The sequence below is a fragment of the Rosa chinensis genome, chromosome 6 (assembly GCF_002994745.2).
Source record: "Rosa chinensis cultivar Old Blush chromosome 6, RchiOBHm-V2, whole genome shotgun sequence".
Classification (NCBI taxonomy): Eukaryota; Viridiplantae; Streptophyta; class Magnoliopsida; order Rosales; family Rosaceae; genus Rosa; species Rosa chinensis.
The window spans coordinates 38,791,673-38,843,634 of NC_037093.1; the positions used below are offsets into that span (position 1 = coordinate 38,791,673).

The 51,962-nt window shown below is 41.6% G+C and overlaps 2 protein-coding genes across 11 annotated transcripts; both read left to right on the plus strand.

Moving 5' to 3' along the window:
* Window positions 1–1,051: 1,051 nt before the first annotated feature.
* On the plus strand, window positions 1,052–6,547 carry LOC112169204 (TMV resistance protein N). 3 transcript variants are annotated; one of them, XM_024306195.2, is made up of 7 exons: window positions 1,052–1,174; window positions 1,280–1,469; window positions 1,865–2,412; window positions 2,613–3,738; window positions 3,850–4,125; window positions 4,462–5,556; window positions 5,627–6,547. In XM_024306195.2, exons 3-7 carry the CDS (start codon window positions 1,898–1,900, stop codon window positions 6,248–6,250), a joined length of 3,636 nt encoding a protein of 1,211 aa, XP_024161963.1. In that variant the 5' UTR covers window positions 1,052–1,174; window positions 1,280–1,469; window positions 1,865–1,897; the 3' UTR covers window positions 6,251–6,547. The 3 variants fall into 3 exon arrangements, with proteins under 3 accessions (XP_024161963.1, XP_024161961.1, XP_040365096.1); XM_024306193.2 differs by having other exon boundaries at window positions 1,280–1,426; XM_040509162.1 differs by lacking the exon at window positions 1,052–1,174 and having other exon boundaries at window positions 1,220–1,469.
* Window positions 6,548–12,076: 5,529 nt separating this feature from the next.
* On the plus strand, window positions 12,077–16,656 carry LOC112174267 (ABC transporter G family member 22). 8 transcript variants are annotated; one of them, XM_040509138.1, is made up of 11 exons: window positions 12,077–12,135; window positions 12,287–12,622; window positions 13,431–13,528; window positions 13,637–13,884; window positions 14,132–14,287; window positions 14,378–14,573; window positions 14,668–14,937; window positions 15,059–15,376; window positions 15,481–15,765; window positions 15,972–16,079; window positions 16,194–16,656. In XM_040509138.1, exons 2-11 carry the CDS (start codon window positions 12,301–12,303, stop codon window positions 16,458–16,460), a joined length of 2,268 nt encoding a protein of 755 aa, XP_040365072.1. In that variant the 5' UTR covers window positions 12,077–12,135; window positions 12,287–12,300; the 3' UTR covers window positions 16,461–16,656. The 8 variants fall into 8 exon arrangements, 7 of the variants coding, with proteins under 7 accessions (XP_040365072.1, XP_040365071.1, XP_040365074.1 ...); XR_005801993.1 differs by having other exon boundaries at window positions 12,093–12,135; window positions 12,290–12,622; window positions 15,950–16,079; window positions 16,194–16,334; XM_040509137.1 differs by having other exon boundaries at window positions 12,093–12,135; window positions 12,290–12,622.
* Window positions 16,657–51,962: the final 35,306 nt, after the last annotated feature.

Consider the following 51,962-nt stretch of genomic DNA (forward strand, 5'->3'; position numbering starts at 1 on the left):
CCCACGTTATAAGAAAGGTGGGATGTAGAAGAAGGGAGGTTTTCAAGTCCCCGAGAAAAGAAGAAATATTTAAATTTCGAATTATAGGAACTTCAAAACTTACTCTTTTGAATACTTACTTGTTGAAAATTCGGAGCAGATTCTGTTCTGAATAGCTTGTACTTCGATTGGTGTACAGATCTCAATATAACTTCGATAAGGCTGAAATTCGGAGGTTAGATGGAAGAGACAGAGACGAACAACTTTGATGAAGAAAGTTTTTCGATCTGAGCTTCCGAACTAGACGTTTCGAGGCTTGCAAGAAGACGGATATGCACAGTAACGGGAAAAAATGCAGTGGGTGTGCGTTGGCTTGTTTGCGCAGCAGTGATGCTTCGATGGCAGCAGGCTGGAACGCAGGGCTGCAGGAAGGGGGGCAGCAGGGGCTGCTGTGCAAGGTTGCAAGCGCACGGGCGCGCGGGCTGCAGCGAAGGCTCGGCTAGCTCGGGCTAGGGGCTGCTTTGTGAATGAGTTTTGGTTTTCTGTTTTGTGGTTAGAGTCGTGCTGATAACGTGTTTAAGGATATGTGTATTGAGAGAGATTGATGAGAGAATTGTGTGTATTATTATTGAGAATAGGAGCCCTATATATAGGGATTACAAAGTGCTAGTTCTAATATTACAAGGAATACCAATCCGTGTAGGATTGGGAAATCTAGAACCTTCTCTCCTATTGCTACTCCTAGTTTGATAAGGCACACTAAATCGATATTCCTTCAACAAACTGCAGATTATCAAACATTATATGTTGATACACTTTAGGTGGAAGATGATTAAACTAAACAGAAAAGTGACTCTGAAGTGGTAAATGATTGAACTAGGTGCTAGTGTGATTGTGATCAAAAACAATATTTGGAAAGGTATCCTTAGTCGGATACATTCATAATTTCTCTTTATTTTCTGTCACCGTGCATGTGAGGCAATCAATTCCAAGGAAACAACTTTGTCCAGAGCACTGGTGCCCCGAGGGCAAAAAAAGAAAAGAAAAGAAAAGAAAAGAGAAAGTTTCTATATAGTTCACGCCTCGAATCATACACACCGCACATATACCTATTGACCGACGCATTAACGACTTTCAAGTCCACCACACTGGAGCAAGTTGGATGATTAAGTTGAGGAACAGCAACAAGAACTAGGTATGTACACACGTTTGTCTAACTCTAATCTAGGTTTGATCTGTGTTTCGTGATGTCAATGGAGATATAGTAGCATATTTCTAATATAGTCAACTCTCATTCTAGCCGCGAATAAAGGATTAGATAGCCAACAACACTTCAACCTCCATCTTCATCCAACATATCATCTCCGGTCCAGCCAACTTTGGCCACCTGATCCATAGACAGTGCCTATCTGTTTCCGGAACAAAGACTTCAACCTCCTCGTCGCCGGTGGGTCTTCTTTCTCGCTGGAGTTCTGCACTCAGATCTCACGGTTTGATTTACAGTTTTTGTTTTCACATATAGATTCTAATTTCTTTTCCCTTTGTATATCAGCAATCTTTAGTGTTCATCACGTATCTTATCTTGTGGATAGCATGAAATGTTCCTCATAGTTCTTATTCCTATTCTTATACCCTGAACCTATTGTTTTGTTAAAGTTGGAAATTCTTATTCCTATTTCCATCTAGAATTGCATGCCTTGTTTTGTTAAAGTTAAAAGTTCTTATTCTTATTCCCTTCTAGTACTGCATGCCAAACGTGTCCTCAAGTTTGGATATTTTGTATCAATTATTTCGTTTTACGATCGAGCTTACGACCTCTCTCTCTTTGGTCTTTGATATCTAAAGCTTGTCTCAAGTCACGATTGTCTTTTGTATTTATTTTCAGTGTGATATCTGCTTGACTTCTGGTTAGATTTCAATGGCATTTAGTACCCAGAGATCCCTTGCATCTCTTCCTCCGGCTGAATCAGGTCCTCGGTGGAAGCACGACGTCTTTCTGAGTTTCAGGGGTGAAGACACCCGCAAGGGTTTTACATCCCATTTATATCACGAATTGCATTATTGGCAAGCAATCAAGACTTTCAAGGATGACCGAGAGCTTGATATAGGATCACGTATTTCTCCAGAGCTCTTGAGCGCTATTCGAGAATCACAACTTGCAATTGTTGTTCTCTCCCCTCACTATGCTTCTTCCACCTGGTGCTTGGATGAACTAACAAAGATTATCGAGTGCATGGAGGCAAGAAATGCAATTCTGCCAATATTTTATGAGGTAAATCCCTCGGACGTACGAAAACAACGAGGGAGTTTTGCAGAAGCCTTCACCATGCATGAAGAGAAGTTTGGAGAGGTCGACGCAGAGAAGGTGAAGCAATGGAGAGTCGCATTAACAAAAGCGGCCAATCTTTCAGGGTGGGATTCAAAGAATTACAAGTAAGCAAATGAATGAATAACAACCATCGTTTAGATTTATTCATTTCTAATTTATAATAATCTAGTCGTTCCTCTTTTTTTGGTTTTTTTTGTTTTTGTTTTTAACAGATACATAGATAGATGACACATACATGTATATGTAAATATATATGATTAGTTTACCTTTCTTTCGTTTTTTTTTTTTTTTTGGTTTCCTACAGGTCTGAAAGAGAGCTCATCGAAGACATTGTAAAATATGTGTGGAGAAAAGTCCATCCTAATCTTAAATTGTTAGATTCCACAGAGCCGCTAGTCGGAATTGACTCTACACTTCAACAACTAGGTTTGCTTTTAGCTCAAGAGGCTAATGATGTACGCTTTATAGGAATATGGGGGATGGGTGGTATAGGGAAGACCACCATAGCTAAGTTGGTTTTTCAGAAAATTTCTCATCATTTTGAACTTGCGAAGTTTCTTACTAATGTCAGAGAGGTGTCTGCAAGACATGGTACTCTAGTTGATTTACAAAAACAACTTCTTTCTCCAATGTTGAAGGAAAGTATTACAGAAGTTTATGATGAAATGCAGGGAACCTTGTTTACTAAGAATTGCTTGAGTAATAAAAAGGTTCTTCTTGTTCTTGATGATGTGGATCAAGTCAATCAACTAGAGAAATTGGCTAAACGTGAAGATTGGTTTGGTGCAGGAAGTAGAGTCATCATTACAACTCGAGATGAACGTCTGCTAGTTGAGCATGGCATAGAGTTGATTTATAAAGTTGAAGGGTTAAATGATGAAGAAGCTCTGGAGCTCTTCAGTCAAAATGCTTTTCAAAAGGATCAATATGACGAAGGTTTGCTAGAATTGTCCAAGTCTTTTGTAAATTATGCTAGAGGGCTTCCATTAGCTCTTAAAGTTTTGGGACGGTCTTTATATAAGAGAGGCCGAGATGAATGGATTAGTGCATTGGGCAAACTAAAGAAAAGTCCTGGTAGAGAAATTTTTACTTCACTCAAAATAAGTTATGATAGACTAGATGAGACAGACAAGGACATTTTTCTTGATGTAGCATTTTTCCATAAGGGGAAGGACAAGGAGGAACTACTTGAAATACTAGACAAAACTTATGACTTTTCCAGTCTTCTTGGGATAAATGTTCTCATTGAGAAGTCTCTCCTGACTATTAGTAAATCCCTCTATAATAATTCACGCACCAACGTGGAGATGCATGATTTGATACAAGAAATGGCATGGGAAATTGTTCGTCAAGAGTCTCCCGATGAACCTGGTCGACGCAGCCGTTTGTGCCATCATATGGACATATTTCATGTATTCATAAACAATTCGGTAAGATGTTATGTAGAAATATAAAGTTAATAAGAAAAAGAATGATTTGTGTTTTTTCTTCTCCTTCTTGAATGAGGTATTAATTTTCCATATATTTATTATTAATTTTAGGGAACACAAGCACTCAAGGGCATTGTCCTCCGCTTGCCCGAATTGGAAAAGGCGTACTGGAATTGTGAAGCCTTCTCCAAAATGTCTCAACTAAGGTATGTTGAATTTCAGAATGTGAACATACCTTCAGGCCCAAGTTTTCTTCCCAAGACTCTGATAACTCTCAAATGGAGTTGGTATCCTTCCAAATGTCTTCCATATGACTTTCAACTGCATTTCCTTACTGAGCTTAAGATGCCTAAAAGCAACCTTGTTCAGCTTTGGGAGGGAGCACAGGTAATTAATTAAGAGGAACCCTAATTGAGCTAAACAAGCCTGGTTGCTTTTCTTTTCTTTTTTTTTGAAAAATGCCTGGTTGCTTTTTATTTTACTTAAGATGCCATGTCATTGTTATATATATATATTCTGAGTAGCACATCAAGGCTAGGTTCATTTTTTTCTAAAAGATAACCAAAAAGAGACAAACTTCGTATCTATTTAGTATTTACCTACAAAAATGGGGATGTATATTGAGTAAATAGGCTTGTGTATAAAATTTCTCACAAGAAAAAACAGAGTTTTTTTTTTTTTTTTTTAAAGTTTATTATATTACCATTTCCATGTATTGGACAGGATTTGCCCAACTTGAAATATTTGGATCTCGTATACTCAGAAAACTTGACCAAGACCCCAGATTTCACACGCACTCCTAATCTTAAGGAGCTGGTACTTCGACATTGTACAGATTTAGTTGAAATCCACCCTTCCATTGCAATGCTCAAAAGGCTTGAGAGATTGGATTTATCAGACTGTACAAGTATTACGAGTCTCCCTACGGAGTTTGAAACGGATTCTCTTAAGTTTTTCAGTGTTAAGCATTGCTCAAAACTGAAAAAGATTCCAGAATTTGGGGAACAGATGAAAAATTTGTTACAGCTTTGGCTAAGTGGGACTGCTATTGTGAAAGTCCCTTCATCAATTGACCGCCAAGTTGGCCTTAAATATCTTCAGCTACATGATTGTGAAAGTCTTTTGTGTCTTCCCAATGCCATATGCAATCTGAAGTTTCTCTTACAGCTGGATATCTCCAGATGCTCAAAATTTGAGAAACTCCCAGAGAACTTGGGGAAGATGGAGAGTTTAGAGTATTTTCGTATGAATGAAACTTCGATAACAGACTTGCCGCCCTCCCTTTCACTTTTGAAAGATCTCCAAGTACTAGAGTGTCGTGGATCACCAATAAAGAAGCAAGATGGGGGCTTCTGGGGTTTGTTTGTAAGAAAGAGTCCAGAACCTTTGGGCTTGGTGTTGCATTCTCTAAATGGTTTACGCTCCTTGAAGCAGTTAGATCTAAGTGATTGTAATATTTGTCAAGGAGGTATCCCGGATGACATTGGTTGCTTGTCCTTTGTACAACAGTTGGATCTTAGTGGAAATAATTTTGTTACCTTACCTTCAAGCATCAAAAGGCTTTCGAATCTTCATGTATTTCGGTTGCAGAGGTGCCAAAGGCTTCAGCAAGTACCAGATCTTCCATCAACCAGTTCATTACATATATCTGCAGACGACTGCATTTCTTTGGTAATGTTGCCACAACCATCAGAGTTGAGGAGATCTTCCATCAAATCACGGGGCTTTTCTTTCACTTCTGCCAATTGCTTTGGACTGGTTGACAATGAAGGCTGTAATAATGGAATATTTTCAATGCTGAGACGACTGGCCTCTCAGGTACTCTCTCTCTCTCTCTCTCTCTCTCTCTCTCTCTTGTATAACACGAATAATCCTTTGGTACATACAGGGGATCTCCACCGATTATGGTAACTTTTCTTTCAATATTGTAAGTCCTGGAAGTAAAATTTCAGAGTGGTTCGCGTTCCAAAATGAGGGAGATTCACTAATTGTGGAGCTTCCTCTTCCGGATTCATGGAGATCATCAAAGTGGATGGGGCTTGCTTTTTGTGTCATGTTTGCAGATGATCCAGCAGCTTCTCTTGAATATGACTATTCAGTAATTGAATGTTCATCAGAAGGGATTGACTCTCTATCCTGGCAGTTGGGAAAAAAGGGCAATCTTGTGAAAGATCACTTTTGGGTATTTTATTTGCATCGTCAAGAATATTGGAACAATACCACAGCCAGTAGTCATATTAGGTTTTCATTACAAACGTATTGCCGTTCAAACCAGGTACCATTAGTCTTGAGTATTGATGAGCTCAGCAAGTATGGGAATCTTGTGACCAAGGGTGCATATAATGTGAAGAAATGCGGGGCACGTTTGGTGTTCGAAGATGATTTGGACGAACTCCTCAACGGAACGATGAACAACATCCTTCAGCCAACAAGTGAATACTGTGACGAGGAGGAGTCAGGTCCAGGTAGAAGTGGTATCTCTGACAATGAATATTACTCTGCTGAAGAATGAAGCAAGAGTACAAACTAATGGTAGCTGCTGTGCTTGATGCTTCTTTATTCATTAAAACTCAGCGAAAGCTGATAATGATGATGGTAAGTTACCATCTGAAGATGGTATATAGCTAATGGTCTTGCTGGTTCTTAATTAGTTATTGTAAACTATTGTTTTGTTCAGATTCATGTTAGCCTAACAGAGGCTTTAATATTCCGAAAGTACCTTTTTGTTTTCTTGTTAGAATGGTTCCTGTTGTAAGACAAATCTTTAGAAATTAATGAAGTTTTTTGGAAATTAGTAATTAGGTAATAGTCCTACTTCTACGGTCTAACTTTAGGAATGATCCATACGTTTTGCTGCAAAAAATGACTCGAATTCAACTGACAAATTGACAATGTCCAGGTGTCCAACTACAATTTTTTTTTTTTTGAATATGAAATTTCATTAAACTCAACAGTGATTGCAATCACTTAGAATGACATCCCTGATACATCGGGGAGCAATAACAAACAATACTTGACTTTCTAGAGAAATCGAAGCATTTTGCAAGGTTATGGACTGCTCTATTAGCTTCTCCGGAGACATGCTGCACCTTAAACTCTAGTTTTCACCGTAAGAAATCCCTTACGTCTTCCAATATCAAACCCAGGCTAGAAAGATCAATGGCTTCTCTGTTGAGAGCTTGGGTTAACACTAAGCAATCAGTCTCAAAGGTGACCCTCTCCAACTGTAGAGTCTCTGCAAACTTCATGCCTTCCAATAAGGCCAATAACTCAGCAAATGAAAAAAAAAAAAAAGGAAGAAGAAGAAGGGGTTTTGACTATTTACCCTAATTCTAGGGATTTTTTGCCCCTTTACACCACCTACTTATTTTTTCCCCCTAATTCTGAGAATTCTAAAAAACAGGCCTGCTAATGGTAATTTATGGACTAAAAGTGTAGGTAATGGTAATTTGCTATAATTAATTTAGCCAAGATATTAATAAGAAGAAAAACAAATCTTGTGATTTCTAAAAGTTTACAATTTCAAATTAGGTAGTTTGTGTATTTGTTTTTTATTTTTTCTTTTATACTGCTCATTAGCTTTCAACCCTACTAAATTTGGACAGGTCTAAATCTATTTTGTTCTTTGTTTTCTTGTACGACGAGTATATTTTGGATTGTTCAAAATTCTATTAACCAATTACGTATTGTTGAAAATTTTAAACTAAAAAGATAAATTTGTTTATTGTTTTAGGAAAAAGGGATGCAGATAATAGCAAAGAGAATTGAGATTATGAGTTATGCTTTTATTGATAATAGCAGTCTTTTTATATAGAGGATTATAAGCATAGAATCAGGGTCTTACAAGGAAACATAATTGTACAATGATTAGGATATCTACAAAGATATCTCCCAGAATATTTGTAAGACTAATGCTATTACAACTCGGACAAGTAACTAGAGTTTGGGCCAGACACACAATATAGATATTCATAAACATTTATAAAAATATTTACCAAAAGAAAATTTAGCCCAGTCTAATTCGAAATCCTAGCTCCGTCCCTGTACACAAGGTAATGAAAATGAGCCACATAAGGAGAGGAAGAAAGGTAATTCATTAGGAAAATGAAGGAAAAATAAATGAGATTGTTGGGTGCTTGAACTAATATAGAAGGAGTTTATAACGGCGGTAGCCCTGACATCTCGGCTGGCCATGGCCTCGCCGATGTCACATGGTTCTGCTGCAGAATGGGGACTGAATGTGTCTGTTCGGGTAGTCCATTGTGATTGGGTTGCTCAAGATTTCTAGCAAGTGAAGTTTGGTTTCGAGTTTTTGGCAGGGGATCTCTGGGAGGTGGCCGATCTTGTGTTGATGGAGGCTTGGATTGACGGCGGGATTCGAAATCGGTGGCGGTGTCGATCGGGTCGGTGAAATCGAGGCGGATTCGTGGTGATACAGCTTGTGGCGGCGTGGTTCGTCGGGTTTTTAGGTCATGGCGGACTCGGAATGGCGAGAACATGGCAGAGCAGGCACAGAGGCGGAGCTCCACTGGAAGGTTTGGTGGTCTGGAGGTGGAGGTGGAGGCTGTACTTGGGCCAAGCCAGGCCTGATGGGCCTTGAGTGGGCCTTCTTCTTGGGCTACTTTGGACTGCATAATTTTGGGCTAGGGTTTTTGGCCCTAGGCCCATCTTTATATTTTTAGTTTTAGTCTAATTACAATAATTTCCTTGTATTAGGAAACTAAACATTTGTGCACACTCTATGTTTCTCTGACGCGTTTGGAGTAGTACCAAAAGAGGATTCCCGCTATGTTTATGCACATGAATATCTAATGATTAGGTCTATTTGTATGTACCACTGTGGGTACTACCACTATCTTCTTGTCTGTCTGTTGATGGCAGCAGAAGAGTATGTAACGGTTATTTTTTGCTTTAGATAAATATATTGGCACCAAGATTTGAGTTAAAATATATATATATATATATATATATATATATATATATATACAGATCCTATCCAGAGTGAGGCCTCGCTTTGAAATTTTAGAGTGAGGCCTCGCTTTGAAATTTGGGAGCGAGGTTAGGGTTTAGGCTCAGTTTTCGGTCGCATATCCACATATCAACCGTTCAGTTTTTAGGTACTAATGTATAGATCATCTATGCAAAATTTCAACGAAATTGATGGTCTTTAAGGTATCTAACACTCTTAAACCAATGGATGAACTGAATCTGTCCAACCTGAACTGTATTAACTAAAAGGCAGTTATCAGTGCCTTAACGACTATCAATTTGGCTGAAATTTTGCAGAGGTGATCTATACATTAGTACCTAGAAACTGAACGGTTGAGATGTGGATATGAGACCGAAAAATGACCATAAACCCTAACCTCGCTCTGAAATTTCAAAGCGAGGCCTCGCTCTGAAATTTCAAAACGAGGCCTCGCTCTGGATAGGATCTGTGTGTGTATAAGGAGTTTATAAAAGTTTAATGCACTAATTATTAACTTTAATTAACCACGTGGTGTGGTGTGTTGGTCGAACGGCCTAGTCTGGAACCCCCAGGTCTAGCTTTCGAATCTCAGCTCCATCCCGTGGCCAGCAGATTTGAGGGACCCTTTGTGTTCGTGCGTCTGCGGTGCAGTGGATTAGTCTGACTTTCGCCTCAATGTCGGTACAGGTGTCCTGGCGCTGGGATATCACTGCATGAGTATGTGAGTTACTAACAGCTAATTACTTGATAAAAAAAAATTATTAACTTTAATTAAAAATTAATTCAAAGAAATCTTATTTAGAAAATAAGCTGAATCTTTATTTTATGAAATCTTGTTTGACCTTCATTAATTATGTCAGGATGACAATCTATTGAATTTATTAAAAAATCTGCATAAATATACAATTAAATTATTTAAAAAATTGTGTGGATTGCATTCAACATAGTGGATGAATTTTGGACCACGTACGTACCAAGCCTAACAGCGCCTAATCGGTTTCGGATTGCTTCACTCACCAAACTGCTAGATATGTCCTTGGTTATCAATGTACCCTAGCTTTTGGGGCATTCACAGTTAAAGTACTGTAGGCGTGAGCAATAGAAAACCCAGTGCGCAGCTGGGTTATATGATTGAATTAGCTTGCTAGGGTAAAATGACAGATGATAATAGCACCATGTGGTGGCGGAGAAGCTAGCGCAATCCCTACAGGTTGATTCACCTTTGAGCATTTGATTCACTAATTAGAAACATACCATTAACAAGAACAACCCATGCGAAGTTGCATGAGCTATTAACTATAGTTTAGTACACTAAACCCTCAGATTTAGCTAGCTTTCTGATATAATACTTGACTTAACGTACAATCTTCTATATCTCAGGTTTGTGTCATTTTTTTTTTTTTTTTGAGGAAAAGAGATAACTTCATTCAGATATCAAGGGCCAGAAGGCTCATACATCCAAAATTGTCTTACACCAAACTCATAAATGGTATAAGCTACCAGATAAAGGACAGACTACCTTCACTGTTAACACATTCGCTCAATTATTGAGCCTAAACACAAGAAATAAAAACCACCCTACTAACCTCCCGTGAAGTAGTAGCCTAGTCGCCTAGAGACCGCAATTGGTGTACAACTAGAGATACTAAGATGCAAGTAGTAGAAATTCAACTTCTAGTGAAAGGCAAAGGAAGCTGGAAAAATTAAATCTTTCCTTTGCCCTTGTCCCTAGGGCTAGGGCCAGTTTCAGTACTAGTAGGATAAGTAATCTTCAGGGGAGTACCATCCAGTTTCTTGTTTGCACGTTGAGTCTTGTTCTTGCTTCCAAGAGGCTTACCAGACTTCTTTTTCAACGAGACCAAAGTGAGGTCGCCATCCTCCTCAATGAGACCAAGTGCCTCAGCATGCAGTGTTGGAATCTTGCCACCCAAGATTGTTTTAAACTTCTTGGGACTAGGATGGCAAGCACTACCACGCTCCTGCTTTTTGGACAGCAAAACAGGCTGGTGCTTCTGTGTACCTGGAGTAATAACAGTGTCACTAGAAATAGCCAGTTCGGGAACCTCACCAGTATTGACTACTGTTGGAGCCGACTCACTGGGGGAAGATGGGGTCGGGCGCTCCACTCGATGAAAACCAGGCCGCTTCTTCCTTGGGACGGTCGGGGAAGGAGAGAGAAGGTCTCCCTGATGCTTAGCAGAGAAGGCAAAGGAATTCCCTGAGGTCGAAACTCCGGGAAAGTGTAAAACCCTAGGTGCAGGGTTTACTGTGGTGGGTTCCTCACAAGAAAGGCCAGCATGTGTGAGCAAACCACATTGAGTGCATCTCCCCCGCAGATGCTCGAATTAAAACTGCAGTATGGGTTCAACCCCAGTATCTAGGAAGACTTGTCTTTCCAGCAAGATCGGTTTAGATATGTCATGAATGAATAAAACCCTAATCACCCCCTTCTTAAATTCCTTCTTGTCATACTCCAAAAAACCGCCCAAAAGGTTGCCAATCAAGGTGAGATTCTCGGGTTCTTCATACAGAGGAGGTATGCCAGAAACCCTAGTCCATATCCGCAGATGTTTAAACGGAAGTTCATGCAGAGGCTTGACTCCATCGTACACTTCAAAACAGACCGGGGCTCGGTCAAAACACCATACGCCCCCTCGAAGAACCTTATTTCGATCACGTGCAGTAGCGAAAGAGAACAAGAACAGGACCAGGACGCTCTTGAACCCTAAAATCCTTATCCACCATCCAGGTTCGGTGGAAGTGAGACATGAATGCCTTTGGGTCTATGGGTTTCTGAGTCAAAGGCTTTCCGAGGAGAAAAGATTGGGAGGACTTCCGCACTGGACCTCCGCCAATCTTCCCCAAGTCAGGGGCGCGTCCCCCTTCGGCCAGGGCAAGCTAGGCAGCAAAACTCGCCGTTACCGCGTCAATGGATGCCATAGGTAGGAAGAGAGAGTAGGTAGAAGGAGGTGGAGAATGGTGAGGGAAGCTAGGAGGCCGTAGGCAACTAGGGTTGAGAGAAAAACTCTCCTAGGGTTTTTCGATATCCTAATCTCAGGTTTGTGTCATTAATGTTGTCCTTCATGACTTAATTAATCACTTGGCTGAGTTCAAGTGAGAGATCAATTCAATTCGAAAAGATATACCGATATGTCTAGTCACATATACTGATATAGACAAATTGCATCTGGACCATGAGTCCATTAATCGAAGAGAATAGCATGAAGCAGACGATCAATATCTGGTCCTTTCATGCACATGTTCATATACGGATGCATTAATTGGGAAACTGTGGATAGACTGCAATGTGTCATTGTAAGTGTTTTAGAATAGGTCTATATATAATGACCATAACCAAACCTTCCAATTCATATATGCATGAATATATTAAGCTTTCCACTTCTCCTTTCTTTGTTGCTAGCTCTCAAGTAATTAATCTACTTGTCATGTTTCAATTATTGCCAGAAGCTAGTTCATTGTTTTCGCTCTCTAGTCAAATCACAACTTAACTTTGAAGTTTTTATTCTTCTTTTTCGACAGTTCGTTGGTTTGTCTAATGCACTTGCTTTATCTGTGAAGCAGTTGCAGCAGGCATGGAGATGGGAAGAGATCTTAAGTTGGACTCTGCTGGAATATTGGGGAAATTTAGGAGAAGTTTTGAGAAGAAATCGGAATCACCAAGTCTTGGAAAAGTGATTCAAAAAACGCACTCATTAGGTTCCCAACTGTTAGACAATTTTGATGAAGGACTTACTAACAGGGGTCCTATTAATGTTGGGTATGAGATGAAATCAGCTTCGATTCTCAGCAAGGCTTCCAGCAGTAATGGGTTGAGACGTTATTCTTTTTCTCTTGCTGCAGGAGAAATCTCAGATCATATTGCATTGAGAGTGCAGAGCCAGAGTCCAAAACGGAGTAAGATACTGTTTCTGTTTTGCACAAAAATCACTTGCTTAATTGTTGCTTCGTCAGTTCATTTTTTAATCACCTATAGACGGTAAAGACATTTTCACTAAAAACCAGACTATTTGTCATTCGTAAGTGATGGAAGGAAAAGGAAAGAAAAGAAAAAAAAATAAAAAAATTGGAAGGCTCATTTATAAAGTTCCTAGATTCCCTAAAATTGCTTCAGAATGTGTAATATACATTATGCAAACACATGAGCTATATACCGTAGATGGGAGTCCTTGTAATTTTGTGAGACTTTTTTTATTTACATTTTTACAAATCTAACGTTGATGTTTAGATATTTATATGTAGATCATTTATGCAATTTTTTAACCAAATTGAAAATTGTTAAGGCATTCATAATCATGATTTATCAGTTATGAACATGAATGGTTCATGTTTGACAGATTTGGTTCTTTATTGATCTTATCTAGTTTGGTACCTTCATGTTTAACAATTTAGAAGAAAATTTCAGAAGTGATCTACTCATGCATACATAAACATCTAATGATTAATTTACCATAATGTAATCGAAAAGTACAATGTCCCTCAAACCGTTGTCCTCAACTAGTCTTCATTTTAGTGGTCTTCATTAGAAGGGCTCCTTATTGTAGATAGTGGTCTCGCTTTCCCCTAATGTTGGACTTCCTCCCTTTAAATCCTTGACTTGTATTGAGCCACACAACTCTTCCAACAACATAGAATTTCCATATATACCACGCAAAAGAAAAAATGACAAAGTGAAGCTGATTGGCTCCTATCTTTATATGCTCAGAAGACAATATTTCAACAGCTCGATCTACAGCAACAGAAGAAGATACAAATGAAGGGAGAATAATACATACAGAACCTACCTTGCCGATTTATCTCAAGGTGAACAATGAACCCCAGAGATGCATACAAGCTATGTGACATTACTGAGTACATAAATGTTTCAAAGCAAAAGGGTAATTAATTTGGTTAGCGTAACTTGTGTTGCAGTTCCAAGATGTCAAGTATAAGGTAGATGTCAAGTATAAGGTAGCTGCAAAGGGTGTGAAGAGCTCAAATGCAAACTGTATACTGCAAGGGGTCACTGGATCAGTGCATCCAGGGGAGATTCTTGCTCTAATGGGACCATCAGGAGGGGGCAAAACAACTTTGCTTAATCTCCTCAGTGGACGGGCCAAACTCAACAGCGGTACCATTACTTACAATGACCAACCGTACACCAAGTCTCTAAAACAAAGGTATATACTTTAGCGGAAATTTCTTCCGCCAGATAGTTCGGCATGTAACATTGTCATACTCGAAAGAAATCCTGATATCTTGCAATCTTGCTTCTGTACCGATCAGATTGAGAGTGTAGAAATCCACATCATGCCAGATATTTGACAAGAGCACATTACAATATAATATTTCATTACGCATGTGTGTTATCATGTGTAAATGTATTGATAGAATGTTGGTTTACTTGTACTTATTTTGAAAAAGCAGGATTGGCTATGTAATGCAAGATGATCTTCTGTTTCCTCACCTCACAGTCAAAGAAACTCTTACTTATGCTGCTCTGCTCCGTCTTCCCATTACCTTAACCAAAAACCAGAAAAAAGAAAGGGCCATGCATGTGATCAATGTGCTAGGCCTGGAAAGGTATGCATTTTTGTCAAAATAAATTCATGTATCATTACGTGCGCGCCCATCTTTTACCATTACACTAGTGATATTCATATTGGTTTTCAGGTGTCAAGATACAATAATTGGTGGAACATTTGTTAGAGGAGTTTCTGGTGGTGAGAGAAAAAGAGTGTGCATTGGCAACGAAATTCTGCTCAACCCGTCACTTCTGTTTTTAGACGAACCAACATCTGGTCTTGATTCAACCGCTGCATTTCGAATACTGCAGATGCTGCACATAATTGCAGAGGTACTGGTATTGGTACGGTATTTGTTTGAACAGAAACATTAATTGGTTATATGCATATGATAACAACAAGAAAAGCAAGATGTGTGGTTTGTTCATGTTTTATCAGGCTGGCAAAACAGTGGTGACTACAATACATCAACCATCAAGTAGAATCTTTAGCAAGTTTGACAAACTTATACTCTTGGGTAGAGGAAGCTCCTTGTACTTCGGAAAAGCCTCCGAAGCAATGATGTACTTCTCCTCCATTGGTTATGCTCCACTTATAGCTATGAATCCAGCTGAGTTTCTCATTGATCTTGCGAATGGCAACACAAATGATAAATCATTTCCAACTGAATTGGAGGATAGAAGGCCTTCTGCAGTTGATGTCCACGAGGTTGGTAACAAAAACTGAACTCTCAAGTAGCATTCTCTTGTAGATATTTCACATGTTACAGTACTAGACTGAATTATTATCTAACATGTAAAACTGTCTGACAAGAGATTTAACTAGCTAGCACTGTGCACAACCTTATTTGATGCAGTTTCTAGTTGAAGCCAATCAAGACAGACTCACAAAAATGGAGAACAAAAAGTCCCTAAACTCTGTAATGATGCATCATGGTGAGAACCAGATGCAGGGGAAGTCTTATTTAAAGGAATCAAAGGCAACTTGGTGCGAACAGTTTTCAATTCTTTTCCGGAGGGGACTCAAGGAGAGACGCCATGAATACTTGAGCAGTATGCGTGTACTTCAAGTTATATCGACTGCTATAATTGTAGGACTCCTCTGGTGGCACTCCAATGCTTCAACCCCAAAACACCTTCACGATCAGGCAAGCATTACATGTCTTACAAATTTGTTCAATTATGGTTGGAATAAATCCGAGCATGGAGTTTAATTTTATAGTGCAACGTTTGCTTATATAATCACATGCAGGCAGGGATATTGTTCTTCATTTCAGTATTCTGGGCTTTTTTCCCTCTATTCACTGCAATTTTCACATTTCCACAAGAAAGAGCAATACTAGTTAAAGAGAGATCAGTGGAGATGTACAAACTGAGCTCTTACTTTTTGGCTAGAAACATTAGTGATCTTCCTCTGGATCTCCTGCTTCCTATAGTGTTCCTGTTGATAGTTTATATGATGGTGGGATTGAAGTGGACTTTTGCTGCATTTTTTGAAACAATGTTTACAATTTTCCTCAGCATTGTAGCCGCTCAGGTAAGGACACATGAGTATACACATAACTTGTTTATGAAACTAGCAATTCAGATCTTTAACATAAACTATGTTAACTCCAATAATCAACAATTCTCGGAAACTGCCTGACCATTTTATCATTGTGATGACCATTTCCATGTCCTCGGCAATACTTGTTCATGTATTTTTGTTGTCATTGTTAGAGATTGTAAACCTTAAAATTGCAGGGCCTGGGACTGAGCATAGGCGCAGCATTTATTGATTTGAAGAAGGCAACAACTCTTGCTTCCATCATTGTTATGACCTTCATGTTGACTGGTGGATTTTTTATCCAGGTACGATATATGTGTTGTGTGGTTGTGTAATGCATGAAGATAATAACATTGCGTAGCTAGTGATATATAGAATATCTGTGACTTAATGAAGTAGATTTCTCACTATATGTGCAGAAAGTTCCATCAGTTATTTCGTGGGTGCGCTATATCTCGTTCAACTATCACACGTACAGGCTACTGCTGAAAATTCAGTATGGTTGTTCCGGCTCAGATTCAGGCTCAGGCACAGCAGGGTACGAATCTTGTGAGTCTCCGTTCATCAAAGAACTAAGACTTGATTCAGGTGGCATGGAAGTGGGAGCTATGATGATAATGATCATTGGGTACCGATTACTGGCCTATTTATTACTCAAGAAAATGAAGCTCCGGACAATGATTTAGTTAGTCATATATAACCACTTGATTACAGAGGGGGAAAGCCTTTCTTAGTGTATTGTTTTTCCTTTGTCTTTCATTGGAATTGAAATGAAAATAAATTTACCCGAACACTGAAAGAGTTCCAAGATCTCCTAAAGTTTGTATTCAATAAGCATTGATCCAGTTGCTATTCAAAAACTATATGGCGGTTTGCATTGAATCGAAGTATCTTCTGAATTCTGTCTCTCTATATCTTCTCAATGCAGTTTCTAACTAGTAAGAGACAATCCATGATGGATTATGTTTCATTTTGCAATAAAGAAGACTCAACATCACACATGAAGTCAATAGTATAACTCTTAATCTTTTGAGAAGTGATTCTTTGTTAGAGCTACAACGGCTTTCACTTGGACCTGCCTCCTCACTATATTCACGAGTGCGCTCAAGGTTGCTCACTGTATAGTAGAGGAGTTCTTCTAAATCTTGCTCGCACAACAAACGAGCCCCACATTGATAGGAGCAAAAAGTGTGACAATATTATTGAATATGTGCCCCATTTTAGCCTTGTTTCTCCCTTAAGTTTAGTGTTTTGAGTCATTGAGTCGTTTTTAGAGTCTTGTTGAGTATTTGGAGTGAAATAAGCGGAAAAAGTAAAATTCATGAAAAATCCTAGCTGGATCAGGATTCCTCACTGTCGACTATTTTTGCGGTCTTTACATTTTATTTTCTCTAGAAAATTCTGATATTCTCCTGCTTGTTGTAGGAAACCTTGCCTGGTGGAACTCTTGGAAACAGCAATGATTGAGTCATAAAATAAAGCATTAAGATATTTGACCAAGCAATGAAGAAGGGGAATAAAGGAGAAAGACATTTTCAGTTGGGGAATAAAGGAGAAAGACGTTTTCAGTTGAAGAATAAAAGAGAAAGATGTTTCAACTGGAAAATAAATAAGAAAAAGATGTTTCAGCTTGGAAATTAAAGGAATTGCCCCATTATGAGAGGAGTTAAGGCCTTAAAGGAGATGTTTCAGTTGGAAAATTAAAGGAATTACGATGCAATCCCATCCGTCTAATGATGAAGGGTATGATCGACAAAAGCCAACCAATGCTCCCCTATAAATAGGCAACGTCCAGAATAGAATTTGCATCACTTCCCAGCCAAGATAATTCATTGCCTATCACTTCCTGGCCAAAAACTTTTTCGAGACTCTGCCCAATTCACTCCTTAAACTTCCATCACCTACAAGACCGTGACACCATCCATCCATCAATCTACAAAGCTCTAAGGCGCTGAGTCAAGGACGCTCCACCACCATAGCAGAGACGAGTTCATCACCGTGTTGCTAAGCCGCTGAGGAAAGCTTCAAAGTGTAACTATGACTCTACTTACAATTTTTATTTCGGTTTTGTGTGTTTCAATTTGTGAGTTGTGTAATTGGAGACATGAAATTTTCAGAATATTTGTATTAATATTTTTGAGATTTTCAGTTTATCATTGAGTTAATTTCGAGAATTCTTTTATGATGCATGTTACAATCTTTTGCCCTTTTATGTGTTTAGGTAATTTTCAGAGTTAGGTTAATAAGTTGCATGCTAGAATAACGGTGAGAGTTCTTGTGTGTTTGCTTAATTTGCCAAGAGTAATTGTTATTTGTTAAGGCGCTGAGTTAAACAAGTAGCAATTAGTTCTAAAAAGTGGTAAAAACTATGTTCAATGGTTAAACGATTCTGGAAATTACGTGTTAAATTCTATGTCTAATGGTTAATTTGAACGTGTGAGTTGATTCGAGGGTTAGATAATACTACTAGTTAAGAGAATTACGCTGAGTGTTTTTGAAAATTAGTAGTATTAGGCTTGGTAAGGACTTTTCCGATCCAAGCCTACATTAGAACGAATCAGATAAATGGATTGATCCGCTGAGGCTTTTCATTTGAGCTCTTATCTAGGCATTTAAGATGGGCACATTTTTGTAGTATGTTGAAATGGATTTTCTGTTTTTACACTTAGTAATTTCCGAGTGGTATTGGTCTAGGTTAGGGAAGTCGATCATTGTATATAGTTTTATTTGTTTTGTTTTTATTTTAAGTAGATTAGAAACCAAATTCAAACCCCCCCCATTTTATTCTTTTATTTGTTAATTGACATTTTTTGTGTAGGTGTACCCTACAATCCCCGGACTGAACGATCCCTGCTTATCCTATACTGACAACTACATTTTGCAGGGTTAAATTGTGAGGCTATTTCAGCCGTATCAATTTTTGGCGCCGTTGCCGGGGATTGTTAAAATCCCTTGCACTTAAAGTGTCATCGATTTTGCTGTATATAGAATGCATGCTAATTTTTGTACTACACTTGTGGAATGGTGACAAATTGCGATTTCGGTTAGGCCAAGCTTTAATTGTGATTTAGTTTAAGTTTTATGAGTGTTACAAAATTAAGCATGTCTTTTATCATTGTTGTACAATTTGTAGAAGTTGTTTTTTAAGCATATTGTAAATTGTATGTGTTTCATTTAGATTAATTTACTTAATTGTTGTAAATTGTATGTGGATATGAATTTAGCTAAATACTTAATTGTTGTAAGTGTGTAAAATCATATGAGTAGACAAGGGCCCTTTTGTTAATATTGGCCTAAACCCTTCATTAGTACCTTGTTCAGGTCTCTTGAGGTTGAGGGCGGCCTTTATTAGCACTTGGAGAATGGTCTAACACATAAGTTAATTTCCCAGCTGAGTAAGGGGCATACGGATGGTGTCTTAGATTGGGACGCTGGGTGATGGGTTCAATTGGATCTCAGAGATACTATAGAATGAGCGTAAACCACTATGTGGGAGTAGCCGATAGGGGCCTAAACCTTAATGAGGGAGTAGCCTCCGTAGTATCACTAAAATGAGTCCTCCCTCTCACTTACCTCTTAATCTGGCCATCCAGCCTTCTGAAACAAAGGACAGAAACTTATGTCTGGGCGACTATCCCTATATTGTATCTCACCAATAGTAGTGGTTTCTATTGGGCTCGACTTACAACTTGGAATCAATTGAGATATTAACTATGTTTATAATAAACTAAAAAAAAAACGTGTTGTGTGACATGCTTAAGGTATATTGGATCCTCTGTTCCAGTACCTAAGTATGTAAAGTAACTTAGAAAGTAGGAAAGACATAATGTTTGTATTCCTAACCTTGTATATGTTACTAACACTTGATCTGGTGAGTCCTTTGTGGAGCACACATTGGAAGAGATACCCCTCCAGGAGGCACCCAAGGAATGAGCACGTGTGAACAAGGAGAAAAGTCCAGGCTGAAGGACTATAAATATTAAGCGCTGCATGGGAGGCAACCCATTTTAAACGAAGCTGTGAATGAGCCATCAACGAGAGTTTGACATTTCTATCCCTTCACTTGCTTAGGTTGAATTGTACTTGGGTCTTTGTTTGTTTGTTTGTTTATTTTACCCTTCCCTTATTTTCGTAGCCCCCCATATTTAGGGTCTATATACCATATTTTTTGCCTACATTAAGACAATGTAGATTCTAAGTGTGGGGTGGGTTTACACCTTTATTTCAGTTAAAAAAAAAAAAAAAGAAGAAGATGGTTTTATAGAGTCTTTTGTGTGTTTGAGTCTTAGGATGCCTCTAACGTCTAGGATGAACATGTCTCTGAATTCATGGCTGAAGGTTTTGACAATCAAAATAGGACTTAATTGAATTCTGTGGTTAATCGACGTTGTGATCCTTGTATGAAGATTTGAGATAGGATTGTAACTTGGTTCATTAAGCATGCTAGGATTAAGTCTGATTCATTTGACCCTAAGTGAGCTGTTGAGCTAAAATACTTTCTTTTTGAGTGCTTAATTGATAATTCTAGAATTTCATGGCTGTATTTGCAAAACCTCATCATTCTTTGAAATCCAATGATCATGTGCCATAGATTTTAATGGACTAGAGAGTACTAAAACTCGACTGTTGTGACTGTCAAAACTTGTATGCCATAATATGCCCTGATCCTGGATAGGATAGAAGGCATTAGGGTAACCACCATAGCCAAACAAGCATGTGTCCCCAATTGTGCCCGTCGTGGGACTCCTTAGAATGAACCCCTTTGAGCCTACGTTGAAAACCTTTGTTTCATCACCCTCACTACCCTACCATGAGCTTAGTATAGGATATCTCTACCGTTGTCTTAGGGACTTAGTAGAGCATGACATAGTGTGTAGGGGTGACAATGAAGGACAAGTGTGGGGTGGGGAAAAACCAAGAAAAAGAAAGAAGATTGCCGTGAAAAATGAATGAAAGAAAATGAAAAAAAAGAAAGAAAGAAAGAAAGAAAGAAAAACGGCAAAAGAGAAGAAAAATTGAAAAGAAAACTCTTGGGAAATTGTTGAAGTGTGGTTTTGGACTTTCAAATTTGTAGAAGGCTCAAAGTTGAAAATTAGACCTTTGTCCGTTTCCATGCTCGTTAGAGTGAAGGTTGGGCCCAAAACAATGATATTTTGCATACAAAAATGATGACATAAGGTGGTCCATATATGCTCTGCTAGGTCCTTAGGATTTTTGTATCCTTAATCTTCATTTCGAAAACCCCAGCTTAGCCCCATTACAACCTGTTTTAAGTGCTTACTTGATCCTTGAGATGGATTGTCTTTGGTTAGTGGAGTCAGGTACGCAGTCGAGCTTATGGTTTAGGTCCATTTGTGCACTTAGTCATTTCATGAGGTCTTTAAAAATTCTTCACAAAATGCGTTTACTGATAAAATATGCAAGCTGTTTGTTGCCTTACAATTTGTTCTCTTGCATATACTTGAGTGTGAAGCTTTTAAGCATAGCCATTTCTGAGAGAAAAATCGAGAGTATGCCTTGTGAGTTTGGATTGGACTTGTTCGAAACATGCTATCATTCACTGTATAACTTAAGTTCTCCATATCTTGCTTAGTCATATGAATGTCACATGTTTATTAACCATGGAATTATCTATGCGATTTTGATTAAGTGTTTAACGTGAAAGCCATGAGTTTGGAATCTCTGAGACAACAGTTAGGAGCAATATAGTCATTTACTTGCTTTTCGTTGAGTCTCTGTTTTGTTTTGTATTTTTGTTTTGCTAAGGGACTAGCAAAAGCTAAGTGTGGGGTAGTTGATAGGAGCAAAAAGTGTGACAATATTATTGAATATGTGCCCCATTTTAGCCTTGTTTCTCCCTTAAGTTTAGTGTTTTGAGTCATTGAGTCGTTTTTAGAGTCTTGTTGAGTATTTGGAGTGAAATAAGCGGAAAAAGTAAAATTCATGAAAAATCCTAGCTGGATCAGGATTCCTCACTGTCGACTATTTTTGCGGTCTTTACATTTTATTTTCTCTAGAAAATTCTGATATTCTCCTGCTTGTTGTAGGAAACCTTGCCTGGTGGAACTCTTGGAAACAGCAATGATTGAGTCATAAAATAAAGCATTAAGATATTTGACCAAACAATGAAGAAGGGGAATAAAGGAGAAAGACATTTTCAGTTGGGGAATAAAGGAGAAAGACGTTTTCAGTTGAAGAATAAAAGAGAAAGATGTTTCAACTGGAAAATAAATAAGAAAAAGATGTTTCAGCTTGGAAATTAAAGGAATTGCCCCATTATGAGAGGAGTTAAGGCCTTAAAGGAGATGTTTCAGTTGGAAAATTAAAGGAATTACGATGCAATCCCATCCGTCCAATGATGAAGGGTATGATCGACAAAAGCCAACCAATGCTCCCCTATAAATAGGCAACGTCCAGAATAGAATTTGCATCACTTCCCAGCCAAGATCACTTCCCAGCCAAGATAATTCATTGCCTATCACTTCCTGGCCAAAAACTTTTTCGAGACTCTGCCCAATTCACTCCTTAAACTTCCATCACCTACAAGACCGTGACACCATCCATCCATCAATCTACAAAGCTCTAAGGCGCTGAGTCAAGGACGCTCCACCACCATAGCAGAGACGAGTTCATCACCGTGTTGCTAAGCCGCTGAGGAAAGCTTCAAAGTGTAACTATGACTCTACTTACAATTTTTATTTCGGTTTTGTGTGTTTCAATTTGTGAGTTGTGTAATTGGAGACATGAAATTTTCAGAATATTTGTATTAATATTTTTGAGATTTTCAGTTTATCATTGAGTTAATTTCGAGAATTCTTTTATGATGCATGTTACAATCTTTTGCCCTTTTATGTGTTTAGGTAATTTTCAGAGTTAGGTTAATAAGTTGCATGCTAGAATAACGGTGAGAGTTCTTGTGTGTTTGCTTAATTTGCCAAGAGTAATTGTTATTTGTTAAGGCGCTGAGTTAAACAAGTAGCAATTAGTTCTAAAAAGTGGTAAAAACTATGTTCAATGGTTAAACGATTCTGGAAATTACGTGTTAAATTCTATGTCTAATGGTTAATTTGAACGTGTGAGTTGATTCGAGGGTTAGATAATACTACTAGTTAAGAGAATTACGCTGAGTGTTTTTGAAAATTAGTAGTATTAGGCTTGGTAAGGACTTTTCCGATCCAAGCCTACATTAGAACGAATCAGATAAATGGATTGATCCGCTGAGGCTTTTCATTTGAGCTCTTATCTAGGCATTTAAGATGGGCACATTTTTGTAGTATGTTGAAATGGATTTTCTGTTTTTACACTTAGTAATTTCCGAGTGGTATTGGTCTAGGTTAGGGAAGTCGATCATTGTATATAGTTTTATTTGTTTTGTTTTTATTTTAAGTAGATTAGAAACCAAATTCAAACCCCCCCCCATTTTATTCTTTTATTTGTTAATTGACATTTTTTGTGTAGGTGTACCCTACAATCCCCGGACTGAACGATCCCTGCTTATCCTATACTGACAACTACATTTTGCAGGGTTAAATTGTGAGGCTATTTCAACCGTATCACACATATCTTCACATCAAAAGATTTTCATTCCCATAGTTTTGGTAGGTGGTTTGGAATGAAATTAAACTCAGCATTTACCATATTTGTTAGCCATCTTTTGTTATAGTTGGAGTACCTAAGAAGTCGTGTGCCAAATACCTTCACTAGATTTCCCGGATCAGCAGTAACAACAAAAAATGCAACCCCCATCCATCTGCTACATGAATCCGGAGGTTGCTGCATAAGTAGTGATTCTTGTAAGCAAACTAGCATTGCTTATGGAACAGGACATTGATTAGAATTTGTATTCTGCATATACATTTCATATATATGTCATTAATCTAAGTTTAGACTATGATATAAGCTGATGAAATATTTCATTTTTTGACAAGCTTATCTGGTATTTGAATTTAAATTAAGTTGCAGTTAAAAGAGCAGTTAAAGTTTCATAAGCAGTTGAGGTATTGCAGCAGTTTCTTTATGGATGAAACCGATTTGTAGAGTTGCTATATATATGTCAGATTGGTCCCTTCTGATGCATGTGTGGTTCTTGTTTTAGTCCCATATACTAAGAGAACATAAGGGTGAAATCAGGAGAAGGCTATCATGGACAATGGAAGTGCATCGAGTAAGATTTTGCATTAATGTTCTTGTGTTATTGTTTTCTGGAGATTCAGGATTGATACAGCACTTTCAATCCTAATCATTTAATTTACATTTTGTTGATTTTCAATAATCTTAGTTACATGTATTGATCTAGTATAGGTTCTTAACTATATGTTTGTGATTCTTCAAGTTTGCTATTTCTAACAGTTGGTATCAGAGCCACCTATACATACATCATTAGCATGTTAAATAGATTAACTGCATTCATGTCCCCCCCCCCCCCCCCCCCCCTTTTCTACAAAAAAAAAAAAAAAAAAGATTAACTGCATTGAAAGAATGTAGGGCACAGCTATTGCCACCCTACAATTTTCTTTGTTCACCCTACAAATATTTGAATTATTGAAAGACTATATTACCCAAATGCAAAATGACTAATAAGTATACTAATTTTCTAAAATTTAAATCTTTAAGGAAAACTAAATACATAATTAATTAAATACAAAACTACTTAATTTCTCTTCTGATAATATTAATCTTCATCTTCTCCATCCAATTTTCAATTTATTACAATTTTCTTTTTTATCTTTTTGTTGCGTCCTCATCGTTAATTCGTTATTCAATTCACAAAACCATTAGTGTTAACTTCATCAAAATATTTATAATACCTTTATAAATACCGAAAGTAAAAAATTTAAAACACTAAAAAAAAATCAATCTTTTTTTCATTGCTCATAGGAGCACGTACTAATTTTTTAATATGGATTGGAATAAATGAACATTGAAACTGAATGGAAAAAATAAAAAAAATGGAAGTAAATCAAATTATGATTTTATTAGAAACTTTAATATATTTTAGGACCTTTTTTTAATTGATATAAATTAAATGAGAAATTTTCGTTAAAAAAAATTTCTTTTTTAATTTAATATGTCATATGATGGAGAATATTCCTGGAAAGAGAAATGGGTTGGATAAGTAAATCTAATAATTGAAATTAAAATGTAGGGTGTAATGAACAAGTAGGGTGAACAAAGAAAATTATAGGGTGGCAATAGCCTCACCCAAGAATGTATTATGGGAAATCGGTAATTTTAATCCGCATTAAGACATGTGTTATGAATTTACATGTTTATGACTAAATGTCTTGATATATGCAATTAACATCAAATTCACATGATCATCACATACATATAATTATTCACATGTGATCAAATTTTTAAATGGAATTGACACATGAGCATGTTCATATAATTGCTGGTATAATGTCAAATATATTGTGTGTTGTCAAAGTGGCTATAACATAGACTGGAAGGGATTATTTGCATCAAACCTACATATATCTTAAATCCGTGTATGCTGTCAAAATGGCTAAATGTAAATAAGATAAGAGATGCTGATATTTCATCACTGAAGATAACAGATTTAAGAAACTTAAAATAAATTTGTTGTTTATTTCCAAAGAAATGCAGTTTCAAACATTTGGTTATTAAATCTGGTATGTGTATTGAGTAAATGGACATTTATATATCAATAGAGATGTGTACACCATAAAGGTTGTCAGAGTCTTGAAATTGATGAGTTCATATTGCTGTATATGTACATTACATTCAAGTTCATGGGACATTCAATCAGTTCTAGTATCAAGTAGCACTAGATTAATCTGTTTGATCATTTCACACGCAGCTATGCACTTTCCAATGAGCATCAATCAAATTGAGCTTTTGAATGGCTCAAACTTTAAGAAATGGAAAGGAGATATAGAACTAAATTTGGGGATATTGAACTATGATCATGTTTTAAAGGAGGATCCACCAGTAGCATTAATTGAAAGTTCTAGTAGAGATGTAAGGGGAAAACATGACAAGTGGTACAAGCATAACAAGATGGCATTGATCATGATCAGGAAAAGCATGCATGAAAATGTGAAGGGAAATATACCTGATTCAGAATTTGCCAAGGAGTTCTTCAATTCTATTGCAGAGAAATTCAAAATTTCTGACAAACCTGAAGTACCGAACCTTGTGAGGTCTCTTGCAAGAATGAAGTATAATGGCAAGACAAGTGTGAGGGAATATATAATGAGAGGCTCAAACATTGCTGCAAGGCTGAGAGCACTGAATATGACAATTGATGATTCTTTTTTGGTGTAGTTGCTTCTAGACTCACTGCCAAATGAGTATACCCAACTCAAGACATTGTACAAGACTCAGAAAGAGAAATGGAGTGTAAATGAGTTAATTTCACTGTGTGTGGAAATTGAGGATGAAATGAAGAAGCAAGAAGGAACTGATGTAGCTGTGAATCTCATGTCCAAAATCAAGTACAAGAAGAAATTTGGCAATAACAAGAACTTCAAACCTGGTACCACTGTAAGCACCTCTAAATCCATTGTGAAATCTGATCATGATAAAATGAAAATTAGACCTGCAGGTGGCATAAAGTGTTTCTTTTGTAAGAAACCAAGTCACTTTAAGAAAGATTGTGAAGGTTTCAAAGCTTGGCTGAAAAAGAAAGGTAGTTTTTTGCCCAAATCTGTTTTCAGTTTTGAGTCAAATGATTATGTGCATGACAATTCTTGGTGGTTTGACACTGGTTCCCCTATTCATATTATCAATTCATCACAGGGATTGTCAAAGATTTCAATCCCAAGAAAGAATGAGACAAGGGTGTGTACTGGGAGTGGCCAAAGGGTGGCTATGAAGGATGTAGGAATTGACAAAATCAAGTTTAGGAATAATTATGTATTAGTATTGAACAATGTCTATTGTATTCCAAGTATAAGTAGGAACTTGATTTCTGGATCTCAATTTGTAGCAAACAATGGCTTTAGCTTCTCTAGTAATAATAAAGTTATGAATTTCTATTATAATTCAAAGTATTTTGGTGATGCTATTTTGATAAATGGTTACTGGTGTGCAAATTGTGAGAATGTTTTGGCTGAAAATGATGACAGCAAGAAAATTTTTCTTTTAAGCAAATCGAATTCCAAAAGAAAATTTTGTGATGCATCATCTTTTCTGTGGCATAAGAGTCTTGGTCACATTTCTAAACCAAGATTGCAAGAACTTGTGAAGCAAGGCATTTTGCCTACTTTGGACTTCACTGATTTTGAAACTTGTGTTGACTGTATAAAAGGCAAAATGACAAATGCTAGAAAAACAAGTTCTAAAAGAAGTGAGCATTTGCTTGAATTAATTCATACAGATATTTGTGGCCCTTTTCCAGTTAACACAATATGTGGAAACTGTTATTTCATAACCTTCATAGATGATTTTTCAAGGTATTGTAATGTCTACTTGATTTCAAAAAAATCATAAGCTTTGGAATTTTTCAAAATCTATAAAGTTGAGGTTGAAAAACAATCTAGAAAATTGATTAAGGCTATCAGATCAGATAGGGGAGGTGAATACTTTGTCAGGTATACAAAACAAGGACAACACAAAGGTCCTTTTGCATTGTATTTGCAAGAATGTGGAATAGTGGCACAATACACAACTCCATATAATCCACAGCAAAATGGAGTGTCAGAAAGGAGGAATAGGACTTTGATTAGCATGGTGAGAAGCATGATAGTGAGGTCTTCATTACCAAAATTTCTGTGGGGAGAAGCATTGCAGACAACAAATTATATTTGCAATAGAACTCCAAGCAAGGTTGTGCTGAAAACTCCTTTTGAATTATGGTGTGGTTACAAGCCTAGTTTAAACCATTTCCATGTGTGGGGCTGCAATGCAGAGGTGAGAGTTCACAATGCGGTAAATGGAAAGCTTGATTCTCAGTCTGTAAGTGGTTATTTTATTGGCTATTGTGAAAAATAAAAAGGTTTCAAATTTTATTGTCTAAACAGAAGCACAAGGATTGTGGAGTCACATAGACCCACATTTTATGATGAATTGTTTGGCAACAATGCAAGAAAAGATGTAGAAAAGGAGATGGTAGCAATGCAGAATAGCAACAGAGCCTTTGAAGAATGGTTTGTGTACTAGGATTGCAGTGCCTCAACAATCCTAGACCAAGACTGCAATAACAATTCAGTTTTAGAAAATGAAGTGAATTTGAATCTCATTCCAAAAAATGAAGAAACTGACTGTGCAGCACGCCAAGTTGAAAATTTAGTGCAGAATGGTGTTTAGAATGATGATGCCATAGTTGCTCAAAATGATCAAAGTCAAAATAATGAAGTGCAAGGACAGCAAGTTAATCAACAAGATGAGATCAATGTAGCATCACATGTATAAATATCTCCACCTATAGCCTTGAGAAAATCTACAAGAATAAGGAAATGTGCCATACCAGATGATTACAAGCTGTACTTGACAATTGAAGAAGATAACTTAGAAGATGAAGATGATCCCATTTTAGTTGCAGAAGCTATGCAGTCAATAAATAGTGAAAAATGGAGATTGGCAATGGAGGATGAATTTCAAAGTATGGCTCAGAATGGTGTATGGATTTTGGTTGATAAACCACATGACTCTAAGCCTATTGGATGCAAATGGGTGTTTAAAACAAAGAGGGATGCAGATGGCAAAGTGGAAAGATTTAAAGCAAGACTAGTGGCTAAAGGCTACAATCAGAAAGAAGGAATTGACTATAATGAGACTTTCTCTCCAGTTTCAACCAAAGATGCATTCAGAGTTGTCATGGCTCTAGTAGCACACTTTGATCTTGAGTTACACCAGATGGATGTCAAGACTGCATTTTTGAATGGTGATTTGCATGAAGAAATTTATATATTGCAGCCAGATGGTTTTGCAAAAGATGAAAGCAAGGTTTGCAAGCTCAAGAAATCAATATACGGTCTTAAGCAAGCTTCCAGGTAATGGTATCTCAAGTTTGATAAGGTAATCACTCAATTTGGCTTTTTGGAAAATAAATTAGATGAGAGTGTATTTATCTTAAGACAAGTGGAAGCAATTTTATTTTGCTCATTCTGTATGTTGATGATATTTTACTTGCAAGCAACAATAGTTGTTTGCTGAAAGAAACAAAAGCTTTTTTGTTGAGTCAGTTTGACATGAAATATATGGGAGAAGCACATTATGTGCTAGGCATTGAGATAACTAGAAATAGAAAGCAATATGCTTTAGGTTTATCTCAGAAAAACTATATGGACAAGATATTGCAGAGATTTGGGATGCAAGGCTGCAAGTCGAGTGATGCACCAATATCTAAAGGAGATAGGCTGCACAAGGGTCAATGTTCAAAGAATATGTTTGAAATAGAGAGCATGAAGAATGTACCATATGCAAGATTGGTGGGGAGCTTGATGTATGCTCAGATTTGTACAAGGCCTGACATTTCATTTGCAGTAAATATGCTTTCAAGATTTCAATCAAATGCAGGCCATGAACATTGGATAGCAGGTAAGAAAGTTATAAGATATTTAAAAAGGACCAGGAATCATATGCTGTTGTATAGAAGATTGAATAAGAAAGAACTTGAAGTAGAGGCCTACACAGATGCATCTTACAAATCAGATATGGATGATTTGAAATCTACATCTGGTTATATATTTCTTCTAGCAGGTGGAGCTATTTCATGGAAAACTGCAAAGCAGACTTTGACAGCCACATCAACTTTTCAAGATGAGTATATTGCTATTTTTGAAGCAACAGGACATGCATAGTGGTTGAGGAACTTTATTTCTCATTTGAAGTTAATAGGTTATGTAGAAAGGCCTATGGTGATTTACTGTGATAATGCATTAGCAGTCTTCTTTTCAAAGAACAACAAGAGGTCTTCAGGTTCTAGAAATATTGATGTTAAGTACTTTGCAGTGAGGGAAAGTGTTAGAGATAATGAAATAGAAGTTGTAAAGATTGGAACAAAGGAGCAGTTGGCAGATCCATTGACCAAGGCTTTACCAGTGGCTGAGTTTGTAAAACATACTGCAGATATGGGAGTTGCAGACATCATTTGATATTGAGGAACATATTAGCATTAACTCACAAGTTAGTATTGACTAGTAGCTTTGTTATTTAAGTTGTGATATGATCAATAAAATGCAATTATATTATTAAGGTTTTATCCAATTAATTATCTGCTAAAATCAAGTTGTACAACTTTCAGTTTGCAATTTATTGAATGGCAATATATATAATGCAGATTGTGATAAAATTTACAGTGGAATATAATTTGCTTTTCTTCTATTAATTTAGAAATTTTGGTAGGACTTTAAACATACAAGTGTATAATTGAATGCTGTAACTGAGATTCATGTGATTTTAGTCTGCTGCAATGTGATCTTGGAAAACTAGTGTTTATTCTTATTCACTGTGATGTTCTTGGGTTCCTTGTAGTTGGACATCATTGACAGAATCTAGATTACCAAATTTAAATAACCAAAGTGTCTAAACTTGCAGTGCACATTTTAAGTAGATTAGTTCTTATGTGAGTGTATAAATATGCATTCAGCTACAATTACAAATCAATGTCAAGTTCAGTGGGAGATTGTAAGCAAACTAGCATTGCTTATGGAACAAGACATTGATTAGAACTTGTATTATGCATATACATTTCATATATATGTAATTAATCTAAGTTTAGACTATGATATAAGCTTATGAAATATTTCATTTTGTGACAAGCTTATCTGGTATTTGAATTAAAATTAAGTTGCAGTTGAAAGAGCAGTTAAAGTTTCATAAGCAGTTGAGGTATTGCAGCAGTTTCTTTATGGATGAAACTGATTTGCAGAGTTGCTATATATATGTCAGATTGGTCCCTTCTGATGCATGTGTGGTTCTTGTTTTAGTCCCATATACTAAGAGAACATAAGGGTGAAATCAGGAGAAGGCTATCATGGACAATGGAAGTGCATCGAGTAAGATTTTGCATTAATGTTCTTGTGTTATTGTTTTCTGGAGATTCAGGATTGATACAACACTTTCAATCCTAATCATATAATTTACATTTTGTTGATTTTCAGTAATCTTAGTTACATGTATTGATCTAGTATAGGTTCTTAACTATATGTTTGTGATTCTTCAAGTTTGCCATTTCTAACAATTCTCCCTTGCTTTGATTGCTAACCACTTAGGAATTTGACTTCCAGGACTAACAATATTGAATCTCATAAACATTGGGGGGATTCCCTATGTTGAGAGTTTAACCCATGATTGAACAGAGATTTAGGAATAGAGACACACCTCCACAAGAACCACAATAAAGCAAAATAGACAAACAAAGTTGAAAAGCAATTGACACTGTTGAAGGAAATCAGCTTTGTGTGCCTAATCAAACTAGGATTAGTTTCATGTTTGTAATAGGAGAGAATGTTCTAGAATTCCTAGTCCTGTTCGGAATAGTTTTCCTTGTATCATTAGAGCATGTACTTTGTAATCCCTATATATAGGGCTCATATTCTCAATAATGAAACACACAATTCCCTCATCAAATTCTCTCAATTTCTCTCATTCTTAAACACGTTATCAACACAAGTTCTAACTACAAAAACCGAAAATCCAAATACTGAAATTCTCTTCAACATCACCTTTTCCACTATTGCACCTAGCCTGAGATAGCCTAGCCGTTGTTGCCCGCCTGCGCTGCACACTACCCCTGCAGCCGTTACGCACCCGTGTGCCGCCTACTGCCCCTGCAGAATCGCCGCATGCCTGCTGCCCCTGCAGCACAGTAGGACGCTCGTTCCTGTGCAGATCAGCTTGCTTGCAAGCCTAAAAAAGTCTTGATCGGGACCTCGATCAGATCAAAATCCTTATTTCATCAAAGTTATTCGTCTCTGTCTCTTTTATCTGACCTCTGAAATTCAGCCTTATTGGAGTTGTTTTGAGGCCTGTACACCAATCGAAGTGAAAGCTGTTCAGAAGCAAATCTGCTCCGAATTTTAACAAGTTTTAAATTAAAGTTCCTGCTTTCCGAAATTTATTGTTCTCCTTCTTTTTCCTCGGGGACTTGCAACCTCCCTTCTTCTACATCCCACCTTTCTTATAACATGGGTTCGATCCTTAAAAGCGTAATCGTGGGGATTCACGCTATACGAACTAAAAGCGTTCGTGAGCATCAAATTATTAACGAACTAAGAGCGTTCGTAAGATTTCAGACTAAGAGCATCCGTAAGCATCGATTTATGACCATATAGAGCATCATTGTTTTGGTCTAATCCAAATATTCTTGGAAATCGATTTCTTGGTAGCATTAAGGCTCAGAAATCTTATGTTAGTTTTCGTGGAAGCATTGACTCCGAGCTCAATGTCAGACTTGAACGAGCTCGATTTTACTCCATTGGATTCTATGGGCACAGGATATTTTCATGAGGACTCATAATGTTGAGCTCCACCTAATTTCCCTTTATTTATTGCCTACAATCCAGGAGTCTTGTTCTAAAGGAACCACTCAAGGCTCTCAAACTGAGATAGATAATTCCAGGGCATTTACCCTGATGAAGTGCCACATGGAGATGGCCCTTTAGTTTGAGTACATGAATGAGGATACCGCTAAGAACCTTTGGGTTGTGCCTCGTAAACGTTTTAGTAATGTTCACAATTTTCCGAACTTAGAAGCACGATGGAATAATATCCCGCTTCTCTAAACTTTGAAAGAGTTATGAAATATTGTTCAGAAGCTCTCCGCATCAGATCATTGATGCATGATTGTGGAAAATCACAAAAGAACAAATTGATTGAGAAAACCCTAACGTGACCATAGGAGTAATGACATTGAGGGTATAAGGTTGGACACCATGACGCCACTTTTGGCCATGGTAGCACTATTCCAACGCCATTGGTCCTACGGACCATACGTATTGCGTCAATACATCTCAATCAAGAGAGCATCCTCTTCATGGTATTTTAAGGAGTACCTGATCCATGGTGATCAAGATATCGAGTTCAAAAAGACTTTAAATCTGGTGATGAAGACAAAATGCAGCATTTTTTTATTTAGAATAGTCTTTTACTTTTCCAAGAATTATGTAATGGCAATTAATTATGCCTTAATCAATAAAATGACTTATTGGATTCACTCTTTCTTACCAGGCCCATCCAATTGAGTATGATGTCTAGGAAACTAGTTTGAGATTAGTGGTACTTAAGTGAGCCTTGCTCCACCGACATCTCTTCCTACTTTCCTGGTCATATTTAATTGGAGTTACCCAATGGATTGAGTGACTACGATTTGTCTAAAATTTGATTTTTCTTTTGGATTAGATTATGGTCACGAAACTTTGATGTAATTATTAGCTATCATTAATAAAGTGTCGATTTATTTTATCTCATGTCTTGGACATATTTTCGAACTTTATTACTTCAAAGATATAAGAGCGAATGGTTTTCATGTGGAAACACATTGTGAGAATGGACAAGAGTTCCTTTGCATCACCTCTAATGACTACGGACATAAAAGAGTCTTAGAGAAACTTATGTGTCGATCTAGTGGGTTGTATGCCACCACCATTCAAATAATTGAATCCAATCATGTTATGAGAGATGATTTATGGGATTTCGACAGATATAGGCTTTGACATGACCGTTTGGGACATCCAGGTCGTGATATGATGATCCGTATATTAAAGACTTCATACGGACATCCATTTTTCAGAACGAAAAGAAGTAAAACTCGAATTTTGGACCAAGGTGGGTCACCTGCGCCTCATGGCGCCGTCCCCCTGCATGAATGGTCTTCACAGGCCAGCATCGCCATCCCCCTGCGGCCCAAGAAAGGCTTTGACGCCATACATGCTCCCTTGAATCCAAGTTTTACTTCTAAAGTCAATTGTGACTTCATGGCTCAACCAAAATCATCATTGGTTATTTCTAAAGACTATCATTCGTTCTGCAAAGCCTGCTCTTTAGCAAAATTAGGATCGAGACCATCCTATGTAAAGGACACTAAAGAAAATATATAATTCTTGCAACGAATCCAAGGTGATATTTGTGGACCTATTCAACCACCTTGCGGACCATTTAGATATTTTATGGTGTTGGTTGATGCATCGACACGCTGGTCACATGTCATGCTATTGTCCACAAGGAACGCTGTATTTGCTAAACTCCTAGCCCAAATTATTAAATTAAGGGCTCACCACCCTGATCATCCTATTAAGTCTATAAGATTAAACAATGCTGGGGAGTTTACATCAAAAAACTTTTGATGAATATTGCATGTCCATTGGGATTGAAGTTGAACATCTTGTTCCTTATGTTCACACCCAAAATGATCACGCATAAGCTGTCATTAAACGACTACAAATGGTTGCTAGAGCATTGGTTATGCGCACCAATCTCCCTATTTATGCTTGGGGCTATGCAATATTGCATGCAGCTGTGCTTATTCGTTTGAGGCCCACTGCCACTCAACCTTTTTCTGCGTCTCAGTCTCTCAGATGGTGACTGGGTATGAGCCTGATGTCTCACACTTACGCATATTTGGGTGTGCAGTTTATGTGCCAATTGCGCCGCCACAGCGCACCAAAATGGGTCCTCAAAGACGATTAGGAATTTATGTTGGATATTGTACATGCATGTCCATTTGCAAGCATAATTAGCTATAATGAGCCACGCTCATGGTACCACCGGGGGTACCAACGCCCACCATATGAGTGACTGACGTAAAGACAGTTAGCCGGGTTACCGCCTGAGCCCCGGATCAACCCCAAAGCACCGCCGACGCGCCGCCACGCGCCGTGTCAAGATGGCAGCAGAAGCTACTGAAACTGGGAACTGAAGCACCATCAGTCCCACATCGAAAACAAGGAGAAGATCATCCTCTTCCTCACCTATAAAAGGTCCTCTCCTCTCTCCTCATTTATTACGCATTCAATACTTACCTACTGTTACTTTGTCAACATAAATACATTGACTAACTTAGGCATCGGAGAGTTGAAGACCGCCCGGCGCGGTCTCCCTCTGACGCCCATTGTATTTTATTTGACAGGTAACGGGAACCATTCACAACAAAGGTATCGATCCGCCTGCCGGATCAGCGTTAACTAAGGTCCAGCTACCGCTAGACTTTTAGACATTAACATTGGCGCCGTCTGTGGGAATCCTTGAACGGAAGGTCATCCCATCACAGTTACCATGACTAACGGTAGCGGGGGAAATATCGGGGAGCAGGCAGACCAGTCCGCAGTTCCCCAACCCGCCCGCCCAGCGGTAAGCATCAACCGCGCACTATTCAACACCCCGGTCAACCCAGGCGGTGAAACAAATCCAAGCAGCAGCCGTCCCCCAGGTCAGGACCTCACCGCCTTGTATGAATTGGCGCTGGCGGACCTCCACAAAGCAAACAGAGAGCGCGAGCAGGAACGCAAGGAGAAGGCGGAGGCCCAAAACCAAGTGGCCACGCTGATGACACGTTTCGACGAACTAAGGCGAACGCTGGACGCAAACGCCAACCCTGCACGAAGTGAGCAGTCACACAGCACCAGACACAGCCGGCCTACCGCTGGTATAGGACCCATCGTGCAAATGCAGGTACCGCTAAGCCCACCTGAGCTGGTAGGAATGGGACCACCCCCTATCCCACAACTGCCGGAGCAGGAGGCGGAGTCATCGCTGCGCACCCACCACTCGAGGACTAGAACAAGGACTGAGGGTAATCTACCCATTCCCGGGCGGGTGTTCGCTCCGCGGAACGCCCGAGCGGGCCCCGCTGGCGACGCAACCACCCAAATTTTGGAGAGGATGCAGCAGTTAGAACGGAGATTAATCCTGGCGGAGGCAGGCACCCCGGCGCCAGCCCCAAACCCACTCTTCGCGTCCAGGCCAGGCCCATTCACCGCCACAATTTTGCAAGCCGTCAGACCAGCGTTTGCAAAGACCCCAAAAATGTCACATTATAGCGGTAAGACCGATCCCTTCGTCCACATGGACACGTTCAAGAAGGTCACCAACAACAAGGGATTTGATGACGCCACCCTGTGCCACTTGTTCAGCGAAACGCTGGATAGTGAGGCAATGAGTTGGTTTTTCGAGTGTCCGCCAGGGTCCATCGACTCATTCCACGCATTATCTCATGCTTTCCTCTCTCGATTCATCTTGTTGTCCGCCGGTCATCACAACACGAGCCAGTTGTTTGGCGTCAGACAGGGAGGGGACGAATCATTGAAGGCATTCGTCACAAGATGGCGAGCGGCAGCATCTCAGTGCCGCGATCTCGATAAAACAATGGCTTCGGCGGCTTTCAAGCAGGGACTCCTCAAGGGACCATTCCTATATCACCTCAACTACAATCATCCAAATGCGGCGTATGATCACCTTATGAGTGAGGCGGTCATTCATGCCCAGGCAGAGTTTATCACATATGGAGAAACCCCACCGCCACCAGCAACACCAACAAAGTCATCTCAACCCTCCTCCAGCCATCAAGAGACCGCCAGCAAAGCCCCCACTGCACCGCCAGCTGACAAGAAGAGGGAGTGGCAGCAGGGCGGTTACCAAAGCAAGAGGCAGAAAGACAACCACTACAAGGGCAACCGCCAATCCCAGGGGGACAATCGCAGCAAGCAGACGGAATCCTCTCAGCGGTATGCAGTGTTCACCGTCCTCACAGCCTCGTACGAGGAGATTTACAATCAGTGCAAGGATCAGATACCACCGCCACCCTCGCCGAGATTCCCCAAAAAGGGTAAGCCAAGAAACACCGGCATGTGGTGCAAGTACCACGAGGACAGCGGTCACAATACCAACAGTTGCAACGCTCTCAAAACAACCATTGAGACCCTATACCGGGACGGCAAGATGGATCAATTCAAGGTGCGCCAACCGCCACCTGTGATTGCCAACATTGAGCCACTGGGCCGCATCAACACCATCGACGGCGGGGCTCCAATCACCAACATGTCTCACAGGGCAAGAAAGCGTTACGCACGCGCCAATCACCCAAAGGAAGTCTGTAACATCCGCTACGAGAGATCCACCAAACTCCCAAAGTCTGGTTGGGAGCCCATCACCTTCTCAGAGGAGGAGGAGCGAGGAGTGCATCTACCCCATGACAACCCATTCCTGATCGATGCCATTCTCGACAGATGGTCAGTAGGAAGAATCTTGGTGGATAGCGGATCTGCTGTCAATGTCATATTCAGCGGTTGTTACAACAACCTTAAGCGGAACAAGAAACTACTACAAGACCATGAGCCGTTGCTTAGCTTCTCCGGCGATATCACTCAGCCGCTGGGCTCTGACTACATGCGGTTAACCATCGGCTCCAGTCCATGTATGGCGGAGGTACATACCGAATTTATAATTGTGGACTGTTTCAGTTCGTATAACGCCATCATAGGACGGCCGGCACTCAACAAGCTCAAATGCATCATCGCCGGATACATGCTTCTCATGAAGTTCCCCACACCCAACGGCACAGGCTGTGTCAGGGGAAGTCAGCAACTGGCACGAGAATGCTACTCTACCACCATTGCGCGGTCAACCCGCCGCCACGAAATCCTAACGGTAGGAAATCAGGCACCGCCACCGGATATCTTCGAGGATCCTAGGGATGAGGAGGAGAAATACGTAAGGAAGGAACCGGTCAATCCTGAAACATCGTTGAAGGTCATCAGCATCTCTGACGAGCACCCAGAGCGGACAGTCCGCATAGGAGCTCAGCTAGACCCAGAAGTAGCCGCAGAACTCACTCAATTCCTGCGGGACAACGCCGCCGTTTTCGCATGGTCATATGCGGACATGCCAGGTATCTCTCCCGAAATCATCACACACAAACTAACCATTAAGCCATCCTTCCATCCCATCAAGCAGAGGCGAAGGGCCTTCGACGAGGAGAAATACCGCGCCATAGGAGAAGAGGTCGCCAAACTCCAGGGCATTGGATTCATCCGCCAGGTAATCTATCCCCAATGGATCTCCAACCTGGTCATGGTCAAGAAGCCTAGCGGCAAGTGGCGGATGTGTGTCGACTTCAAAAATCTCAACAAGGCGTGCCCAAAGGACAGTTTCCCTCTCCCACGCATTGATCAGCTGGTTGACGCAACCGCCGGGCATGAACTCCTCAGCATGATGGACGCTTTCTCCGGCTACAATCAGATCAAGATGCATCCCAGCGATCAGGAGTGTACCACCTTCACCACCGACAAGGGCCTCTATTGCTACAATGTTATGCCTTTCGGTCTGAAGAACGCCGGAGCAACTTATCAGCGGCTGATGAATGCTATGTTCGCTGAACATTTGGGCAAGATAATCGAGGTCTACGTGGACGACATGTTGGTCAAGAGTATAAAAGCCAGCGGACACGTGGCAAACCTCAAGATCATAGTTACCATCCTCCTGGCCTATGGCATGCGCCTCAACCCAGAAAAATGCTTCTTTGGCGTCACCGCCAGCAAATTTCTGGGTTATATCGTCAGTGAACGAGGCATCGAGGCTAACCCGGACAAGGTGCAGGCCATACTCGACCTGGCAGACCCTGAGTATAAGGTACACGTCCAATGCCTCCAAGGCAAGTTAACCGCCCTCTCTCGATTCATCTCCAGGCTCACTGACAGGTGTGCCCCATTTTTCAAACTCCTCAAAACAACTCACAAGAAAGTCATCAACTGGAACCCAGAATGTCAGGCGGCGTTTCAGGGCTTGAAGGATTACCTGGCGGCAGTCCCACTACTCTCTATCCCTGTGCAAGGAGAGACACTGTTCATATACCTAGCGGTATCGGTATCAGCGGTGAGTTGCGCCATTGTCCGGCGGGAGGGACAGGACGAGCTCCCAGTTTTCTACGCCGGCAGGGGCATGAACGGGGCAGAAACAAGGTATCCACCCTTAGAACAGCTAGCTCTTGCACTCATCGTTGCCGCCAGGCGCCTCCGCCAGTATTTTCAAGCGCACACAATCCACGTGCTGACCAATCAACCACTGAGACAGGTAATGCAGAACCCTGAACATTCAGGGCGCCTCAGCAAGTGGGCCATCGAGCTCAGTGAATTTGATATAGACTACAAGCCAAGAACCGCCATGAAGGGTCAGGCGGTAGCGGACTTCATCGCCGAGCTCACTGAGCGCCAGCCCAGTCCCAGCACGGAGAATGAGCCCGGGACGGAAATGGTCACCGCTAAGGAGCCAGCTCCCCTACAATCAGATTGGAACCTGCATGTGGACGGCTCCGCCAGCGCCAAGGCCAGCGGCGCAGGAGTCATCCTCACAGGCCCTGGGGGCTGAATGTGGAATACGCACTAAAATTCAACTTCAAAGCCTCCAACAACATGGCGGAATACGAAGCACTCATTGCCGGCCTACTCCTCACCATCGATTCAGGGGCTGACAGCGTCAACATCTTTAGTGATTCCCAGTTGGTCGTTAATCAGGTCAATGACAGCTTCCAGGCCAAGGACCAACAGTTAGCGGCATACTTGGGGTACGTTAAGACACTCCTCAAGAAATTCAAATTTCATAACATCACACAAATCCCCAGGGAAAAGAACGCCAAGGCTGATTCACTGGCAAGGCTAGCAACCGCCCAGCCACATCAGAGTCCAGCGGACACAAGAGTGGAATGTCTTGACAAGCCAAGTATCACAAAAACCCTGGCGGAGATCTTCAACATTGAGGTCAATACCAGCTGGATGGACGAAGTCATTGAGTACAAGCGCAACGGCACATTGCCGGACGACAAGGTTAAGGCGCGACAACTCCAGCGGAGGGCAACCCGCTACAACATCCAGAACGGCAAGCTGTACCGCCAGGGATTCACCCATCCCAACCTCCGCTGCCTAACCCCAGAGGAGGGAAAGGTCGTTCTGGCAGCAATTCATAGCGGAGAATGCGGAAACCATTCGGGCGCCAGATCCTTAGCCAATCGCACAATGCGACAAGGCTATTTTTGGCCTACTCTCGGCGACGATGCCCGCCAGGTAGCAAGATCATGCCACAAGTGCCAACAATTTGCTGACATCCCGCATGCACCGGCGGAACCACTATCGGTCATCGTCGCCCCATGGATCCACTCAACTTGGGGCCTGGATCTGATGGGAAAATTTCAAACCGCCAAGGGCCAGTTCAAGTACATTATAGTGGCTATCGACTACGACAGCAAGTGGATAGAGGCGGAACCACTAACAGCAATAACTACCGCCAAGGTAATTCACTTCCTCTGGAAGAACATCTACTGCCGTTACGGTGTCCCACACACGATAATCACCGACAACGGCACACAATTCAACAACAAGGAGCTCATCTCTTTCACCGCCAACTTGGGTACTAAGATGAGTTTTGCATCTGTCGCCCACCCCCAGACCAACGGTCAGGTCGAAGCAGCAAACAAGATAATCAAAAGGCTGCTGAAGAAAAAACTCGACAAAGCAAAGGGTCTATGGGCGGAGAAACTCCCGGAAGTTCTATGGGCCATCAGAACAACCCCAACTTCCGCAACAGGTGAAACTCCCTTCTGCATGATGTTCGGAACGGAGGCTGTCCTGCCCATTGAGGTCTCTCAACCTACCGCCAGAGTCGAGGGCTACCGCCCAGAGACCAACACTGACGGCATCAACCTGGACAAGGACCTCCTGGAGGAAAAGCGACACAGGGCCCACCTATGCAACCTGCAAAACAAGCAGCGGGTATCGCGTTTCTACAACGCCAGAGTCAAGGCCCGGAACCTCCAACTGGGGGACTGGGTAATGAAGGAAGTCATTCCACCGCCAACAAAGCTTCGCCCAACTTGGGAAGGTCCATACAAAATTGTGGAAGTCGTTAGCCCGGGCACCTTCTACTTAATGGACAAGGACGGCGTCACAACGACCCACCCTTGGAATATCGAACACCTTCGGTATTATTACAAATAGTCATGCCGCTACCCAAGAGCATCTTGACTTAGCTAAATTTTTGTTCAATATTTAGCTAAGGGAAGCTACCCAACGGGTACTACCCCTCTTTTGTAAACGCTGATCAGTCAGCTATCAATGAAACGAGGAATTATTCAAACCATTGTTACCAAGTCTAGCACTGAGGGCAACTGGCAACGCCAGGAATCGTCAGCGGACCACGTCCGCTACGTGGTGCACTTGGACCAATTTTAATTCCTTTAATGTTTCATTGCTTGGCAAAAGAAAAATCTCTACGTCAAAACTCTAGCGGTACAAACACATCATGACAAACGTCAAACTCTGAAATTTCATTTCAGGGCTGGGACTCCCCACCCAAAATAGTTCATTATTACAGTGTAAAAAAAAAAACCCTATGGAAGTCTCAGCTGGCTTCAGCGGTTGTCTTCGGCTTCTCCGGCTTCAACTGGCGGCGGCACGACCGATCGGCTCGCCTGATCGGACCCTCGAGCTGTCGGACTGGGAGTCTCCATTGTACCATCCGCCCGGGTGTGTGCCTCCAGAAATCCGGCACGTGACACCTCCGACGGGGTCTGCTGGGGAGTCTGCCGGGACCTTTCCGGCGGATGGGAGCCACTTTCCCCGCTGCCCGAATGGGTACCTGCCGCAGTGGGAGGCACGACTTCTGTCTCCGGCGGGACACCCTCGACCACCGGCACGTCGGGCTGTGACGCCTTTACAAAGTCAATGGCGCCCTTCCGCGTCAACATGTCTATATTTGCCCGGGCCCCAGACTTCGCCGCTTCGGTCAATGTCTTTTTGTACTCCGCCGACATCTTGAACGCTTCAACGGCGGCGGCTGCAGAAGAACTCTGTTCATTTTTCAGGCGGTTGACCTCCCCGTCCAGCCGCTGCATCTCACCCAGTCTGGCGGCAGACTCCCGCTGCACAATGATGAGCTTCTTATCTTTAGCGGCTATCCGCTCCTGCAGCAATGCGATCTCCTGCTCCAACTGGGAGACGCGTTCATTCCTCTCCAGGTCCCGCCTTATGGCCGCATTAAGCTTGCCGCGGGCGTCCGCATAGTCACACTCCGCCTTGGCCAGCCCCTGCTCGGCCTCCGCCAATCTCTCCTTGGCCTCCGCCAGCTCCCTCTGGAGACCTCCGATCTCCCCCCTGAGCTCTTCCTCAATCCGGGGCTGCTTAGACGCCGCCTCGAACATATCATGTAACCCCGCAGATATTTGACCAAACGCCGAGCTGAAGGGCGATTGGTCAATTGCCGTCGGGCGCGATATGCCCGCCAGACCCCCGAACCCCAGCCGCTCGCACAAATGGAAAAGGAACGCCCGCTCCCCTTCTGTCATGAATGGCGCATACTCGGCAAAGGAGTCCAGATCACTGACGGCTGCTGCCTCCCCCTCCGCCACTGCACCCTTCGACGCAGCTTCTCAAGCCTTCTTTTGTTGGCGGACTCCGATCACCACCTCTTCTTCCTCTTCCTCGACGGGGGAGTCAGGCTGCCGGCGTTTTTTCTCCAACGCCCGTTGTGTCCCAGCAGCGGTCCTCGTCACCCGCACCGGCGGCTCACCCCGGGACTCGGTGGCAGTCCCCGTCGGCTGCACCGTCTTCTTTTGAGGACCGCGCCGGGTGGTAGGCATCCGCTCCCGCGGCCTTGTACCAACATTCCCCCTCTCCCCGCCACCCACTTGGGTGTCCGCCTGCACTACCGGCAGGCCATCCTCACCCAGATGGGAGTGGTGCGGCATCGGCAGCTCCACCGCAACCTCAGACTGGCTCAGCACCAGCGTCTCCGGGTTCACCACCGTCTGCTGGGCCGCCAACCCCTCGGCATACATAGCCTCCAGAAAATTTTCTATCTCGGCACGATCCATTGCTTTTTCGAAAGCGTCGCGACTAGATTTGTTACCGGGCGGGGTTTCTGAAAAGAAAAACACAAACACCCGTCAGTCCGGATCAAAAAAAAAAAAAAAAAAAAAAAAAAAATGATGAGGTGTGGCGGAGTGGCTCTCACCAATAGAGCGAGTTAGCCCCAGGTCAACCAGCAATTCCCAACCGGTCAGAAGACGGAAGTCAAGCAAATTGCGGTTCCGCCAGCAGCCGCGGATCCTCGCCACGCGACACTCCTCTTCGCGCGTCAGAATATACCTTAGTCCCGCTGCACAAACACAATAATCATTAGCAAAAACCGCAGGTTTGCAAAAGTTTGAAACCGCCAGTTAGTTTTAGCGGAAACCAGTTGCCAACCTCGGATGGGCTGGAATTCCGACTTAGTCTTAAACGTCGGCCCCTCCACATTCGACCTAGTATGGTACTCCCAGCCATCTGTGGCGACGCAGAAGGTCCCCCGCCAGTAGGACATTGAGTCCCTTAAGTTCTCAATCAACTTGGGCGCTCCCTGGCGGCGGCTTAGGTTCACGCACCCTCTGCAACCTCGGCGCTTCACATACACTAGCTCGTAGAAGTGAAGCACTTCCGCCACGGTAGGCCCCTCGCACCCCGACAAGCGCCACAGGGAGTTCATCGCCAACAGCAACCGCCACATGTTGGGACAGATCTGCCCAAAGGCAAGCCCAAACTCGCACACAAGAATTTGGAGATTGGGCACTAGCGGGAATGTCACTCCTTGGCGGAATATGGCCTCGTGCACGACAGCACATCCCGCTGGGAGCATCGAGGCCTTCTCATCCGCTGTCGGGGGGCGCAGCTTCACCGAGCCCGGCAACCGGAACGTCCGCTTCATCCGGTTAACAGCGGCGGCATCCATCCGCCCACCTGCCTCGTCAACGGCGGTGCCATCTGAGAGGTACCACGCCGACTCGACATTTTGGCCCGGCGCTTCCCCTTCGCCAGCGGAGCCGCTAGCAGCGCTATTGCTCGCCAAGCGCTCGTCACGCCTAGCCAACTCACCCGCCCTAGAGCTCTCTGGACGCGAGCCACGATCCATAGCTATTTCCCAGGGGATGGTCCGAAGTGGCTCAACTTCAAGCGGTTCTGGCAGTGAGGTTCCTGCATGGGCAGACGGACGCAACGAGTCAATAAAGGTCATATCCGCCACGCTGAACGACACGTCAGACCCGGAATCCTCACTGCTCGAAATATCTATGACGTTGGCCATCCCAAACCCTAAAACCCACATCAGTTAGCACAAATACAGATCTAACCTACTCTCACATCAGATACAGCCAAAGATGCCAAGAACAACTACCCACAAAAATACCAAAACAAAAACAACCGCACGCTCAACCCAGATTAGACCGTCTAGCAAAACCCAAAACCCCAACTTTCTGTCAAACACCATAACCTCCCTCAAATCTCTCCCTACACCCTCCGAAAACAGCACAGAGGCAATATCATACCATTAACAGAAATACCAAAACCCAGAAACCACCATTGCAGATTCAATGAAACAGGAAGAGGATCCGAAATACCAACCTCACGTCGAAGACTTTGGAGTGCAGTTCGTCTTCACTAACAGTTTTCGTCCTCTCCAGTCCGACTACTCCACGCAAGCCCGGAGATCTCCTTCGCAATTCGCAGGCGAACAAGGCTCGAAGCAGGCAACTCAGATTTGAAGATTTTCCAGAAATGTCGAAACTCGCTCAGTTCCCCCCTTTTTATGTCAACATCAAATAATCCTGAGCCGTCCGCTACAAAACTACATCACGTACCAACCGTACACGTGTCCCACGTCTTCATTAACTCCCTGGATTAACCGAGGCGTCGCCTCGGTTACGAGATCCATCATTACTCGCATTAATGACGAGAAGACGGCTAGGCTTAGGAGGCAAGCCTCCAGACGCTAACCCTCTCAGAGTTAGCCACGTGTCCACCGTCATCATTCTTTGGCTTCCAAGGGAAGTCACCACCTGACAAGTAAACCCCCCAACCATGGCAAGTCTCCGCTGAGCGAAAACCCCGCCCAGCGGATCCATCCTCACTTGTCATCTCCCAAGTGACGGAATCTCCGCTGAGCGAAACCCCGCCAGCGGATCCTCACTTGTCATCTCCCAAGTGACGGAGTCTCCGCTGAGCGAAACCCCGCCAGCGGATCCTCACTTGTCATCTCCCAAGTGACGGAGTCTCCGCTGAGCGAAACCCCGCCAGCGGATCCTCACTTGCATCTTCCAAGTGACGGAGTCTCCGCTGAGCGAAACCCCGTCAGCGGATCCTCACTTGCATCTCCCAAGTGACGGAGTCTCCGCTGAGCGAAACCCCGCCAGCGGATCCTCACTTGCATCTCCCAAGTGACGGAGTCTCCGCTGAGCGAAACCCCGCCAGCGGATCCTCACTTGTCATCTTCCAAGTGACGGAGTCTCCGCTGAGCGAAACCCCGCCGGCGGAGCTTCTCTCCTCATTTGGTAAACGGGGCGTCCTCCGCTACACAGCGCACCGCTGGCTGACCCCATTTCTCATCTGACAAGCTGCGTACTTTATTCAGCGCAACACCGCTCAATAAAATACCAAGCACGTCTACTTGACGCTGCTTCCTGCTACATCTAGCGGGGGACTTCCGCCAGCGGCGGATCCCGAGGCCACGCCTCTCTGACAACGCCGCCACGCGGAGTTACGGTCAGAATGTCCCTACGGGACACGGGGACTAGTCAACAGTCTACGACAGCCCTGATCAGGTACGTTGACCCCCGTCACCTGGGTGCTAAGATTGGGCTCGCAACCCAACACCCTCTGCTCCGTGCAGCGCTGCTCCGTGCAGCTCCCCCTCAACAAACAATAACAACGACCATCCGGAGGTCCATCTTAGCCGGGGAGTGGGGGACTCCCTGGGGGGCCTAGCAGGGGCCCACCCGAAAGGGCACAAAGCGTTTGCTCAGTAAATCCATGGTTGACAACGCACTGACGCTAATTATGCTTCTGCAAAGTCTAGCGGGAGAAACGCTTCAAACCGCCGATCAACTCCCCAACCAAGATTGCCCTCCTTGACTGGGGATTTGGGGGACTTGTACATGCATGTCCATTTGCAAGCATAATTAGCTATAATGAGCCACGCTCATGGTACCACCGGGGGTACCAACGCCCACCATATGAGTGACTGACGTAAAGACAGTTAGCCGGGTTACCGCCTGAGCCCCGGATCAACCCCAAAGCACCGCCGACGCGCCGCCACGCGCCGTGTCAAGATGGCAGCAGAAGCTACTGAAACTGGGAACTGAAGCACCATCAGTCCCACATCGAAAACAAGGAGAAGATCATCCTCTTCCTCACCTATAAAAGGTCCTCTCCTCTCTCCTCATTTATTACGCATTCAATACTTACCTACTGTTACTTTGTCAACATAAATACATTGACTAACTTAGGCATCGGAGAGTTGAAGACCGCCCGGCGCGGTCTCCCTCTGACGCCCATTGTATTTTATTTGACAGGTAACGGGAACCATTCACAACAAAGGTATCGATCCGCCTGCCGGATCAGCGTTAACTAAGGTCCAGCTACCGCTAGACTTTTAGACATTAACAGATATGATTCTCCAACCATTGTCCTCTACTTAGAACCCTTGACAGGCGATCTCTTTATCATTAGATTTGCGGATTGTCACTTCGATGAGACAGACTTCCCATCGTTAGGGGGAGATAAGAACATAAATGTTCAACAGGAACGACAGGAATTGTCGTGGTTTGTCCCCACTCTGTCTCATATTGATCCCTGAACAGCACAGTCTGAAATTGAAGTGCGGAGAATTCTCGATCTTCATCACGTAGTAGAATCGATGCCTGATGCGTTTTCTGATATCGCTAAAGTGGCAAGATCACACATACCTGCTGCAAACGTGCCTGCAAGGATTGATGTCCCTAAAATTAGAGGACATGATGCCATCTCAAGAGTACCTGAGAATGGCGCCAACGTCCCCTCCCTTGGTGATGTTGTGGCTAGGCCCACGGCTCCTGCAAGGAGGCGCGGAGGCCCATAGGTTCGATGGATTCTCGCCCAAGAAAGAAAGAGAGTTTGGCACAAAATAATCCATTAATCATCAATGTAAATAATCCATCTCATGAGAATATTACATATTATGGTTATGTCCAAGAGACATCATTGTGGGACGCTCCAATGTCAGAACCAATTCCAGATAATAGAGAGATCTCCATGAATTACATTAGTGTACATGAGATGATGGATAGAAATTGTACGACTGTTGATGATGCATTTGCATATCATGTTGAAAAAGGAATTATAGAATATGATGATATCGAACCTCGCTCTGTTGAAGGATGTCAATAAATAGCGGATTGGCCTAAATGGAAAGATGTGATCCAGACTGAATTAGATTCACTAGCAAAGAAATAGCTATTTGGGCCTATAACGTAGACAGCCCCAAATGTAAAACCTGTTGGCCATAAATGGGTTTTTGTTAGAAAGCGTAATGAGAAAAATGAGGTGGTTAGATATAAAGCCCGCCTCGTGGCATAAGTATAACGTCCCGAACCTGAATATACCAATTTACTAGTCATTTGGATGGTAAACGACCCTTACTTTCACTTTTACTGTCGTTTTAGTACTTTTAGTGGCCCTAAAAGATGACTTTTTGTTTGGGTCAAAATTTGAGAAAATGTTCTTCATAAAAGTTGTAGAGGACGTTAAACCGAGCGCGTGCATATGTGGTACGTAAAAATCGGAGTTCATATGCGAAAGTTATGCCTAAAATACTAAAGTTACTGTTCATGATAATTTTCTATAAATAGCCGAGTTACTGTGGTAAGTTTCCATTTTCGGAAACTTACCGAGCCTTCTCCTTTCTCTCTCCCCGATTCTCTCTTCCTCTCCGACCTCGTCACCTTCTTCCGGCCATAACTCCTCCATCAGGTGACGGATTTTGACGTATAAGATGTAGTTGGAAAGCTCTCTTCCTTGTCTTCATTTCTGGGTTCGTTTTGTAGCTTAATATGAACTGTGGAAGGTGCAGCAACAAGAAGAAGAGGACGGTCACTGTAGCAGTTTTGAGTCAACGCCGATATTTTCCGATTCCGGTAGTCTCCGGCCACCAAACTGGCGTCGAAGGTTCGGTTTTTGACATAGATCATTTCCCCTAAGGTCTTTCATTTCAATTTGCAGTGTAGAGGTTGAATTAACAATTTCAATTTCTAGGGTTCTTAGAATTTCTGGAAATTTTTCACCGGCCAAATTGGAGCTCTTCCAGGTAAAATTGAAACTTGTTGTAGTTGAGAAAGAGGTTGGGTTTGTTGAGTAGATGGTGCTGCCAAATTTTGGTGGTCATCGGAGGTGGTTGTCGGTGGCACGTGGGGCCCACGCGCTGCCACTGTTGGTGGCGCGTGGAGGAGTGTAGGGCAGTGTTTTAATTCCGGTTTTTAGCCCATTAAATCCTATAAATTGTGTAGAGCTTGTATATGAAGTTTGGTAATTTTTGGAGAAATTTAGAATTAATTAGGAATTTTGAAGTTTAGGGTTTCGATTATCGAATTACGAGAATCCGACCGTCGGATATCTCTCGGTTCTGACTTGGAACCTTTAAGATAATGAATTAGTATTAGAGGTAAAATTTGGGTTGAATCCGAGAACAAGTGGAGAGTTGATTGGTGAGGGTTTGATTATGGGATTCGTATTAAATTGTCGAATTATCGCTTACGGAATATAATCATGTACAGGGCGACGTACCGAGCTCTGGCTTAATGAAGGAACTCGTATACGTGATCATCGGAATAGTACTGTGAGTGGACTTTTGTTTTTAAGTAAATGATGCATGCATTTATTTCTTTGAATATGCTCTATTTATTTATCAATTTACATTTCGAGCGTGTGATTTAGTCTCAGAGATTGATTTCGCTTTATCTCATATAAGTGCTTTCGATAATGATTTGTTTCCGAAGTTGATTATGATTTATAATCTTATTTGACGAATTATATATTTCCGAGGTGATTTCCGGAATTATACTTTTAATTATATTCTATTTCGATTTGAGACTTTTAAAGGATTTTCGAAATGGGATTTCGACGGAGTTATATTCCTTATTTATTTATCGACTTCAGTTTTGGCATTGGGAATGCCTTGATGATGATTTTGAAATTGGTTTTGTTTCGGTTTACGGAAAACTTGTTTATTATTATTTCTTCCTATTTATTTTAAACTCGAGATTATCTTAGCGTGTGGGACACGTCATTGGAAATTTTTTTACGAGAGATGGGGAAGCCTTATGTATTTATGGATTTACTTGGTTCCCAGATTTTCTGTTGCCATACTTTGGGTGACTATTATCATTGCTAGCATTGATCTTCCGCCTTTGTGGCGAGGTGATGGGATCATCGAAGCCCTCCGCCTTTGTGGCGCTGGTTACTATCTCCGTGACATTAATTCTCAAGCCCAGTATCCTATCACTACACATAGTGGCGTAAGGGTATATTACGGGAGTAATGGGAGTACTTTAGCCTGGGAGGCTCACTCGTATGGTTATCGTCTTCCCCTACTCATTATACTATTTTCGACTAGCGGGGCTAGTCCGATTTATTTTAGCCAGCGGGGTTGGTTTTATTTCCTTGAGTATCAGAGTTTCAACCTTTTCTTTTAATCGTTTGTGACTAGCGGGGCTAGTCGGTTTTCATGAGCGGAACTCCTCTTGTTTTATTTTCGTTAATCATTGCATGCATCGGGAATTTTTAAAGAAATAAATGTGGGAAAGTATAAAATCCCTTTTGTTTGAAATTGTTTATTTTTGTCCACTCACGCTAACGTTTTTATGTACTTTCCCCTGGGGCCTTCGTTTTCAAATGCCCAGTTTGCAGGCGAATTAGTGGAGGTCGGGCGTACATGACATTTGAGGCATAATTGTCACCACTTCCGCATTGTAGGATCCCTTGATCCTTTACTCTACTTTTTATTTCTTTGTGTATTAGTATTGCTCTGATAACCTTTGGGATTGGTATTGTTAAGTTGAGTTTTGTGTTTTGCGAGTTGGGGAATGTTGTGAAATGGGGAGCAGGGTGGCTCCAGGAGTATAAGGTTGGTTTGCTTGAAGTGCTTTGTGTGTTTCTACAGGTTTTGGGTAGTCCATTTTTAGGGGAAGTTCTGCCAAATTTTTGGTAGAATTTCTTCTAAGGTGGGCCCCGCAGGACTACTTCGGATTTTGGGGTGAAATTCGGGGTGGGTCCTGTCAATAAGGTTTCTCACAACGCACTGGAATCGACTACGAGGAGATGTATTCTCCCGTAATGGACGTTATAACATTCCGCTACCTTGTCAGTTTGATAGTTTCCGAAAAACTTGACATGCAGCTTATAGATATGGTTACAGCATATCTCTATGGGGATCTATATTCAGAGATATATATGAAGGTTCCAGATGGACTTCAATTACCCAAGTCAAGTGGCTGTAAACCACGGAGCGCTTTTTCAATAAGATTAAAACGCTCACTATATGGGTTAAAACAATCCGGACGGATGTGGTATAACCGTCTAAGTGACTACTTGATTGGGAAGGGATATATTAATAATGAAATATGCTCATGCGTGTTCATTCAAAGAACAAGTTCCGGATTTGCAATCGTAGCAGTTTATGCCGATGACATGAACCTAATTGGAACTCTAGATGAGTTAAAGGAAACTACTAAATACTTGAAATCCGAATTTGAGATGATAGATCTTGGGAAAACATGGTTTTGTCTCGGTTTAGAACTCGAGCACCGTAGTGATGGAATTTTGATCCATCAGTCTGCATATACTCAGAAAATTCTAAGGCGCTTTAATGAAGATAAAACAAAGCCTGTGAGTATTCCCATGATTGGCCGTAGTCTTGAGCCTGGAAAAGATCCGTTTCGTCCAAAGGATGAGGACGAAGAATTATTAGAGGCCGAAGTGCCCCATTTAAGTGCAATAGGCGCATTATTGTACTTAGCTCAATGCACAAGACCAGACATCTCATTCGTAGTGAACTTGTTAGGTCCACTTAGCTCTGTGCCAACACGCCACCATTGGATTGGTGTAAAAATAATCTTTCGATACCTAAGAGGTACGATTGATATGGGCCTATTTTATCCCTATAGAGAGAAGAGGAATGAAGGAAAAATGGGATGGACCCCATTAGGCATGGCGCCACCGTCCACCATAACACCATAGCGGGCCATATTGCCGCCAGCACCGCCGCCACCACTAAGGGTGGCTGGCCTCACCCATCTCTCTTACATCAAAATGATGGTGATGTTTTAATGGGTTTTGCTGATGCAGGGTACCTCTCTGACCCTCACAAAGGTCACTCCCAAACGGGTTATGTCTTTACCATGGGAAGCACTGTGATATCTTGGAGGTCTACAAAACAGACCATTGTTGCTACTTCCTCAAATCATGCAGAGATTATTGCTCTATATGAAGCCATGCGTGAATGTATATGGCTAAGGTCTATAATTAGACACATTCGAGGAAGCTGTGGTTTGAAGTCTAGCACAGATGAACCTACATGCATTTATGAGGATAATGCAGCTTGTATTGAGCAAATGAAGCTAGGTTTCATCAAGGGTGATAACACCAAGCATATATCGCCTAAATTCTTTCATAATCAGCAACAATAATCCCTTCTAAAGATTGAAGTAAATCAACTCCGATAAGAGGATAATGTAGCGGACTTATGTACCAAGTCGTTACCTAAATCCACCTTCGAGAAACATGTGAAGAGCATCAGATTGAGAAAGTTATCCGAACTCCCACGATTGTAGCAATCAGGGGGAGATATCGACATCAGGGGGAGTTATGATGTCTACATGTTCGATCTTGAAGAGTGAAGGACGTGTTGTACTCTTTTTCTCCTCCTCGAGCTTGTTTTTGTCCCACAGGGTTTTTTCACTCGAGCAAGGTTTTTAACGAGGCAACGGATGAAGCGTCACCACCAAGTTTGAGCGGCACAAGGGAGAGTGGTGAAGGAAATCAGCTTTGTATGCCTAATCAAACTAGGATTAGTTTCATGTTTATAATAGGAGAGAATGTTCTAGAATTCCTACTCCTATTCTGAATAGTTTTCCTTGTATCATTAAAGCATGTACTTTGTAATTCCTATATATGGGGCTCCTATTCTCAATAATGAAACACACAATTCCCTCATCAAATTCTCTCAATTTCTCTCATTCTTAAACAGACACAAGATTCAATATGGAAATTTCCCTACATCCACCCAAGATATTTGCTTTTTCACTATGGAAATAAAACTAGTACAGGATATATGAGTCAAATCTCATAAGCCAAAGTGGCAAGCATAGAAATAGTTCGTGGATAGTGCATGAGAGTGGTAAAACATAAAGTGGGAGAGTTTGAGAGAAGAGACAAATGATGTAGAGAATGGGATGTCCA

Bases quoted from the DNA above. Each gene is read 5' to 3' on its own strand.
- LOC112174267 (XM_040509138.1), top strand. From the start codon at position 12,301: ATGGAGATGGGAAGAGATCTTAAGTTGGACTCTGCTGGAATATTGGGG. The intron at 15,377-15,480 runs GCAAGCATTACA...AATCACATGCAG, and splicing joins CAAAACACCTTCACGATCAG to GCAGGGATATTGTTCTTCAT. The intron at 16,080-16,193 runs GTACGATATATG...CTATATGTGCAG, and splicing joins CTGGTGGATTTTTTATCCAG to AAAGTTCCATCAGTTATTTC.
- LOC112169204 (XM_024306195.2), top strand. From the start codon at position 1,898: ATGGCATTTAGTACCCAGAGATCCCTTGCATCTCTTCCTCCGGCTGAA. The intron at 4,126-4,461 runs GTAATTAATTAA...TGTATTGGACAG, and splicing joins AGCTTTGGGAGGGAGCACAG to GATTTGCCCAACTTGAAATA. The intron at 5,557-5,626 runs GTACTCTCTCTC...TGGTACATACAG, and splicing joins TGAGACGACTGGCCTCTCAG to GGGATCTCCACCGATTATGG.